The sequence below is a fragment of the Sorex araneus genome, chromosome 5 (assembly GCF_027595985.1).
Source record: "Sorex araneus isolate mSorAra2 chromosome 5, mSorAra2.pri, whole genome shotgun sequence".
NCBI lineage: Eukaryota > Metazoa > Chordata > Mammalia > Eulipotyphla > Soricidae > Sorex > Sorex araneus.
Genome location: NC_073306.1, coordinates 146853137 through 146925225, shown reverse-complemented (window position 1 = coordinate 146925225; position 72089 = coordinate 146853137). Strand labels below are relative to the sequence as shown.

General features: G+C 41.6%; 1 protein-coding gene and 1 pseudogene across 1 annotated transcript; both read right to left on the bottom strand.

The window, feature by feature from the left end:
• Window positions 1-25043: 25043 nt before the first annotated feature.
• On the bottom strand, window positions 25044-25708 carry LOC129404929 (uncharacterized; the record flags this gene model as incomplete). The annotated part of the gene is given in 1 exon segment (XM_055139645.1): window positions 25044-25708. A coding segment is annotated over 1 exon segment (633 nt), but the record flags the coding sequence as incomplete, so codon positions are not given.
• Window positions 25709-26421: 713 nt separating this feature from the next.
• On the bottom strand, window positions 26422-66050 carry LOC129405014 (uncharacterized; annotated as a pseudogene).
• Between the last annotated feature and the right edge of the window lie 6039 nt (window positions 66051-72089).

Genomic DNA, 72089 nt, shown 5'->3' with positions numbered 1-72089 from the left:
ATTGGGATTTTTATCAGAAATCATTTTTAAGCTGGAGAAACATCTAATAATAGAGGATTTTTTGTGTCTCCCATGAGTTCCCCTCCTTTCTCAAAACCCCCAGTCACTATTCAGGATATCTGTATATGTATAAATATACATTTATTTTTGCCTCTTGCCTCATTGGCTTCATAATTTACAGCCACATAAATTCTCCATACATCTGTAGTTATTTTTCATTTTTACTTACTAATTGCTCTTCTGGGCTGGAGCAATAGCACAGCGGATAGGGTGTTTGCCTTGCACGCAGCTGACCTGGGTGTTGGAGAGCCCGGCAAGCTACTGAGAGTATCTCACCCGTATGGCAGAGCCTGGCAAGCTACCCGTGGCACATTTAATATGCCAAAAACAGTAACAAGTCTCACAATGGAGACATTACTGGTGCCTGCTCAAGCAAATAGATGAGCAACAGGATGATATTGATAGAGTGATACAGTGAATTGCTCTTCTATTAATTAAATTGTTCAACAAGTCCACAAGGAATTAGAAGGGAAGTAGGGTATTTCCCTTCTACAGAGAAATTCTGAAAAAGGTCATATTTAACATCACTCAATTCTTTCATTGTCTCCACTGTTTCTCTAGGTCAAGAATTTAAACTCAGTGGGAAATACTGGCTTAAACTCCCAGTTGCTTGTGGAACTGGAGTTGCTTAGGGACCAGTTGGTTTGTCCTCTCATGCAAGATTCTTGTGTTGTCTACCATGGACAATAGCTTCTAGTAGTTATACTGCAACATCTCATTGGTTTGGAGTCTTTTCCAACAATGGAATTTTTTGTGGTCCATGCAAAATGCTCTCTTGTTACTTGGGGGAAAGGTTCTTGCCTTTCACCCCTTCATCATGGACCCTGATCTCAGTTCATAATTTTATGAATCTGAGAGAGAGATAAAGAAAGGCAAGAAGGGAGAGAGAACATCTTAAAACTTATCTTGGCTGAGGACTGGAAAAGTAAATCTAATCATTCACTGTTCCCATGTTTGTTCATTTCCACTGTAAGCACGTATTTTGCACCTGTAACCTGGAGGTGCACAAAGAAAAGAAAAATAATTCAAGAACAAAGACAAATGAGGTGTCATCGAAGCTGGGGGCTTGTCCCCAGCACAGTTCAAGAGAGAAATATATGAACAGAGAAATACAAAGACTTCCTGACACAGATAGATGCTTCCAGAACTAGCACTGGACTAAGTTGGACTAGGCTGGGCATGGGTCATGTTGTATAGAGACAATCCAGTAAATAATATTATAAATCCAGGCAGATACCTGGAGTCTCAGCAAAGGTAAAACCAAGAAATAGAGCAGAGAGAGATAGTACAGCAGGTCAGGTACTTTTCTTGCACACAGTAAAACTGAGTTTGATACTCAGCAATACATTTGGCTCCCTGTTCCTTACAAAGACCCCTAGCATGACCCCCAAATAAATAATCAAGAAAGCAAAAAATACAGGAAATAATAAGCCCTTATATGAAATCAAACAAGTCATCAATGTGGTAATAGAGAGAGCTAAAAACTGGAAGTCTCAACTGAACTATGGTAGGGGTGGACAGGGAGTAGTGGTAGGTAGTGAACTGTGTTCATCTAAAGAGTTAGAGCCAGATAGACAGGCAAAAGGAATGAAGAAGGATGCAACCTCTGCTTTGTCTTGTTTTATGACTAATTTTATGTGCTGGATTTTTATGTCTTTTTTGTAAAACCGCATGTCTGCCTTGTGTGATACAGATTACACATAAGGGCTCTCTCTTTCTCTGTTTCTCTCTCTCTTTGGGAATCACATCTGGCTGTACTCAGGGCTTACTCCTGGATCTGTAGTCTGGGAACGCTTCTGGTAGTGCCTGGGGGACCACATGCAGTGTCAAGGATCAAACCATAGTTGGTCACATGCAAGGCAATCACTATACATGCTATACTATCTATCACTCTGGCCCATGCCTTTTTAAAAACAGGAGTAGAGGGAATCGTGTAGAGAGATAATAGGTAAGGTCCTTGCCATGCACAAAGCTAACCTGGGTTTGATTCCTTCCCAGCATCCCAACTGGTCCCCCAAGCACTGCCAGAAGTGATCCCTGAGTGCAGAGCCAGAAGTACCTACCACGTGTGGCCCCAAAACAAAACAAGACCAAACCAGAAGTTGGAGGACAGAAATCCCAAGCAAGTGATCAGTGTAAAAGAAGCAATCAAGGTGAAAGAATTGTGTGCACAGAGCCTGGTCTAAATGGAAGTAATCCAGCTACTGAATCACATCCACGAGAAAGACCCACAGAGAAATGCTGGTGAGTCAGAAACTGACAGTGAATAATGGAAAATTCTTCCAATCACAAATTCAATAATGAGAGACTAGAAAAACAAATATCTCACTTAACACTTGTTTCCTGCTTGCTTGCTTGCTGACAAGGGTTAGATCATAAAGGTGAGGGCATCAGGGCTTACTAGCTAGACTTTGTAAAACGAGACTAGATCAGGAAACTTGCCACACACAGAGTAGAGATAAGGACAGTTAAAATATAGTCAGTCTAGTTCGGGGACACCAACCTAGACTTACAAACAGGCTGGGGATCAGTTTGGGGACATAGTTTAAGTGGTAGAGTACATGCTTAGCTTGCACAAGATCCTGAGTTTCATCCCCAGAACCCTATGGCAACCCAAACACTTCAAAGCCAGATTGAAGACTAGTCTTTAGGGGTTACATTGCTGAGAATGACCCCAGTATCCCAGGAGCACTGTATGTGTCCCCTTCTTTACAAAGCAGAAAGGAGGGAATGTGAGGTGTCTACAGGGAAGTCCCCAGATTGAAGCTTTCTCTGGATTATAAAGATGAGGATACAGAAGGAAAGAAACTGAAGACATGAGCCACACCATAAGTAATGGCAATGCCATGACAGGCAGCAGAAACTAGAAAAATCATGTAGGCCTCAGGTTTCAGTTCCTGGAACTGAAACAGCTTCAGATTCCCAGAAATGAAACAATTCGAAACTAGTGGACCAAGACCCCATTGGGAAAGTCCTTGGGCCCCACAAGTGGACTCAATCAATCACCATGTTCCATAACAGCAATGACTAATGCCAGATACTGTCTTTTGTTAACCACAAAGAAGGAGTGGCTTATGTAACCATATGCTATATAATGGTTGCCCTCTGAAACTAGGGTCAGGGTCTTTGTCTTGAAACTGTATCAGTGTGGACTTGGACCCTAGCTTGAGCTAGCAATGAAATTCCTTGCTTTTGCGTCACAGAATGGTCTCTTACTTCTACCTCGAGCCCGGTTTAACAAACCAAACGAGGGTGTAAGGAGAAGATGGAAAGTATGAGGAAGCATGAGAGAGTAGTGTCGGGTGTCAGGTACATCAGCGGTGTAGGCGGTTGGGATACGGAGCACAAGCATGAGGTCCAAACTACAACCACACTCAAAAATGTGCCTGTCTCCGAGGCCGGCTGGGAGGTGGGAGGGAACGTGCAGATGCTGGTGGCGGGAATTGACACTGGGGATGGGACTGGGGCTGGGACATCATACACCTGGAACTCCATATAAATAACTATGTAAATTACAGGGTCTGAATATTTTTAAATTTTAATGTAAATTTTTTTAATAATTAAAATTTTAAAAGCAGAAAGGAGAACAAGGAAAATGCTAAATGCTTAGCCTCACAAGGATGCTATTATGAACCGAAGGCATCCATGCAGTGTGAACAAAGCTACACCATTTTGTGGACTTATTTCATTTTGAGTGTGATCGAGTTAGCTCGTAAGTTGCCTACAAGGCCACTGATAGCCAGACCCAGGCCTCGAGCCTCCTGTATCTGGTTATCAATGTGGAGCAGAGACTTCCAGACTTGAAATTTGACCTGCCAATTTGATTGGCAACACTGCAAAGTGATTGGTCAGTGGACCCTTAAATGAGAGGCTTCTGACAGAACCACAGAACTTCTGGATTCCCCTGTCTCCAGAGTACCTGGGACGTGGCATGAACCTCTATCTCCACCTTGTCTCAACATGCCAGAGGCTGGGATAGACACTGTCTGACCTTTCTCCAACCTGTCTGGGGGACAGCGTCACTGATGATCCTGTCCCTCTGTCAGCCTTACACTGGGTGGATGAAACAACCCTGAGCTGAGACTGTGTAGCTCACCGGACGCCTAAGACATGTCACATTAAGAACATCTGGGTTGTAATTTCTCTGGGATAAAGGTGAAGATATGATTTGTAATGTTGTATTAGTTATCTGAATACTCAGTTGGATTTGCTTACATTGATATTTAATTTCAGAAATTTTATTGATTGTGTACATTGTCAAATAAATTGGAAGTATTTAAGCATATCTGACTCCACTCACCTCTATTATGCTTATTATATGTAACAAGTTAATTGGAATACTGAATTTCATTCTCTCTCTATCTCCTCTCTCTCTTCCTCTCTCCCTCTGTGTGTGTGCTCGCACACGTGTGCATATGTGCACATGCAAAGGCAGTGAACTATTCCCAGGAGACTTTCTTCTGATGAAAAAATTTATTTTATGAAATCACATGGCTTCGTTCATAACATTGTCTTGTTCTTATAAGTGGTATATAAAACTTCCAGAGCTCTTGTATTTGGAAAATAGGATGTTGCAGACTTTTATTTATTTATTTTGTTTGGGGGCCACACTTGGCAATGCTTAAGGGTTACTCCTGTCTCTGCACTCAAGAATTACAACTGGTGGTGCTCAGTGGACTACCCAGGTTGACCAAGTGCAAGGCAAGCCCCTTACTTGCTGAATTTCTTTCCAGGCCCTCAGACTTTCAAACTGTTTCATTGCTTGCACTGCTTTGTTTTTTCAACCTAAAGCTATATAAAACTTATTGTTAGCCATTTCTTTTCAAACAGATAAGATGACCCTTGTGGCATCTGAACCGGAAGCTGAAGGGCAAGTCCTTTCATCCTTCTGGGAGCCTCAGGGCTTCTGCATGGCTCCTGAGACCAGGTGTCTGGAGGGTGGCAGCTAGGGAAGAAGCAAATCTCTGGAGGCTCTGAAGAATGCAGTTAGATGCAGAAAGCAGTGGCTACCCGAAGATCAAGGTGCTGAAAACTTGGTAGAGTGTGGTAGAGGCTCAGAGAGTTGGGAGGGAAAGCTGCTGTCCTTCAGTTAGACCCGCAGTCCCCTGAACAATCTGACCTGTGTCACCTGTCCTGCGGTTCACTCCAGCACCACTATAATGCAGACCTAAACTCAACTTGCCCTCGAAGTGGCCTCAGGAAAGCCCTTTTGCCCCCATCAGTCTTTGTTCAAAGGTGCAAAGGTATGGCCAGGTTCTCTTTCATGTATGAATGTGAAGATTAAAGAAGATACAAGGGAGATACTGTCCAGCACATTCTAGCTTCATGAACATTGCTGATGCTCCTGGTTATGAGTTTCTCTGTGCAGCATCATACTTTTGCATCAAAGTGTGGCCAATCGGGAACTCATTGCCAAGAAACTGTCTACCTCTTCCTAGAAACTGGTTACAGCTGCAGGATTATTAAAGTGGGTTGCATTCCAGTCTTTCTGGATAGGGCAACTCCAACCAACACTACCTATGATATTCTCTGGAGCTCAGAGAGTAATATCAAACAGCCTGTGGACTGGGGCAGTCTTTTGATGCTTACATGGAAATGTAATGATTGCTACAAATATCTTTTCCATTACAATATTGCAAGACAGTAGGATTCATTTGCATACCCCTGATGATCTCATTAGCCACTGTTTTATCTCCCCCTGTCTATCTGTCCCTAGTTAATTGGGTCCTATGGTATTAAGTTGTCTGAAAAGGCAGTTTTGTGCTCCTGAATTTCAGATTTGGACTTAGAAGAAAGTTGGTGCTGGGAATGTGATGTTGTAAGCAGATCTTGTAAGAGGTTTCCTGAGTCCTTATCTCCTTGCTTAACATCTCTTAAGTCAACTATTTGAGGTTTATCTGCCTATGCACCGTGCTCAAATCCACAGCACACCTAAAGCCACCTCCTCTCTTCATTAAGTGGATTCCATTTCTACTTCCTCACGGAGATGCTTGGACCCAGCAGCAATTTGGCTTCCTGCATTTTTATTTCCAGCTGTCAGTTTGAAACACGGTGAGTACCTATCTGACTTTTGCATCTTGCAGAATCAGCAGACAAGCTTCGGGCTTCCTACTTGCAGAGGGCGGAGCAATAACCCACCACCAGCAGAGCTGACACAGCACAGCTAGGACTGATGCCAGCGGACAGCAGGTGACCATTGCTCCTGGGACTGTGTGGGCTAGAAAGACACCGTCAGGGTTGTGTGTGTATTCCAGGCATCCCTTGAGCCCTGTCCTATTGGTTTTTTCCCAATTGTTTTTGTGTGTTGTATTTTTGTTTCTTTGTGTTCAATAGGAATATGGTGGTTGAGGCAGGGGTAGAGCTGAGTGGCAGAGCGTATGCTTGGTATATGCCAACCCCTCACACGAAGACAAAATAGTGGGAGACCTTTTTCCCACTCACACTTGGATGGTGTTTGACTTTGACAGTGATATCTGCAGAGAACAGCTGTTTCCTCCACTGTGCTTCCTTCACCAAATAGAGCCATCAACCTGCACTTGGAACTGAGGGATTCTGACTGTGACTTAACTGCACAGTGATCACAAAAACCACTCAACAAGTTTTTAGTAACATGTTTGAGTCACACTTTGGCCATGAAACATGGGCCGTCTCTCTGCACCTTGCAGGCGGAAGGTAGAAGTGGATCTGACCTGAGATGTCTTTTGTTTCAATGTTCAACCATTTCTGCCACTTTCCCCAAGAGCAAAACTAACACAGCTGCCGGCTCACTCACCCAAGGCAGACACAAGTGTGTGCAAGCTCCTCGAAAAAATCCACAACTGCAGACGCTTTGCTCTTTCAGATCCTGCAAATCTCAGGAGAGGGGCTGCGGGGAGGGTGAGCGGAGTCTTGACCTCACCACACACTGTTGGGCCAGTGGAAAACAGATCTCCCCACAAATCCACAAACACGGACTATAATTTTTATTTTTCGTGTGTGGTGAAGCAAAATGACTTCAAAGAGAGAGAGATGACAGAGAGAGAGAGAGAGAGAGAGAGAGAGATGTCCAAGAGATAGTACCAGCTTCTTGACAGGGGAAATAGCCTAAAGTACATATTTCAGGTTGAGACTTGGGCATCCCTCAGAATGGGGAAATGTGTGCCAAAAAGTAAATGTAGGAAACAGGTTTAGATGTGGATGATGCCCAAGATACTGAATATGTCTTCCTTTTTATTTTTATTCTCATGAAATTCTTTGTCTAAGAACTGGAGGAAAATCCCATATGTTGGTCCACTTTCTGGAGTTCTTTTTCCTGCCTGCTATCATGCTCTCAGATGTATGCATGAGTGATCAGATTGGGGGATGTGGTCTACATCTACACCCACACACAGACACCCCAACACTTGGCCTGTTCTAAATGCATGGCATATGGAATTGTAAGTTGTAAAAAAAAACTTGCTGGTTTTTACCTTCTGAAGCTGAACCTCTCATTGATCCACTGCTGCCTCCTTGGTGAATGAGGGAAGAGGCATAAAGCCAGGGTCAAGCCAAGGAAGCAGCATGTCTGCTGATGGGGCAAGGGTAGACCCAAGAAAGGTCATCTAAGGGCAACAGATGATTCTGGGTGCCTTGGCACCAGAACTTGGGACACTGGAACCCCAAGGATTCTTGGTGGGTTTGGCACCATTTTAATGGGCTGCAGATTTGAAATTGCACTTTATTGAATAAATGAACAAAGACTTGAGCAAATAGAATAAGTTAACAGGCAAACAAAAAGCAATGAATGAATTGTCTTTTTACTATGAACCATTGAAAAGGAAGCTAGAGAGTACTTTAAGTAAAGCACAATTGGATAACACTGGCATCGGTCATTAAAAATATTTTTAAATGCAAGCCTCTCAGAGTAACATAATAATAAAAAGTCTATGTGCTTGGGTAGGATAGCTTCTATGTCATGCCAAAGGTGTGCGTAGTGTTAGGCTTCCCACTTCCTAAAGGCACCTGACCTTCCCTTGATGATAACCTGTGAGCTCTCCATTGGTGTGTTATGGGCATTGTCAATCATGCCTGTATTGGCGACTGTTGGATATCATTGGTTTGTCCTGCTCTCCTTGCAACTAGGAGCTTAGGTTTATCAGTCACACCCATCAAAGTGCTCCCAAGTCACTGCCATTTTTTTGTTTATCTGTAACCATTTCTACCAGTTTATCTGCTCTTCCCCTAATCAGACTCTGTTAATTTGTAAGGTCAGACAGTGTAAGTTAATATTGTCTTTAAGTTAATATTGTCTTTCTCCTCTCTTATGTCTTTTGAATAGTTTACTTTAAAACCATATCCTTTTTGTATGGACAAAGAAAGACATTTATTAATATGCTTTGGTAACATGGGATTTAATTGGCTTCAAATATTATTCATTCCTGGGCATCTGCTTTCTCGACTTAAGCCTCAGCTGCCTTTGCTTCCTAGCACCCCCAAAAGCAGGGTCCCGACGAGGGACGCGGGATGGACCCAGGGCAAGCGGTGAGTTATGTGCTACCCTGGCATCGAGATGGGCCTGGCCAAAGCACCTAATGCTTAACTATATGTTGGGAGCTTGGTCATGGGCATGTGTCATGTCATGATCCAAAAGCAACGACGAGACTAGGGCCCTGCTAGGGCTAGGAAAGACTGGTCTGGCCTGAGCACTATAGTCTAAGATTGAGGTGACCCCCAGAGAGCAATTCTGTAAGCTTAATGCGTCTCTTGCTATGTCCTTACAAAATGATTTATAATATGAATACTTATGTTAGTCGGACAAAGAGAGGAGAAACACACCCATGGGATTCTGCTCTTGGGCGGATGTCCCACTGAGATTCTGTCCTAGTGAAAGCATTCCCTAAGGGATAGAACTTTACTCCCTATTGATTGTAACCACACCTTTGCATAAGCCCCAGCCTGCGGCATCCGGGGCAGATGTGGGGGGTTTTAAGGTAGCTGGATGGGGGGGGACAGAGTGCTGAGTGCTGGAGAGTTCCAAGGGAGATGCAGAGAGAGAGAGAGAATGAAGTAAGATGGGGGAGGAAGAAGCAGGAGGGGAATCAGAGGAAATTGGAGAAAGAAGTTTGGAATAAACTGCAGTGAAACCAATGATCTTGGCTCCGTCCCTTCCCTCGCCCGCGCCTTTCTTTTTATTTTTGTTTTTACACAGGCGACAATGTCCCCCAACAACCTGTATGTGCAGGAAGTTGACTGTCTGACTCTGCCACAGAGAAATAATAAGCATAAAAGAAATGGCATTGAATTTTAATCCCCTCCCAAAGGGCTGACTGATACATTTGTGTTATATCTATAGTCTATGCACCTTAATTATTATATCAAAGTCTCATTTTTTTCTCAAAGCAATTAGAAAAATATACTACAATAAATGCATACTTCAATGGAATAAAACTGAAAAAATATATTACAATAAATGCATACTTCAGTGGAATAAAACTCCACTTGAGTTACTTGTTCTTTATCATGAACTTTCACTCATCATTGTTAGAAGAATATTCATCTACCAAATTTGCAAAGTGCTATGGAGATATACATCCCGTTTGAAAGTTGTTTACTGAAATAAGGTAAATAGTATATTGTCCGGCTGAATGGAAACCCCAACCAGAGAGAATAGGAGAGCTCTTATGTTTTCCCTAAACAATTTCTTCTCCAGCTATTTTTTTTTAGTCCACCTCGTAGCACTGTCATAGCACTGTTTCCCCGTTGTTCATCCATTTGCTCGAGCGGGGACCAATAATGTCTCCATTGTGAGACTTGCAGTTACTGCTTTTGGCATATTGAATATGCCTGTGCAGGCAGGATACTCTCGGTAGCTTGCAGGGCTCTCCAAGAGGGACGGAGGAATTGAACCTGGATTGTCTGCATGCAAGGCAAACACCCTACCCGCTGTGCTATTGATCAACCTTAGAATTGGTTAAAAAAAACTAAAAAACTATTGGCTCTTCACTCTTTTTATAACACAGAGTGGCAGACTGCATATTTGCTGTGCATAGTCTTTGTCTTTTTGCTCATTTATTTATTCATTTGGCAAATATTTTTATGTCATCTATTTCCAGCTACTCTACTGAATATTTAAGACACTCTGAGGAGCCAAAATGGTGAGTTTCTGGCTATAGTGAAACTTTTAGTGGGGATAGGAGAATGGTACTATAATATGATATATAATATGCAGTATGATAGCATTTTGGAAATGCAAGCACATGAGTAATTAATAAAATCAGGCCAAGTCACAGAGACCAACATCAAAATATAATCAGTGGCATTATTACATTCTCACCTGGTCCCTAGATTGTACTTGAGGTAAAAAATATTGGAAGCACTTTAGATTTCAAGACCAGTCTGACAATCCTTCCTCACTTTTTTTTATCCCTCCCATCAAGATAGCGATAAAAATTAGCGTAAGAATCTCAGCTCCTTTTTTTTCAATTAGTATTTGGCACAAACTCAGGATGTGCTTGCTTTGCAAGTCTCTATCTGCCATTGCCTACTCTGCAGACTGCACTTGGCCCACTGACCTGGGCTGGGCACAGGGGCAGCTAGAGGAAGATCAAGATGACAATCGAGTGATAAAACTGGCCCAGGCTTCCTGGCTCCGCAGGTTCCTGTTCTGAGCACGTCTGTCTGAACTCATTCACGGTTCCCACTGAGATAGTAGCCCGGATAGGATTCCCATCTCAGAGATAAGAAAACTGAGCCACAGGGAAGTCTAGTCATTTGGTAATGTCACATAGAAGGTCCTTCATGGAGATTCTGGAAATTAAAAACAGAGGGACCCAGCAGCTCACTGCAGAGATTTCTCCAGACCCAAATTATCTAAAATTTTAGAATTCCAGGAGCACACAGCTGTTCTTGTGGTTACATGTCATCTTATACTATTCTTAACAAGTAATACAAAATAAATTATCTAGCATATGCTTTTTTGGCAGGTTTGAGTGGTGGAGGGAAAATTCAAAATAATGGCGGTGGGAAGGTGTAATGGTTGTGGGACTGGTGTTGAAATATTGAATGTAATTCATTAGTGTGAACAACTTTATGAAAATGAAAAAACAGAGGGTGTGGCTGTCGGTCTGCTGGTAGATAGAACAGCAGCCAGCAGCCTCTGTGACAGACAACCTGGGGCTCAGGTCTACGTGAGGCTGAACTAAAACTGAAGGAGCACTTTTAAAGGGACTTCATTAGTGACAAGAGCCTCTAGCAAGCACAGGGAAGAAATGGCTGGACACATCAGGGAAGAAAATGAGTCACAGTAAAGGACAGAATCTCATAAGCATCTCAAAGAGAAGTGTTGGTTTTAGCTTTGGTGACATTATGCATCTGGTTGCCAGGAGCAGGGGCTGCATAGACCTGTGCTAAACCTCTTTGCCACCTACCTTCTTCCTGAATGTCCCTCCTCCCCATTACTACTGTGCCTGGGGTTCTCTGATGTGCATTTACTGTTTTCAATTTTCTTTATTAGCTTTCCCGAGTATACCCTGAAAAAGCAAAAAAGTATAGTCGAAATGACATCTGCACTTATATGTTCATCGCAGCACTGTTTACAATAGCCAGAATCTGGAAAAAACCCGAGTGCCCGAGAACAGATGACTGGTTGAAGAAACTCTGGTACATCTATACAATGGAATACTATGCAGCTGTTAGAAAAAACGAAGTCATGAATTTTGCATATAAGTGGATCAACATGGAAAGTATCATGCTAAGTGAAATGAGTCAGAAAGAAGAGAGACAGATGTAGAAAGACTGCACTCATCTGTGGAATATAAAATAACAGAATAAGAGACTAATATCCAAGAATAGTAGAAATATGTACCAGTAGGTTGGCTCCATGGCTTGGAAGCTGGTCTCACTTGCTGGGGAAAAAGGCAGCTCAGATAAGAGAAGGGAACACCAAGTAAAATGTGGTTGGAGATCCCGCCCGGGAAGGGAGATGCGTGCTGAAAGTAGACTAGAGACTGAACACAATGGCCACTCAATACCCCTATGGCAAACCACAACACCCAATTGAATACCCTGCCACAGAGGCAGGGTGGGGTGGGGGGGAGATGGGGTGGGGGGAAGGATACTGGGTTTATTGGTGATGGAGAACGGGCACTGGTGGACGGATGTGTTTGTGAACATTGTATGAGGGAAAAACAAGTTCTAACATGTGTGAATCTGTATCTGTACCCTCATGGTGATTCACTAATTAAAGAATAAAATTTTAAAAAATAAAATAAAATTAGGATAAAATAGTGTTCAATACAATAAAAAAAAACAGTACAATAAACAGAAGCCATACTGTTACATACCTGCTACATACCCTCCTGATCTAATAACTAACTGCAACCCAAGCTGATCTAAAGTCTGACAGTGCCCTCCTTCAGGCACCAGAATTTTTCTGCTTGTTCACTCTAAGGCACTATGTCTCCTCCAGGAGCACACCATCCCACAAGACCCTGGAGTTAGAGACATGTTCCCTCCCCATCACAGGTGGATGCATGGCAATCTCTTCTGAGGTGGCCAGAGAGGACGGGCAATGAGAGCGCTTCAGGAAGGGTAACTAATTTCCAGAAGTGGGAAAGGAACAAATTAATTATACACAGATTTGAGCCAAGATTTTACCAAATTAGCACTTTTATTTATTTATTTATTTATTTTTTGCTTTTTGGGTCACACCCAGCGATGCTCAGGGGTTACTCCTGGCTTTGCACTCAGGAATTACTCCTGGCGGTGCTTGGGGGACCATATGGGATGCCGGGGATCGAACCCGGGTCGGCCGCGTGCAAGGCAAACGCCCTACCCGCTGTGCTATCGCTCCGGCCCCCAAATTAGCACTTTTATATGCATTTATGCAAATTCACAGGGCTCCTCTGCTTCTTTGGGGAGACTCAGTTAGGATTCGTTTTTCTTGTACTATCACAATCTCCACGTGCCAAGGACATGGTAGTCATGTACTGAGTAGAAAGCAATCGCCTCTGTTATTTCTGCAGTTGGAGATGAGCAGGCGAGTGAGCTGAAATTCAGGACTCCAAAGTCTGTGATCTTGGCGTATGTTCTCTGAACAAAACGCAGCCTGGACACCTTTGCATCGGAGTCAGCAAAGTCTTATCCTAGATCTGTCAGCAAGCTGCAATGTGGGGCTAGGAAAACAGTATAAAAAAATTCTTTAAGAACATTCGTAGCTCTGAGGAAGGAACACCAAAAAATAAAAAATAAAAAATAAAAAAAAAACAATTCTTACCATTAACTTGAAGCCTGGAGATTCAAGTTCTGAATAAAGCACATACAGAACTTAACCCCACAACCCTAGCCAGGCAGCCTAAAGATCTAAGCTCTAAGATGTGCTTCCAGCCTTGACCTCTATCTGGAAAACCTGCTAGTCCAAGGATTAGGCTTGTGAAGCTTTCTTTCCGCGAGGAGAGTGTGTTGCATAGCGCTCCATTTCTGTTACATTACTACCCGGCACCTCATCTCTTCGGGCCATTTGTTCTCACTGGATCCAAGTAACAGACCCAGGAGACAGGAGAATCAGTTTTCCTCTAACAGAGGAGGAGAGGGTGAGCAGAACTGAGCAATCACTGGCACCTGGACCCTTTCTCTTTGGGGTTATTATCTTTTGTTTTTAGTTTTTTGGGTTTTTTTATTAGTGAATCACCGTGAGACAAAGTTACAGACTTACAGGTTTTCATGCTTACATTTCAGTCATACAATGATTGAGTGCCCATCCCTCCACCAGTGCCCATTTTCCACCACCAATGGTCCCACTCCCACCCTGTCCCCTTCACCCCACCCCGACTCTATGGCAGGGCATTCCCACTTTCTCACTCTCTCTTTTTGTGTGTTATGGTTTGCTACAGAGGTATTAAGTAGGCATCTTGTTCGGTCTATAGTCTATTTTCAGCCCGTATCTCCCATCCCTAGTGGGCCCGCCTAGGCCCTTTGCTTGGTGATCCCTTCTCTATCAGAGCTGCTTCTTCACCTAGCATGTGAGGTCAGCTTCCAAGCTGTGGAGAACTCCTCTTGATACTTATCACTATTATTCTTGGGTATTAGTCTCCCATTCTGTTACTTTATATTCCACAAATGAGTGCAATTTTTCTATGTCTGTCCATCTCTTTCTGACTCATTTCACTTAACATGATACTTTCCATGTTGATCCATCTATGTGCAAATTTCATGACCTCATCTTTTCTAACAGCTGCATAGTGTTCCATTGTGTAGATGTACCAGAGTTGTTTTCAAAAATAGAAAAAAAAATCTCCCCTCTGTTGCTGAACTCCCATGATCCCAGAGTCCATCTAATCACTCTCGGCACCAGCAGCTTCTTGCAAAAATGCCTCCAGACTGTGAACTGAGCCACAGCCCCATGCCGCCCCAGGAAGGGAAGGGTTTTCCTCTCTTGGCTTTTCTTTTCCAGCCGGGTGGCATGGCGACTGCCATAAGGCCCGCTAAACAGGTACGAGTCTGCAGCAATGGGACACACGGGAGATGTCGGGATGGCGGGGCGGTACCAGCGACACTCTCCGCCCAGACGTGATCCAGGCAGCCGCACATGTGCAGCCCCTCCATTGCTGAACACCCATGACCCCAGAGGCCATCTAATGACCCTCGGCAACAGCAGCTTCTTGCAGAAATGCCTCCAGACTGTGAACTAAGCTTGCAATGATGCAATTTTTGGCAGAAATTTCCCTGGACTTAGTTACTAAAATACAGAGATCCAAAACTTATCACGGCTGCACAACCTCATATGTCTTCATTCTCAGCAAGGGAAAACAAATTATCAAATGCTTCCTTTTCAGCAGGTTTGATTTTTGGGGGGTAAATTTCAAATAATAATAGTGAGTTTTATGTTGAAATACTGAATGTAATCAAAGTAAATAGAAATTAAAGTGAAAATTATCAGCTGCACAGGTGGGGGTGGGGTGGGGTGGGAGGTATATTGGGGTTCTTGGTGATGGGACATGGGCACTGGTTAAGGGATGGGTGTTTTGAGTATTGTATCAAGGAGACTTAAGCCTGAAATCTTTGTAACATTTTACATGGTGATTCAATAAAAAGTTTTAAAAATAATAATAATTTGAAAGGAACATGAGCAACAAATAAAATATATATATATATTAGAAGGAATTGTCATCACGCATTTTTTGTGGCAGGTAATATACTTCAAAAAATTAATGAAAATACCAATATCTACCTTAGGTCTATTTCAACATGATTAAGTCAACTAGTTAAGTGTTTCCATGGGTCATGGTGACTGGAATGTGAGGGGCTTGATTCACATCAAACACAAGAAAGGGGGCCAGAGAGATAGTACAGTGGGTAGGGCATTTATCTTTCACGGGGCTGACCTGGATTCGATTCCCTGCACTGCATATGTTTCCACTGAGTGTTCCCTGAACATAGAACCAGGAATAAGCTCTGAGCACTGCCAGTGTGACCCCCAAAACAAACACAAGGAAGATAAGCTTTCCCAATGGACAGCCCATAAGCATCTGAACTGCTGAGCAGAGACTGGTGAACCAGGGCAGCTGTGGGCTTCCTCCGCAAACCAACTGGTTGCGCTACATGTGTGCATTCTGACCTATGCCGCATCACCAGACAGGAATTTCCACACACATTAAAATATATGTGAACACTCACACAGCCTGAAGGCTGACCAATATGGAAGGGTGCTTAGAAGGTCGGTCAGGTCAGGTTCTCAACAGAACTTACTATCATGGGCAAATGGTAAGTAGGTGCTTGGGCATGACATTTTCTTGTGTTTTGTTGCTGCTGTTGTTTCACTTAGATATGGGGGCTATAGAAAGCCTGGGAAACTGGCCTGTGGGCACTCAGATAAGACAAAGCAGAGTTGATATGTCCCATGGAGCAGCTGAAGCCAGGAGTGAGCCAACATTGTCTCAGTCCTCCACATGCCCTGAGAGGATGCATTCAATGGTTTGCCAGCAGTGTTCATTTTTTCCTGCTTCCTTCACTCACTGATGACAGACCATTCTCTGAGATTCCACCAGAAATTGAAAGTCACTCACTCTGTAAGTTTTTGGTTATCTTCATTAAATCCAATTATAACAACTTAATGAATTTATAATCCAGAAGGAATATAAATGATAAGTGAATAAAACAAGTAAACTGAGCCACCATCAACTATGGAATTGGTGTAGTCTTAGAATGGTCAAAATTGTGGTTAATTTTGGCCAGCAGGACGAAGATTCTGTTGAGAAAGCTGTTCACAGGTGTGTATAGAAGGCCTGGCATAAGTATAAGAGGTCTGGAAGACTAATATTAGAGTTATTGCTAATACTAATGCCAAAAGGGGAACATCAGGAATGTCATTGAGTAATGAGAGTTCTAGAATTTTCTCTACTGTGCGATGTGAATCATATGCTGAGAATTTCCCAGAAATTACCTGCTTAAAACTAGGGTTCAGACTGTGCTGGGTTCTGGCCAACTTCCAGAAACCTCCATGCAGACTCGAGAAATAGCCATGAGGCATTGCTATGGTTTTGTTTTGCTGGGTGATAAACAATTGAAGAGATATTGAAGAGGGGCTTTCCAAAAGTCTGTGGCTCTAGCACAGAGCATCCTGCCTAACTAACTGGCTCGAGTGTGACCAACTCTCTCAGTAACAGCCCTTGCAATGGAGCAAAGTCCCGTAGGTTCTCTGTTCCTCTTGATTCTTGGTTCTAGGGGAAGACAGACACTGCAGGCTGGACTGAAGCTCTGTACCCTTTCCCACACTTACAGAACATGACACTAAGGCTTAGGAAGTAGAAGACCCTGTCCGAAGTGGTACAGGTGGCTATCGAGATAAAAGTCAAATTCCCGTCTGGTTCCAAATGCCACACTTCAGCTATGGAAAAAGAATGCCATTAATTTATGATGCTCTCCTTTGCTGTCTTCTGAGCAAGCTGCTGCTGTTCATGGTCCAAGGTCCCGGGGAGACTCTCCAGCCTGGCTGCTAAGAACACTGGCTGCACACTTTCTTTACACCCTGAATCTGAAGCCATCGGCTTCCTATTGCGTTGCTCTGGTGGGCGCTCATTTTCAGAGCTACGTCTCCTGTCCTCTCTTTTGCAGTTAAGAATACCAAAGCCCATGATCCTAAAAGTGAAGAGTGAACTCTGCACCACCCTCCACATGGATATACCTGGGATCTTTAGAGGATCTCAGCTGGTAAGGTAGCACTGGACTTTCTTTGGTTGCTCATGCACCAGGCCACATGCTCGCACCCCAAAAAGTGAAAATGAACAAGCCACGGGCTCTGCTCTGACTGGCCTTGCAACATTGTTGGAAAAGTAAACAAATAAATAAGAGAAAAATGAAGTTCTGTGTGTGGGTCTATGGAGAACCCCATCAAATGTGGGAGACAGACTGGGATATTATGGGATTGTGAGGTGGGGTAGAAGGTGCGGGTGCAGACATAGCTTCTGTGTCAAGTCTTTTAACAAAAGAAGAATTTATTTTTAAAGAAATTCCTTTTTGTTGTTTAGTTTGGGGGCTTCCCCAGCAATTCTCAGGACTTACTCCTGTCTCTGCATTCAGGAATCAAGTACTGGGGGCCCTTAGGGGACCATATGGGCTGGTAAGTCAAACTCTGGTTGGTCACCTGCAAGGCAACATCCTCGCCACTGCATTATTACTGTGGCCCTAGAAAAAAGAATTTTTTATATGGTCAAAAGGAGCTGGAAGAAGTTTCAGAGAGACTCAACAAAAAAAATCATGACCCGGTCACATTATGTTTTCATTGTTGAAAGAAGCAGTTGGAATTTTGAAAGACAGGAGGCAAATATGACTAGCAAGGCAAACAGTGGGCAGAAATTCATGTCAGGATCAGAACTTGATTTTCCTTCTAATTCTGAGCAGGAGTTATAAAAACGCTTGTCTGTATGCCTTAAGGGAAAAATACATAGAAATCAAGTTTTGTGTTTAACCTTTGAAAAGTTTGCTTGACAATCTTCCTCAGTTTATTTTATTTTATTTGGTGCCGATGAATTGAGTGCTTGGTTAATTTACTGAGTCCTTCAGGTGATTTCTGTTCTCCGCTGGGCTGGAAAGATGGGAACAGGTGTGTTTTTCTCTGTTTCTTTACAACACTTGGTCAAATGTTTTGGGTAACAGCAAAGTGCTGAAAGAATTGAAATGAAGGATGACTTTCACAGAGCACAGTTTAGGATTTTTAAGAATCTTTTCCCTTAAGTCTCATTATTCCTCATGCTTTCGGTGTGATAATTGTCCTCTTTGTAAACAAGCTAGAATCAGGACCACAAACGCTGTGTACATTTGTAATAATACAGAAATGTCAGGACTCATCCCTTGATCTGTGCAATAGCAACTGTGTTTTTAAACATGTGTATGTGTAAACCCAGGTTTGAAATTCTAGATTCAGTATTATCCTGTATGCACTTGCCAGCAACCTCACTGAAGTCAGAAACCAGACACATGTGAATCACTGTAGCCAAAATAAGTCAAAAAAGGAAAAGAAAGAAAAGGCCAATGGAATCCTCTAAGGAGACTCACTTAGAAAAGGGCTTAATAGTTTTATCACTGATGTATCTGTTACTTGGTTGTATGCTAAACACAATGAACATAATTAGATTTCCACCAACGAATGGTGAAACGTTTTGGTTCTAGGAAAACAATGTCTTCAACATAGTTGGCACCGTGCCTGCTTACAACTTGTCATAACTGTGATCCCTTCATCCAGTGAACATGTGTGCACCTTACGAGAGCCTGGTCCTAGGCAGACGTGACTGCTCAAAGATGAGCAGGATAAGCAGCTGCAGTGCCACCGAAAGCTACTGGTGAAGCATTTGTCAATTTGACTTACCTTAATTTCACTGATGGATTTTTCATGGAGTGTTGCAGGCCTCGCTCAGGAAGCCCAAGGTCCCTCCTTGGGACTCTCCACCACCCCAGCCAAAGGTTCAGTGCAAGAGCCAGAGGATGCAGTCATGTCATGGCACTGCAGTGTGCGGGATCATGCACACGCAGGCCTTCTTTGCTCCACTTCACACTATTTTTCTGCTCTATTGAAGACTAATTGTCCGTGTTCCTGAGGATGTGTCTCTGGGCTCTCAGTTCTATTCCATTGGTATGAGAGTCTAACCTTCCGGTACCATACTGCTTTGATTACTACAGCTTTGTAATAATGCTGAAAGTTGAAGAAAGAGAAGCTTCCCATCTTTTTTCCTAGGATTGCTTTTGCTACTGGGGGGCGAGGGACATTGCGGGACTTTTTTGAGCAATATTGTCATTTTTACCATATTCATTCATTCTTCCAATCCATGAACAGGGAGTGTGTTTCCACTTCCTCATGTTCTCCTTTAGGAGTGATTTAGAATTTTCTTTGCATAAGTCTTAGCCTCTTCAGTTACGTGAATTTCCAGGTACTTGCTTTTCTGAGGCACAATTGTGAAATAAAGCCAGGGATGCAGAAATAGTTTAATAAATTTAAATTAATTAATATAATACACCATATAAATGCAAGGAAGGGTAAAAATCATGTGATTATGTTAGTAATTTAACACAAAGAAAGCATTTAATAAGACCCAACACTCATTCATGATAAGAACGATCAATAAAACAAGGGTTGAAGGACCTTTCCTCTACATAGTTAAAGCCACTTCCCCAAGCCCACAGCTTCTTCGATTTCAACAGGAATAAAACTGAAAGCCTCCCCTCTAAGATAAGGCACAAGAGACTGTCCGGGTTCAGAGGCCAGCCTGATCTGATCACATGACTGAAGGAATCTTCAAACACAATGAGCTTAAAAGCTGAATAAGAAAGAAAATGTTTTGAAAATAATTTTCAGCACTGGCTGAGCTTGGAAGAGAACAGGGTATGAGCAGAGATCAGGGCGGAGGTGAAAGAGAAACTGGGGGACTCGGTGATCACAGGGGCTGCTGTGTCTCATTAAGTACTTGAAAGTGTCTTCTGAAGCCTGGAAAAACAGGTTGTGTGGATGCTGCTTTAAAACCACCCCAACAAGACACATCAAGAAAAGCTCTTTCTTCTTTTCCACATACTCTTTTTTTAAGTGTCAGGGTTAAAAATCATGGCTCATGAATGCTACAAATGACTTAGGACTTTTTCTATCCTTGAGAAATTGTGAGGAGCGGAACTCTAATTCTGCTTTTAGCTCATGTTCTGTGGAAGGGAAGAATTCCGAAGCAATACTTTAATGAGAAGATTCTTGTCCTACATTGAAGTATATTAAACATATAAACTAAACATTAAGTTCATGTCTATCTATACACTTAAACGTGGTTTTCCATTTGCTTTACTTAATTTTGAATAGAGAGATACTCGTGAACCAAGATGGCTAATGAGATTGGTTCATCCCTCAAGATATACGAAATAAATTCTCTACGTTGTATTTAAAGAATTTAAATAGCAGTAAAATCAGCCAGAAGTTCATATGCTTTTACAGACTCACCAAATGTCAATAATTCTACAAGGCTAGTCATAAAATAGCCTTCCTTGAAAAGAATTATTTATGCTCACCACTAAATGAGTGTATGATTTACTGATTTTTTTTGTTTTGGGGGCATAACTAGAAATTCTCAGAGCTAAATTCTGGTTCTGTGTCCAGGAATCACCTCTGGTAGTGCTCAGGGGACTATATGTGATGCTGGGGATTGAACCCAGGTTGATTATGTGCAAGGTAAGTCTCTTACCCACTGGATTATCTCTCCGGCCCCTGTTTATGTTTAACAATTTACAAGTTTGTGACCCAAGCTATCATGAGTAAATTTTTAAAAATCAGTTTGTTAGCAAGGCTAGGTGGGGAGAGGAAGGGCAGCTATGGTCATCAGTGGACAAATGCTAAACCTGGTGGTGGATTTAGAGTTGGCACATTGAATATTTCAAATATGTTTTAAACAACAACAAAAACGCTGGTGAAACATGAAGCCTACATTTTTTAAATTAGATATTTTAATTGTCTTTTATTTAAATAATTTGAAATCAATTTATAAGTAAGTTAATTTGCAAAACTCCCATTTGTTTCTTGGAGAACTCCCAATGCCCTCAGAACACAGACTAAATCACATGCCTTTGTTTAGAATAAGTACTGAATGTTTAGAAGCTTTTCAAACTTATGCTAAGCATAGTTTATTCTTACAGGTCTTGGGATCACAAATACCCCTATGCATAAGATGTATATTTGCTGGATGGACATGAAAAATATCATGCTGAGTGAAATGAGTTGAGGAGAGGAACAGATATAGAATGATTGCATTCATTTGTGGGATATAAAAAAATAGTATGAGACTAACATCCAAGGTCCACGGAAACGGAGGCCAGGAGAACTAGTCAGTGGTTGGAAATTACCACATGTGTTCCAGGGCAGAGGGTAGTTAAAATAGAGGAGGGTCCAGTTTGGCAACAATGGTTAGAAATAATGACTCTGGACAAGAACTGAGTGCTGAAAGTAGGCAAAGGGATATACACGATAACCTTTCAGCATGTGTATTACAAACCATAATGCACAAAATGAGAGAGACAAAGACAGAGAGAGAGAGAGAATAGAGGTGTCTGCCATAGAAGCAGGCTGAGGGGAGGAGTTGGGGGCAGAGACGGAAATTGGGGACATTGATGCTGGGAAATCATACTGGTGGAGGGATGGGTATTGGAACATTGTATGACTGAAATCCAACCATGAACAGCTTTGTAATGCTCTATCTCATGGTGATTTAATAAATAAATAAATAGATAAAAGATGTAGATATGAAATAGTTTATGGCAGCTGCATAGAGTTTTTCTTTTCTGAATTATATTTTCTTTTGGTGTGAAAATAAAGGGTTGATCAGAGTAGAAATAATCGCAAATAAGGGACATTTTCATATTTTGAAAAGTAAAATTTTCAAAAAGATAACTGGCAGGAGAAATTAATGGCAAGAGAAGAACAATATTTGGACATCATTACTTCAAATCCTACACCAAATCAGTGTTCTTCAACCTTTAGATATGTGTAGATCAGCATCTGTTCTGCATACCAGCCCAGAAACTAGCAATTATAACTGAGTCTGAGGACCAGTGCTGATGTCCAGGTATAGAAATTTTGAAAACCACTGGTCCTCAGACTAGTGGTTGAAGATACTATCATGAAGCAAAGCTGTGGATAAAATTATCTCAGCATCTTCTTATTTTGGGGGGATTTTTTTTTGGGTTTGTTTGCTTGGTTGTTTGATTGGTTGGTCTGGGGGCCACAACCAGCAGTCCTCAAGGCCTACTGCTGGCTCTGATCTCAGGGACCACTAATGGAAGACTCTGGGGACCATATGGGGTTCCAGGGATCAAACCCAGGCTGGCCACATGCAAGGCAAACGCCTAACCACTGCACTATCACTCTGGCCCCACCATCTTCTTACACTCAGTCATTTCTCTAATATTTACAGAGCAACGCCTCTGGAAGTCTTCACCCAATATCGAAATTTCTAATAACTTTTCTGATTAAATTATTTCAGTGGAAAAATTTTCACCTGTAAACATTTAGAAGCCATTAGAATAAATCCCAATAGACACAAATGGTATTGCAGTGTCGGGAAAGTGTTATTTGAAAACTTCTGCAGAACGTATTCTTACCTTGAAGACTTGTCTTATTTGTGTCTAACTTTTCTTATATTTCATGAAAATTTTCAAAATTTAAAGTTGATTTTTAAAATGACTATAAGGAGTGATAGATAAATCTGATTGTACTGGGTGTTGAACATAAAGTGATGAGTTTGTATATCTACCAGGTGAATTTGGAATGCAAGTATATCAAGCTTACAGATCAGAATTCTAATATAATCTCATCTCAATTAGTCCTTTGTTCTCTTAATTACTTTTTTGGTAAATATCTTCTGAAGAATGGAATGTTGTCCTGAGTTTTGTATAACTAGAACACACTCTTTTAATGTCTATGTAAGTAGTAAAGCTATTTTTCTATTGAATAGCATGCATGTGTTTGCTGTTGGTGCTCTAGAAACATAAACACAACAGCTTTCATCATCGCCATGTTTGGGGATCAGTCTTTATGTCTCCCAGATGTCCTCTTTGGACAGGAAAACTGATACTCAGTTTTCCTCCTGAGTTTCACCTGCCTGTCCTGTGGCATAGCCCATACATGCCATCCCAAGTTGCCAACTTTAATGCTGTCAATCACTTTTGTCATAATCTTTAGGTCTGCATTCTTTGTGTCTTACTTAAGGAGTTCTTTTAAGCCCTAGGAGCTTAATAATTTGTTCTTACGAGGCCTTCTAAAAGTTGTAGAGTTGTCTCTTTAATCCACCTGGAATTGATTTTTGTGTGTCGGCTGACTTAAAGGTTCAATTCCTCCACCTGCCCCATTGATGCCCAGAGTACTAGTATAACTGTTCAAAATCTCTTTCATTCCCCCACTGATTTGCAGCACCAGTTTTCTAACAGACAGTTTCCATATTAGTCTGAACTCTCTGTGGGCAGTTTTCTGACCAGTGTCCATCTCTCTGTGCCAATATCATTGATAGCCAATGACTCTAGAATAATTGGTGGTATGTGAAAAGGAAAGACTATGCAACCTATTTTTCTTTTTCTTGACAATTATTGACCTTAGACTTCTAATTATATTTCAAGTCTAAGCTTGTCAAGTTTTATGAAATCAACTATTGACATTTCCATTGTGATTGTATTACATCGATAGTTCAATTACGGAGTATTTGACATCTTTATAATATCCAGTCTCTCTAGCCATGATAGTAGATTGTTAATATCTTTAAAAAGACTTTTGTAATTTTTACCATAATAAGCTTGCATAAATTTATTGGACATATTTAGGTGCTTTATGTCATTGTGTATATATATACTTGATTATAATAAATTTAAGTTTCAAAATTGAATCAGTATATATATTAAACTTACATTTACTATATATTCAACTATTATTTTCAACTTAACATACTTTTCTCATGTTGTGAAAACAAAATGATAAATTTTTTATTGAGCCCACTAATAAATATTTTGATTTTTTAAAGTTTCCTCCATCATTTTATCACCCATGTTAATAAGTGATTTGTTTCTTCCCTTCCAATATCTTGATACATTTTCCCTGGTCTTGTCTTTCATGACATTCTGACTGCACTGTATTTAAAAACCAGGCCCAGCATTATTTGGGGCTCATACCCACTGGATTCTAAGGCACTGTAGCACTGTCGCACTGTCTCCCATTGTTCATCAATTTGCTCGAGGGGGCACCAGTAAATGTCTCCATTGTGAGACATGTTACTGTTTTTGGCATATCGAATACACCACGGGTAGCTTGCCAGGCTCTGCCATGTGAGTGGGATACTCTCAGTAGCTTGCTGGGCTCTCCGAGAGGGATGGAGGAATCGAACCCAGGTCAGCCACATGCAAAGCAAATGCCCTACCTGCTGTACTATCTCTCCAGCCTCGAAGATGTCAAATTTTCAAGGGATTCGAAGGTACAAATAATATTTTTATGTTTTAGACTGTTGCATGGTGGTATAGAGAAGAATTTTTCCATTCAAATTAGTCGTGTATATTTTCATATAACTTCTTGTGGACATTTTTTAAGTAGGGGCCCTTTTAGGAGGGCGTGGCCTGAGGTCTACTCCCAACAGGTGGGTCTGGCAGAGCAGCCCTGAAACCATCATGGCTCAGGACTTCCAGAGCTACCCCAGACTTTGCTCAAAGACCACGTGGTCCTGGGAAGGAAACAGGGAGTCTTGTACATGGATTCCATCCTTTGAGCTAACTCTCTGACCCTTTCATCTTGACCAGTCTTTTTAAGTTAGAAATAAAATTTCAAATAGACTGTTGAATGGTATTAACTAATTGGAGGAAAGATGTTCAGCCAACAAAGAGATGAAAGCATGTCGCCACCAGAAGGCCTCTGGCTGTGACAGAAAAGACACAGGGCTAGTGGACAAGAGCAGGATGTTGGACCCAGGAAGAGAGAAAGAGTTAGCATGTCATCTAGTATATATATATAGTATAATATATCATTTACCATGGATGGTCTTGGTCGACATGATGAATTCAGACAGTCTCTCACCCTGATCATTCCATTCTAGGCCATGTGTTCCAATGTAGAGTTCTTTGGGTGACCTTCTCGGACCTATCTTGGCATTAAAATCACCAACAATGATCTTGTGGAAGGTGTGGTCTTCTTTATAGAACGTCTCCAGTTCCATGTAGAACCTCTCAATTTCTTCTTCATCATAGTTGAAAGTTGGTGCGTAGACAACGAAGATAGAAACTGCAGGCAGTGAGCCACATCTATTAAAGCATAATTATCCAGTTCAGATTGTTAGGCATTCGAATGAATCGATGCTCATGGCCAAGTTCGTGTTGACAAGGACACCAACACCACCAATGCCTCTGTTGTCACATGTTCCGAGGAACAATTCTTCTCCAGTGTCAAAAATGGCATGATGTGATTGATGTCTCCTCGTTTTGGTCAGACCAATGATGTTGTACTTGATCTTCCGCGTTTGCACCATCAGGTCCTCGATGGATGCTTCTGATTCCAGCATACATGGGTCGAAAGTACAGACAATCATAATAGTCTTTCTTCGTTTTGGCAGTCTAGATTGTCCCCGTGATTTTTTCAGCCTCTCCTTGCTCATCTTTCTTAATGCTGCCATATTGGGGGCTCTTTTGGTGACAAGTGAATGAGGCCAATTGTTGTTACTGTTGTTGGCATATTGAATACTCCACGGGTAGCTTGCTAGGCTCTGTCGTGTGGGCAGGATACTCTTGGTAGCTTGCCTGGCTCTCTGAGCAAAAAATAAAGAGAATTTTGGTATACTGAGTTTGAACACCCTGTTTGACTAGGGCTTCAATGACCACTTCAGTCTCAACAGAATTGAAGGCCTTCTTTAAGTCGATGAACATTAGACAGAGAGGCATCTTGAACTCTCATGAAACTTCAATGAGTTTGGTCACTGTATGGATATGGTCTATCGTGCTGAATCCCCTTCGGAACCTAGCTTGCTCACATGGTTGTCCTTCGTCTAGTATTCTGCCTATTCTATTCAGAATAATACGAGTGAACAACTTGTAGACGACAGACAGCAGGCAAATTGGGCGATAGTTGCCAATGTCGTGGATGTCTCCCTTCTTGTATGACAGAATGGTCCTACTGGTTTTCCACTGAGACAGAACCTTGCATTCAGACAGTGTGTAAAGAGCCGAGCCAATGTATTGATGAGTACTGGCAGCAGATTCTTCAGGTGTTCGGGTCTGACCTTATCTGGACCAGGTGCTGTACGTGTCTTTACCAATGAAATGGCATGTCAGATTTCAGAAGGGAAGACATTGGGAATGACACATCCATCCTGCGGAATTTGGTATGTGGGCAGGTGGACATGGCTGTCAAAGAATTCCGAGTAGAAGTCGTGAATAATCCTCTCCATTGCCTTTCTGGAAGATGTGATAGATCCATCAGGACGTCGGAGTGCAGTCATCTTGGTCTTGTAGTTGGCAAAGGATAGTCCAGCGTTGTGAATACTTTTCCCAGCTTCTACCCCATTGGCCAACACTGCTGCTCTTTTCTCTCTGAGGTCTTCCTTTCTTGCATCTCTGCACAGCTTTGTGAGCTCGGATGTTAGCTTATGGTTGCCTGAGGCTCGTACCAAACCAGGTTGATGAATGAGATTGAGAGTTTCCAAAGACAAGTGTCTGTTTGTGGCTTTCTCACTATTGGCACTCTTTGCACAGTCATGGAAGTGCTGAACCAGTTGATCATATTCCTCGTCGATGTTTTCTAGGACAGCCTCTTCCCATGTTGCTGCAATAGTACCAAAGTGCTCCCAGTTGCTGGTCATTCTGGGAGTTGCCTTCTTAGACTTAAATTTTGCAGACCTTTCTCCCCGCTCTGTGAAGTAGAATTTTGCACGAAGTAGATGGTGGTCCAATTCCATTTGGAATTTTGGGACAACAGCGACTTTGGTCAGGCAAAACCTTCGATTAAATATGATGTGGTCAATTTCATTGTGGAACTGTCTACCAGGAGACTCCCATGTCCAGTGTTTAGATTTGGCCTTCTAGAACTGTGAGGTACCATGGATGGTCTTGGTCGACATGATGAATTCAGACAGTCTCTCACCCTGATCGTTCCATTCTAGGCCATGGGTCCCAATGTAGAGTTCTTCGGGCGACCTTTTTGGACCATCTTAGCATTACAATCACCAACAATGATCTTGTAGAAGGTGTGGTCTTCTTTATAGAACATCTCCAGTTCCATGTAGAACCTCTCAATTTCTTCTTCATCATAGTTGGAAGTTGGTGCGTAGACGACAAAGATAGAAACTGCAGGCAGTGAGCCACATCTATTCAAGAGTAATCGTCCAATTTGGGTTGTTAGGCATTTGAATGAATCAATGCTCATGGCCAAGTTTGTGTTGACAAGGACACCGACACCACTGACACCTCTGTTGTCGCATGTTCTGAGAAACAACTCTTCTCCACTGTCAAAAATGGCGTGATGTGATTGATGTCTTCTCGTTTCGGTCAGACCAATGGTCTACTATCCAGCCACCACCTTGCTCCAGGCCACTCTCCGGACACACCATAAGACCCTTAATACCCATTATTCCTGTACCATATTTGATGGGGTTCAAATAAGGTGTGAACCATGGTAACACCTCTAGGAGCAATTGGAGGCCACCCTAAAAGCTTCCATCCCTCTCAGAGAGCCCAGAAAGCTACCGAGAGTATCCCACCCACAAGGCAGAGCCTAGCAAGCTCCCCGTGGCATATTCGATATGCCAAAAACAGTAACAACAATCTGCCTCATTCACCTGACACCGAAAGAGCCCCCAGTATGGCAGCGTTAAGAAAGATGACCAAGGAGAGGCTGAAAAAATCTCAGGGACGAACTAGACTGCCAAAACGAAGAAAGACTAAAATGATTGTCTGTCGACATGATACTATATCTAGAGAAGCCTAAAACCTCTACTAAGAAACTCTTAGAAACAATAGACTTATACAGTAAAGTTGCGGGCTACAAAATCAATACCCAAAAATCCATAGCCTTCATATACGCAAACAATGAGGCAGAGGAAAGGGACATGAAAAAAGCAATCCCATTCACAATCGTGCCCCAGAAAATCAAGTACCTCGGAATCAGCTTAACCAAGGAAGTAAAAGACCTTTACAAAGAAAACTACAAAACGCTACTCCATGAAATCAAAGAGGACATGAGGAAATGGAAACATATACCCTGCTTGTGGATAGGGAGAATCAATGTTGTCAAAATGGCAATACTCCCTAAAGCATTATACAGATTCAATGCGATCCCTATAAGTATACCCATGACATTCTTCAAAGAAATGGATCAAGCAATCCTAAAATTCATATGGAATAACAAACGTCCAAGGATAGCTAAAACAATTCTTGGGAAAAAGATGATGGGAGGCATCACCCTCCCCAACTTCAAACTTTACTACAAAGCAGTAACAATTAAAACAGCATGGTACTGGAACAAAGGCAGAGCCGTAGACCAATGGAACAGGGTGGAATATCCCTACACACAACCCCAAATGTATGATCATCTAATCTTTGATAAGGGAGCAAGAGATGTGAAGTGGAGCAAGGAAAGCCTCTTTAACAAATGGTGCTGGAACAACTGGACAACCGCATGCAAAAAAATGGGTTTAGACCTTGACCTGACACCATGCACAAAAGTCAGATCAAAATGGATTAAAGACCTCAACATTAGACCACAAACCATAAGGTACATTGAAGACAAGGTCAGCAAAACCCTCCACGATATTGAAGATAAAGGTATCTTCAAAGGTGACACGGAACTAAGCAATCTAGTAAAAACAGAGATCAACAAATGGGACTACATTAAACTAAAAAGCTTCTGCACCGCAAGAGATACAGTGACCAGAATACAAAGACTATCCACAGAATGGGAAAGGATATTTACACAATACCCATCAGATAAGGGGTTGATATCAATGGTATATAAAGCACTGGTTGAACTCTACAAAAAGAAAACATCCAACCCCATCAAAAAATGGGGCGAAGAAATGAACAGAAACTTTACCAAGGAAGAAATACGAATGGCCAAAAGGCACATGAAAAAGTGCTCTGCATCACTAATCATCAGAGAGATGCAGATCAAAACAACCATGAGATACCACCTCACACCACAGAGACTAGCACACATCCAAAAGAACAAAAGCAACCGCTGTTGGAGAGGATGTGGGGAGAAAGGGACCCTTCTTCACTGCTGGTGGGAATGCCGACTGGTTCAGCCCTTCTGGAAAACAATTTGGACGATTCTCAAAAAATTAGATATTGAATTCCCATTTGACCCAGCAATACCACTGCTGGGAATATATCCCAGAGAGGCAAAAAAGTAGAATCTAAACAACACCTGCACATGTATGTTCATCGCAGCACTGTTTACAATAGCCAGAATCTGGAAAAAACCCGAATGCCCCAAAACGGATGACTGGTTGAGGAAGCTTTGGTACATCTATACAATGGAATACTATGCAGCTGTTAGAAAAAAGGAAGTCAAGAATTTTGTAGTTAAGTGGATGGGCATGAAAAGTTTCATGCTGAGTGAAATGAGTCAGAAAGAGAGAGACAGACATAGAAAGACTGCACTCATCTATGGTATATAGAATATCAGAGTGGGAGACTAATACCCAAGAACTGTCGTGTGGGCAGGATACTCTTGGTAGCTTGCCTGGCTCTCTGAGCAAAAAATAAAGAGAATTTTGGTATACTGAGTTTGAACACCCTGTTTGACTAGGGCTTCAATGACCACTTCAGTCTCAACAGAATTGAAGGCCTTCTTTAAGTCGATGAACATTAGACAGAGAGGCATCTTGAACTCTCATGAAACTTCAATGAGTTTGGTCACTGTATGGATATGGTCTATCGTGCTGAATCCCCTTCGGAACCTAGCTTGCTCACATGGTTGTCCTTCGTCTAGTATTCTGCCTATTCTATTCAGAATAATACGAGTGAACAACTTGTAGACGACAGACAGCAGGCAAATTGGGCGATAGTTGCCAATGTCGTGGATGTCTCCCTTCTTGTATGACAGAATGGTCCTACTGGTTTTCCACTGAGACAGAACCTTGCATTCAGACAGTGTGTAAAGAGCCGAGCCAATGTATTGATGAGTACTGGCAGCAGATTCTTCAGGTGTTCGGGTCTGACCTTATCTGGACCAGGTGCTGTACGTGTCTTTACCAATGAAATGGCATGTCAGATTTCAGAAGGGAAGACATTGGGAATGACACATCCATCCTGCGGAATTTGGTATGTGGGCAGGTGGACATGGCTGTCAAAGAATTCCGAGTAGAAGTCGTGAATAATCCTCTCCATTGCCTTTCTGGAAGATGTGATAGATCCATCAGGACGTCGGAGTGCAGTCATCTTGGTCTTGTAGTTGGCAAAGGATAGTCCAGCGTTGTGAATACTTTTCCCAGCTTCTACCCCATTGGCCAACACTGCTGCTCTTTTCTCTCTGAGGTCTTCCTTTCTTGCATCTCTGCACAGCTTTGTGAGCTCGGATGTTAGCTTATGGTTGCCTGAGGCTCGTACCAAACCAGGTTGATGAATGAGATTGAGAGTTTCCAAAGACAAGTGTCTGTTTGTGGCTTTCTCACTATTGGCACTCTTTGCACAGTCATGGAAGTGCTGAACCAGTTGATCATATTCCTCGTCGATGTTTTCTAGGACAGCCTCTTCCCATGTTGCTGCAATAGTACCAAAGTGCTCCCAGTTGCTGGTCATTCTGGGAGTTGCCTTCTTAGACTTAAATTTTGCAGACCTTTCTCCCCGCTCTGTGAAGTAGAATTTTGCACGAAGTAGATGGTGGTCCAATTCCATTTGGAATTTTGGGACAACAGCGACTTTGGTCAGGCAAAACCTTCGATTAAATATGATGTGGTCAATTTCATTGTGGAACTGTCTACCAGGAGACTCCCATGTCCAGTGTTTAGATTTGGCCTTCTAGAACTGTGAGGTACCATGGATGGTCTTGGTCGACATGATGAATTCAGACAGTCTCTCACCCTGATCGTTCCATTCTAGGCCATGGGTCCCAATGTAGAGTTCTTCGGGCGACCTTTTTGGACCATCTTAGCATTACAATCACCAACAATGATCTTGTAGAAGGTGTGGTCTTCTTTATAGAACATCTCCAGTTCCATGTAGAACCTCTCAATTTCTTCTTCATCATAGTTGGAAGTTGGTGCGTAGACGACAAAGATAGAAACTGCAGGCAGTGAGCCACATCTATTCAAGAGTAATCGTCCAATTTGGGTTGTTAGGCATTTGAATGAATCAATGCTCATGGCCAAGTTTGTGTTGACAAGGACACCGACACCACTGACACCTCTGTTGTCGCATGTTCTGAGAAACAACTCTTCTCCACTGTCAAAAATGGCGTGATGTGATTGATGTCTTCTCGTTTCGGTCAGACCAATGGTCTACTATCCAGCCACCACCTTGCTCCAGGCCACTCTCCGGACACACCATAAGACCCTTAATACCCATTATTCCTGTACCATATTTGATGGGGTTCAAATACGGTGTGAACCATGGTAACACCTCTAGGAGCAATTGGAGGCCACCCTAAAAGCTTCCATCCCTCTCAGAGAGCCCAGAAAGCTACCGAGAGTATCCCACCCACAAGGCAGAGCCTAGCAAGCTCCCCGTGGCATATTCGATATGCCAAAAACAGTAACAACAATCTGCCTCATTCACCTGACACCGAAAGAGCCCCCAGTATGGCAGCGTTAAGAAAGATGACCAAGGAGAGGCTGAAAAAATCTCAGGGACGAACTAGACTGCCAAAACGAAGAAAGACTAAAATGATTGTCTGTCGACATGATACTATATCTAGAGAAGCCTAAAACCTCTACTAAGAAACTCTTAGAAACAATAGACTTATACAGTAAAGTTGCGGGCTACAAAATCAATACCCAAAAATCCATAGCCTTCATATACGCAAACAATGAGGCAGAGGAAAGGGACATGAAAAAAGCAATCCCATTCACAATCGTGCCCCAGAAAATCAAGTACCTCGGAATCAGCTTAACCAAGGAAGTAAAAGACCTTTACAAAGAAAACTACAAAACGCTACTCCATGAAATCAAAGAGGACATGAGGAAATGGAAACATATACCCTGCTTGTGGATAGGGAGAATCAATGTTGTCAAAATGGCAATACTCCCTAAAGCATTATACAGATTCAATGCGATCCCTATAAGTATACCCATGACATTCTTCAAAGAAATGGATCAAGCAATCCTAAAATTCATATGGAATAACAAACGTCCAAGGATAGCTAAAACAATTCTTGGGAAAAAGATGATGGGAGGCATCACCCTCCCCAACTTCAAACTTTACTACAAAGCAGTAACAATTAAAACAGCATGGTACTGGAACAAAGGCAGAGCCGTAGACCAATGGAACAGGGTGGAATATCCCTACACACAACCCCAAATGTATGATCATCTAATCTTTGATAAGGGAGCAAGAGATGTGAAGTGGAGCAAGGAAAGCCTCTTTAACAAATGGTGCTGGAACAACTGGACAACCGCATGCAAAAAAATGGGTTTAGACCTTGACCTGACACCATGCACAAAAGTCAGATCAAAATGGATTAAAGACCTCAACATTAGACCACAAACCATAAGGTACATTGAAGACAAGGTCAGCAAAACCCTCCACGATATTGAAGATAAAGGTATCTTCAAAGGTGACACGGAACTAAGCAATCTAGTAAAAACAGAGATCAACAAATGGGACTACATTAAACTAAAAAGCTTCTGCACCGCAAGAGATACAGTGACCAGAATACAAAGACTATCCACAGAATGGGAAAGGATATTTACACAATACCCATCAGATAAGGGGTTGATATCAATGGTATATAAAGCACTGGTTGAACTCTACAAAAAGAAAACATCCAACCCCATCAAAAAATGGGGCGAAGAAATGAACAGAAACTTTACCAAGGAAGAAATACGAATGGCCAAAAGGCACATGAAAAAGTGCTCTGCATCACTAATCATCAGAGAGATGCAGATCAAAACAACCATGAGATACCACCTCACACCACAGAGACTAGCACACATCCAAAAGAACAAAAGCAACCGCTGTTGGAGAGGATGTGGGGAGAAAGGGACCCTTCTTCACTGCTGGTGGGAATGCCGACTGGTTCAGCCCTTCTGGAAAACAATTTGGACGATTCTCAAAAAATTAGATATTGAATTCCCATTTGACCCAGCAATACCACTGCTGGGAATATATCCCAGAGAGGCAAAAAAGTAGAATCTAAACAACACCTGCACATGTATGTTCATCGCAGCACTGTTTACAATAGCCAGAATCTGGAAAAAACCCGAATGCCCCAAAACGGATGACTGGTTGAGGAAGCTTTGGTACATCTATACAATGGAATACTATGCAGCTGTTAGAAAAAAGGAAGTCAAGAATTTTGTAGTTAAGTGGATGGGCATGAAAAGTTTCATGCTGAGTGAAATGAGTCAGAAAGAGAGAGACAGACATAGAAAGACTGCACTCATCTATGGTATATAGAATATCAGAGTGGGAGACTAATACCCAAGAACTGTAGAAATAAGTACCAGGAGGTTGACCCCATGGCTTCGAGGCTGGCCTCACGTTCCGGGGAAAGGGCAACTCAGAGAAGCGATCACCAACTACATTGTAGTCGAAGGCCATGTGGGGGAAGGGAGTTGCGGGCTGAATGAGGGCTAGAGACTGAGCACAGCGGCCACTCAACACCTTTATTGCAAACCACAACAGCTAATTAGAGAGAGAGAACAGAAGGGAATGCCCTGCCACAGTGGCAGGGTGGGGTGGGGGGGAGATGGGATTGGGGAGGGTGGGAGGGACGCTGGGTTTACGGGTGGTGGAGAATGGGCACTGGTGAAGGGATGGGTTCCCGAACTTTGTATGAGGGAAGTATAAGCACAAAAGTGTATAAATCTGTAACTGTACCCTCACAGTGATTCTCTAATTAAAAATAAATTATAAAAAAAAAAATGATTGTCTGTACTTTTAACGCACGTATGCTGGAATCAGAAGCATCCATTGAGGACCTGATGGTGCAAGCCCATAAGATCAAGTACGATATATATATATATATATATATATATGTATGTATTACATATATATGTAATATTACATATATTACATATATTACATATATTACATATATATGTAATACATACATATATACATATATATATATGGGCTGTAGCAATAGCACAGTGGGTAAAGCATTTGCCTTGCATGTGGCCGACCCAGGTTCGATTCCTCCACCCCTCTCGGAGAGCCTGGCAAGCTACCAAGAGTATCTTGCCCGCACAGCAGAGCCTGGCAAGCTACTAAGAGTATCTTACCCGCACAGCAGAGCCTGGCAAGCTACACATGGCATATTTGATATGCCAAAAAGAGTAACAATAAGTCTTACAATGGGGAAATTACTGGTGCCCGCTCAAACAAATCGATGAGCAATGGGATGACAGTGATACAGTGACAGTGATTACAGTGACAGTGATATATATATATATATATATATATATGTATGTATGTAATTCACTATTTCCTAGTCGTCTCCCTCAAGCAAAATGCTGTAATGATTCCCCGGCCTCAGTCTTTCAAAGCCCTCAGCATTGGTCAGGTCCCTCTTACTTCTGGAGTGCTCAACTATTCACTGAATTCTTGCTTTTTTTGGTAGCACAGTTTAGAAATGCTCCCTGTTGAGAGATTTTCTCCTCTTCATTTTCTCTAAGGGAACAGCCAGTCCTGTTCCATATCTGCTTCCTGTATGCCTTAGAAGTCTTTCTTCTGTTTATACAGGTGCTAGTCTACATGCTTAGTGATTCTCTTTCCTTGAAGATTATGAGCTTTACAGTAATTCTTTTTTTAATGGAATCACCATGAGATACACAGTTACAAAGTTGTTCATGATTGGATTTCAGTCATACAGTGTCCTGATACCTATCCCTCCACCAGTATACATTTCCCACCACCAATGTCTCAAGTCCCCACTCACCCTATTACCTGCCTCAATGGCAAGCACTTTTCTTCTCTCTCTCTCTTTCTCTCTCTCTCTCTCTCTCACACACACACACACATACACACTTTGGGCCTCACTATTTGCAATGTAGACACTAAAAAGCTATCAATTATATATATGTATATATATAATATATCCCTTTAGCTAATTTCAGTAACTCCCATTTTATTTACTTTGCACTTACAAAGTTTCAAGGTTTTCCATACCAAGCACTGAGCAAGAGTCTGGGGATCGAAGGTGCTTGGCCGGAAGGGCTCCCCTTATAACATCCTCTGCAGTCTGAGCTCTGATTAACCCTGGGAAATGGTAAGGGACTCTCTCAGGATCAGAAACAACAGCCATGCGATTCAGGGCTGGGAAGCTGATGTTTCCAGACGCTGTTTTTACCTAGAGTGTGCCCAGAAGGAAACTGAGTCAGTGTTGGGTTCCCTCCTTGTTCACAACAATGCTGTAATGATTCCCCGGCCTCAGTCTTTCAAAGCCCTCAGCATTGGCTTTGATAGGGCAGGAGGAGGAAAGCATAGGAAGGTCCCCGATGTTCCCTCACTCACAGTCTCTCATGCTCCTAGTGCTGACGGAAGGTCTTTGCTGGAGACAGTCTGACCCTGCTTTAACTCCCCTGTTCTCCTGACAGCCTGTCCCTCCCTGCATCCACTTCCCACCTGACTTCTGAGAACTGGTACTGGGCCAAGGCAGGGCCTCTCTGACTAGAAGTCACCCACAGATGAAGAGCCTGCCCCAGCAGAGATGGCCACCCAGCGACTCCTCAGACTGCCAGTATTGGTGTGGCCCCTGGTCCTTTCACGGGCCACCTCTCTGTTGTGTGCCAGGAGCAGCTCCACATGTTCCATTTGCTGCTTCCCAAAATGTTTCACAGCCACACTCCGAGACAGCAATGCCTCAGCCTTTATAAATTAGATAAATTGAACCCTGTGCTTTGCCCTCAGCTGATTTTTTAAAATTAAATATATATCCATCACTTATATCACTTGTCATTCCGTTGCTTATCAATTTGCTTGACCTTGTCATGTGCTAGTGTAGCCCAATGGCATCTGCTTGCTCCAGGAACATGAAGAGCATCAAATCGTTCATTCAGGGTCTTGACGAAGAAGTCTGACCATCTCATAGGTGGGCAGCCAGGCGTTCTTTTGATATCCCGTGGAATCCAGTCAGAAATGGCTCTAGTCCAATGGTCATCTCCAAATCACATTTCATGTCCAGCCCATCTTATTTTTGACACCCTGAAGAACAAGGCAGGGTCCCTGATCCTCGATCATCAACAGAAGTTTGAACCCCAGATTCCTTCTCTCACTTGGGTGAGACGTGATACTCAAAGCAAAACTCTTTCAATTCCTCTTTTGGAGACCCGAATATATATCCATAGAATATATATTAAATGCTCAAAAGTAGAGAGAAACATATAATGGATCATTAGCTATCCACCCATCACTCAACTTTTTCAAGGACTCTAATTATTTGTCCATCTGGTGTCATCTCTTTGCCCTCATCTTTTTCCTACAGCTCTTTCAAACGAACTTCAAATTAAATATCTTTTTATCTATAAGTCTGTCCGCATTATCATCATCTATAGTTCTCTCTAAATAGAAATGAACATTAATTCCCTGAAATAATACCATCTGATAGCTGTCCTATATTTTAAAAGGCTCCTTTATACAGAAAGTACAAAAGATAAGGCTCTTGCCTTCCATACAACCCGTGCTGGTTTTATCCCCAGCACTATAGTTCCCTGAGTGCTATCAGGGGTCACTTCTGAATATGGGGCCAGAAATAGGTCCTGAGCAGAGCCAGTTTAGCCTAAAAGTACTAAATAAAAATATCTTTATACTAACTATTTTTTAATTAAGCTCCAAACAAGACCCTTATGGAGCACACTTATCACTAGGGAATGATGTGTGTGTGTCTGTGTGTCTCTGTGTCTCTGTGTGTGTGTATATCCCAAGTCACTTTTAAACACTGAGTTTCTAATTTTTGAGATGATCCTGGCTTTACAAAGTTTGAATACTATGATAGAAAGGAAAAATATATATATATGTCTTTTTGTTGTTGTTGTTGTTTTTATTTTTATTTATTTTTTAATTTTATTAAATCACCATATGGAGGGTTACAAAGCTTTCAGGCTTAAGTCTCAGTTATACAATACTCGAACACCCTAGAGATAAGTTAAATAGAGCCCATTTTCCATGCTCGTTGGCCGTCTGCATGTAGAAGACACGTATGTGACTCATTGTAATAATAGAATCTTTATACATAGATATTAAAGAAAAGTATGCTGTGACTAGCTCTCCTTCAGGCCACTCTCTTGGGGTGGGGGTGGGCCATAAACTCACCAGACCAGGAAGACAGATGTCACCACCCCATGGACTTGCCAGTTTCCAGGAGAACTTACTGAGGAATCTTTACTCAGAGTTCTTACTCAAATTAATTTTTGAGGCAGGCAAATAGGAGTCAGTGGGCTATTTTATTTACCCCCCAAATTGGCTGTGTCTTTTGAAAGAGATAACATATCGTCAGGGTTCCTAAGGCCCAGCTGAGTGTTGAGGGAAGTGGGGTGTCAGTTAAAAATGGGAATATGGGGGGGTACTAAGGAGATATTTCAGCACAGATGATGTTCCTCGATCTGCAGGTGGGCCTGAATTTCACCTCTAGAGATGCTTAGATTGATGGAGGAGGTTTATCTCTTCGGTTTACCATGACAAGACAGAAAACATTCTCAGAAGGCGGCATCTGGTGGCTGGGAGTCAGGATTTGCACCTGAGCTGGCAGAGGGCACGGCCTTCTCTCTCCAGTGCTCTCTGATTGTGCCAGTCTTGGTCTCCTGGGGAGGGTCAGAGGGTCTTGGGCACATTCTAAAGGGGTCCTCCAATGAACCAGGGAGCAGGGCCTTCATACCAGAGAATGGCTATGCAGAATAAAATAGATGGGAAAGAGGAATTTGAAGAGATATCTTCAGCAGTCACGAGGTGAAGGAGCCTGCCCTTTTCTGCTATGGCCACCCTGCCATAGCAGCCCCAACTCCATCCTGCCCCTGGCTGCAGCCCCATGAGGACACCAGGCCAACTGACCACAGGAAGCGAAATGGCCAGGCAAATGCCCACAACATCAAAAGTCTAGTAATGACTTTGCCTCTATGTCTCTTATTATGCTTAGCAGGTTCCTATTGTCCCTCTGGTTATCGCGTAGAGGTTCAAAAAGGTTCAAAACAGACAATTCCCGGGCCCGGAGCGATAGCACAGCGGGTAGGGCATTTGCCTTGCATGCGGCCGACCCGGGTTCGATCCCCGGCATCCCATATGGTCCCCCAAGCACCGCCAGGAGTAATTCCTGAGTGCAAAGCCAGGAGTAACCCCTGAGCATTGCTGGGTGTGACCCAAAAAGCAAAAAAAAAAAAAAAAAAAACCAGACAATTCCTTGTGCAATCAGGATGGCAGGAACTGCCGTAGGAACATCAAATCGAAATGATTTGTTTCTTCAGTGATTGCTTTTATGTAAATATCTTCTCTCCACAGAATTATCTGCCAATGACCCCCTGCATCTTTGCAGCCGTCTCTCTAGAGGTTTGGGTGAATCAGACCAACAGAAGCTTCTCTGCAGACTTTTTTTTCCCAAGCAGGCTTCCTTGAAATTCCTCAGCACTAAACTCCAAGTGTCTATGGCTGGTGGGAAGAAAAATAAAAGCTGCTTCCTTTCCTTTACAGAATGTTTTACTGTTTAATTTTTAGTTTGAGACATTGTGATTTCCAATACTGCCAATGGTAGGGTTTCACGCATGGCTCCAGTATCTCAGTCTCCCTCCCAGAGAATCCACTTCCGCCCACTGTTGTCCTCAAGCTCCCTCAATCCTCGCTATTTCCTCCTCCCTCTGTGGAAAACTCAGTTCTGTAGATAAGTGCTTAAATTCTTGCCTTTGGCCGTTTGTCCTTCCCTGACAATGCTTCTCTCTGCCTCCCACACGGGGGACACCATTGTCTGTCATGTGACTAAGCTCTGATAACACTAAGATCCATTATAAAGACTGTTTAACTCCTCAGAAGCTCTCTCAGTGCTCACCTTTGGTGGGGGAAAACAAAGGTTTTTTTCTTATACAATTTTTAACTAATTGGTTCATTAGTTTTTGCTTGTTTGACTTTTTTTCCTCTCCCCCACTTGCATTAAGTAAAGAGCAAAGAGCGTGTGTGTTTCATTCTCCATAGGAGGGCCTGGAACTCTGAATAGACACTGATTGCATGGGTACAAGGCTACTTGGTGAGAATGAGAAAGAAAATGTGGGCTTGGAGAGAGAGTGCAAAGGGGAGGAGCACATGCTTTGCATGTGGGAACCTCAGTTTAATCCTCGGCACCACATGGTCCCTTGAGCACTGGAGCGTGTAGCCATACCTAAGTAAATAAACGGAACAAACAAATGTGTATAAATAGACACAGATAGAGAACTATCTGTGCCTGGATTTTTAGTTAAGACTTCCTTTAGAAAAAGATTCCTCCTTTCAAATCTGTAACTGTATAAAGCATGTAACTGCATTGTAACTGCATAAAACATGTCCCCAAGAGACCTTTCGTCCTCATCTCTGCTGCTGCCTCACTTTATTTTATGTTCTCCAGCTTCCTGGCTCCCTTCCGTGTTCCTGACAGCCTTCTGTGAAATCTATCTCTGGGTTTGGGTCCCGCTGGCTCCCGCCCACCAGCACCTCCTTGCTACCTCTGGTGCTCAGTGATTCTCTCTCCTGACCCCAGATTGGACGCCTGTGACCTCAGCAGCCCAGAGAAGGCTCCAGTGTGCAGACACAGTGAGAACTGCTGATGAGTCCATATGTCTGCAACTCCGGGAGCCTATGGCTGAGGGCAGGACCCAGGGCAGGCTTGAGGGGGCGATTTTCCAAGTGACCCTTTCTAGATCTCAGTTACCTCCAACTCCTTCCTCAACTCGACCTCCCTGGGGCAGACAGCTCTCCTCTTGGAAATCCGGGTCCCCTGAATGTCTCTGAACTTGAGTGGGAACACACTATCTTTCATGAGTTATTTTCATGTCAGCTTTTTGTTTGCCTACTCGGGCCCCTTGAAGGCAAGGCATTTGCAGAAGCACGAAGCAGATCCAAGAGCCTTCATTCTTTCACTGCAGTGGGACCGACAGCAGAATCCGTTTAATTTCAAATGTACAACGGATGGTGTGACTTATGCTCACTTTGGGGGGTCAATCATCTTAGCAAGTCTAGTACCCTCTTCTGATATTTTCATTATGATTTACTCTGAGTCCAGTGCTCAGTCTTGCTGATGGATGAGGAAAATATGTGATCAGAGCAGGCCCCTAAAATTCTTCCTCTTTAAGAACTGCACAGCCTTTTTAAAGTAGCATCTGTCCTGTCCTGGTCTCATCCTCATGAATTATTCCAATTTTATCAATTCCTCAAGCCCATTTCCCCCAGTAACATACCTCACCCTGTGGGTTTCAACCTATTAATTTTGAGAGGACACATGCATTGCTCCTATGAACTGAGTACATTATATATATATATATATATATATATATGTGTGTGTGTATGTATATACATTTTACGTATATATGTATGCATATTTATATACATATAAATAGATATGCAATCATGGTGCTACCTAATCCCATTCATGGAAAAAAAACTTTTCTTATTTTAAAAGCAGCCTATGATCATTCTCAAAGGCATAGAGAAAATTAAAATTAATATATACATATATAAAATCTAAAAAATCTAAAATCTCAGGGCTGGGACAAATGGAAACACTACTGGAACCTGCTTGAGTAAATCAATGATTAACAGGATGACAGTGCTACAGTGCTATATACATATATATTATTACATTGTTAGGTTTTCCACTTAAAAGAATGAATTTTATCTTGACATATATAACTTTAATATAAAAATTATGTGCCTCATATTCCTGTGTTGGTATTAAAGAAGAATTTTTTTACATTTAAATTCTTTGTAAATCCCTATGCAGAGTATAGTTAACATAATAAGACTTACTTAGCAGATAAGATTTTGATTATATCCTACTTTTCCCCAAAATCATCTAGGTTTACACATCTTTAAGATGTTCTTAAATTAGAATTGTTCTTAAATTAGAGTTTTTCTTAAATTAGAATTATTTCTTCATAAATATTTATGAGCACAGGGAATCAGAACCAAAGCCCTCCCATCAGCCATTCTGGAGAAAAATTCTCAGTCAATGGATTGAGTGGGGCTCTTCTCTCTCATCAGAGCACGGGGCCAAAATAAACATCTTCTCTGAGACTCATTTACCTCACCTGTAAATGGGCAGAAGCTGTCAGATTAATCCACTATGAAATGATACATCAGATGGATATAAAGGGGGTGATGGAGAAAGAGTCAGTGGGCATGACCCTTACCTTGCATGCAGTCAACCTGACTCTATTTCCAACACCTCATGCCATTCCCTCAAGCTTCTCCAGGAGTGGACCCTGACTGAAAAACCAGGAGCAAGCTCTGAGCAGTCAGTTATGCTGTGCCCACTCACCCCCCACAACCCCTCCACAACAGAAAAAAAAGCCTAAGAATGAACCTAAGACAAGCAAAGGCAATAATGTCCATATTCACTGAAACCGTCATGGTGACATGGAGACCCTCTCTCCACAAGATTTTATGAGATTTTTCTCCTTTGCAACGAAAAGTTCTTCTTGAAAAGACACTGCTTATGTTCAGAGCCCTTGGCAGGAATAACTGTGTGAGTCTTCTAACAACCCAGCATCAGAGCTGAAATAGAAGTCACCTCCTTATCCCCTCAGAAGGAGAGAGGTCCAAAGAGAAGGTCTATATTGTCTCGGGGGGAAGATGTCAGTCTCTGCCTCTTCCCATCCCACAGATGAACACCAATAAGGTCCTCCTGGGCCTTTCCACATGCCAAAATTCTCACTGACCTAGGGAAGAGAACCAGAAGTTCTGGAAGACTCGGGGTGCTGGGTGCCAGAATGGGTTGAAGAATGATGCCAACACCTCTGCACAAACTACCAAGGAAATGGAAACACCTCAGGTGTGCAAAAGCCCAGTGTTTTGCATAGAATTTTAGAGTCAGAATTTTCAGATGACAATTTTTTCCTAAATATCATGCTGATTTCTTGAGACAAACTTCCCCAAACTACCAGATCCAGCATAAAAACTAGTTATAATGACTTCAAGAAAAGAGTCTGTGACATTTATTTCGCACATGCATGCATACATTCACACCATTTGAGTTTTGCAGACCTGTGCTGAGTTTTTGAGAGTGAGTAACATGCCAGAGAAGAGGAACCCTCGCTGGCTAAAGGCTAGAAAGTCAAATGCCAAAGAGTGAAAACAGAAGAGCCCAAAACCAAGAGCACGGAGTTTGCACAATGACTTGGTGTGTGTGTGTGTGTGTGTGTGTGTGTGTGTGTGTGTACACTGCTTTGTTGAAAATTCAACCATACCCACAGCTTCCCAGCAATCTTTCACAGCCTCCTGGACCATCCTGTGACTATTTTTGCTGCTTTCAGAGATCACTGCAAACTCCTACCCACTCAGGCCCGGGCTGAGCAGTGAGGCTGTCTGTCTGCGGTCTGAGTATTCTTCAAGCTGAGTCCACATTGCTCAGAGTTTCTGCCTCCCCTTTAACACAGACAAAATCAGAGTCAGCAGCCAGCTGAGAATGGAGGATCCTCATCCACACTTCTAGCCTCACCAACAACAATCTTAGAACAAAGTTATGGGAACTCAATGGCCGTGGTTAACCACAGAAAGCAAATGCCTTGGAGTTTTTGAGTTCTTGGCTGTGGTTTTTCTCGTCTGAATCACAGAGTTCTCATTCTCTTTCAATAACACCCCATATCCAAGATCTGGGAAATAGCTAGTGCTCAAGGAGTGACCAATGCACTAGTTGGCCCCTTGTTCCCTGATGCAACTCTATGTGCATATTGGTATTGTGCCTCTGAAGTTCTGAATTCTCTTTACTAAGATAAAACATGGAACAAGATGCCTGTAATTGGAGTCTACACTGAGTTTGTATTTCTATGACCCAAAACGCGAGCAGTCATTCTAAACACTAAACCAGAACATATTGCTCATGGTAAGAAAATATAGTGCAGTGGTGCCTCAAGGGCTCAGGGAGAGGGCAGTTGGGATAGAGAAGGAACCGTTATGACAATGTTGGTTGGAAGGGATCGCTCTGGATGGGAGATGCATGCTGAGAGTGGGTAAAGAATTAAACTGATGGCCTCTCAGTATCTGTATTACAAACCATAATGATGGCCTCTAAGTATCTTTATTACAAACCATAATGCCAAAAAGGAGAGAGAGAGAGAGAGAGAGAGAGAGAGAGAGAGAAAAGCAAAGTGCCTGCCCACAGAGGCTAGCTGGGGTGGTGGAGGGTGGGAGGAGGGACACAAGGGATATTGATGATGGCAAATATACACTGGTGAAAGGATTGGTGTTGGAACACTGTATGACTAAAACCCAATAGTGAAAACTTTGTATCTCACAATGATTCAATAATAATCACTGTATCACTGTCATTGTCATCTTCTTGTTCATCGATTTATTTGAGTGGGCACCAGTAATGTCTCCACTCATCCCAACCCTGAGATTTTAGCAGCCTCTCCTTACTCATTTTACCCAACGGTTGGAGTTTCTTTTAAGGGTCAGGGGGTGAGACCTGTATTGTTACTGTATCTGACATATCAAATATGCCACGGGGAGCTTGCCAGGCTCTTCCGTGCAGAGACATATATATATATATATGTATATATATATATATATATATATATATACATATACACACACACACATCCCTTTATGATGATTTGTCACATGGGTGCTCATGCGTGCGGCTCGGCCTGAGCATGTGGAAGCAAAAACTAAATTCTTCAAAATTTGAACCAGTGGTCAAGAAGAATTGTATAGTGGGTGCAGGAGAAAGTCTCTTTTTCAGACATGTTGAGGTATTGTTCAGCTATGATTTCTTGTTTGTTATAGTAAAATATGACATTTAGTTTAGAAGTTTACTTTTTACTTAGTGGAGTTATATGATAACTGTATACATAATTTCTTGTAACCCCTTCACAAGGACGCCTGCCAGTCACGGAGTAAAACAGGAACAATGGCTTAGGGTCCACAAGAGTGACTTGGTTAATGAACAGTACTTGATTTCTTTGTGTAATCACTTTTTCTCTCTTCTACATCAGTGCTTGCTTCACTATGCTTCATAAATTTACTGGGTGCCAGGACATGGGCCCAGTGAATTAAACTAATTTTGTGGGTGCTGAGTGGGATGTGGCAGAACAACCTGCCAGCTGGTGTGGATATACTCCTCCAAATTTTATTTGATGTCTCCATGTCTCCTTTGATCATGACCCCAAATGCTTTTATCATGACCCCAAAAACATTAATAATAATAATAATAATAATAATAATAATAATAATAAATAAAATACAGTAAATTTTCATGAACTCTTGAATTTTTGGAATCTTCCTTCATAAGAGGGAACTTCTCCTCAACTTTTGGCTTAAATACAGGTAGCTTTTATGCAATTATTAATGTAGATTATTTTCTGATACAGCAAAAGAATAAAGTTGTTTGCACTTTTCTCAATATGACCTTATATTTTATCTCTACTTATTTATTCTCACCTTTCTAGAATATGTATATATAGATAGAGAGCTTTAGGCAACGAGAGGAATATGGAAAAAAATATAAAAACCATATTCAGATTTACTTGGGAGCTTCAAATGTTGTGAGAGAAGAGGGAGAAGCCACCATGCATGATTAACAGCACATCTAATGACACTGACTTCTAGGTGCGGGATGGCCGTGTCAGATGTGGGATGAGAAAAGGAGAAGCAATTATCAGAGGGTCCCAGAGCCCTGGTGACAGGAAAGGCCTATTCCGTATGTCCAGCCTAAACTGCTGTCCCCTGAAAAACAGTCACTTGAGCCATCAGATACAGAAACGGGAGCTAAAGCCTTGGAGGAGGCACGGCTGCGGGGCTCTCAGGGACACAGAAGCCAGGAGTGTTTTAGGAGCGCAAGTGCTATGTATTGGCAGAGGGGTGAGGCCTGTCAAAGCAAAGAGGGGAGCCAGAGGGCTAGGAGAGGGATCAAGACATTTGTCTCGAAGGTAGGTTCAAACCCTGCATGACACAGTCCCCCGGGGGATGGCCAGAGCCAGACCTGGATTCCCCTGAGCAACACAAGGTGACTTATCCCTGGCACTGCAGGCCTGAGCAGCATGGCACCCTCAGTCCCACTCGTGTAGTTCTTTTTTTCATTGAGGGATGGGGAGACAGGGATGGGAGGGTGGTTGGGCCACACCATGCTGTGCTCAGGGATCACTCCTGACAGGCTTGGGCGACATTATAGGCTACTGGGGATCGAACCCAGGTTGGCTGCGTGCAAGGCAAACACCCTACCTGCTGCACTATCTCTCTTGCCCCGTCCTGCTGCTCTTGGCCTGGAGAAAGGTCCCTGGACAGACGCTGGGTTGTCCCAGATACTGGAATCAGAAATGGAAGTCACACCTGGAAAGGCATACCAATGCTGGTTATATGTGCCATGACTGTCAGGGCAGACATTTGCCCTTTCAGGATAAAAGGACATAGTAGTGACTCATCCTTGAGAAGTCAGTGAGACTGTGGCAGGTGGGGACTCAGCATATCCTTTAGCATATGCTTTGCGTGTTCTTAGGTAGTCAGGGTGACGGCAGCCTTGGCGTTAGACAGAAGCTAAAGCAGAATAAAATTTTTATTTTATTTGCTCCCAGGCTATCTGTGCCTTCTACTATGCTATCACTGTATCACTGTCATCCCATCGTTTTACTCAAGCGGGCTCCAGTAACGTCTCTGTTACACTCAGCCCTGAGATTTTAGCAGCCTCTCCTTATTCGTCTTTCCCAGCGATTGGAGGCTCTTTCAGGGTCAGGGGAATGAGACCTATTGCTACTGTTTTTGTTATATCGAATATGCCATGGGTAGCTTGCCAGGCTCTGCCACGCGGGCAGGATACTCTCGGTAGCTTGCCGGGCTCTCCGAGAGATATGTATATATCTGTTACTGTATTTTGGATATAAATACACCACAGGGAGCTTGTCGGGCTCTCCTGAGCGGGCAATAGACTCTCGTTAACTTGTCAGAGGGAGAACTAGGCTATTAGATGTCATGTCGCGTGGCTGCATCATACCACATCTGTGAGCTTGGTTTTATAGTCTCTGGATGTTGGTCATTGATGGGATTACATGGCGTCAGGGACAGTCTCTGGGTGTGACTGCCTAGCTACTGGAAAATGGGGGATCTGGGTGGAAGAGGCCCAGTCCCTATCTGAGCAGCCTGGGAGATCTTGGCCCCGGGTCCCACACACCTGCCTGGGTTCCTCTGCTGGCTACTATGCTGTAATTACTCTAAATATTTTTTTAAATCAATGTGGAGTTTTTGCCTTGATTTATAGTTTGAACGTTTTAGACAGAGGAGCAATGTAGCATTTTGTTTTAGCATGGCCGTTCCTAGTCCCGTGAAGCATAGGGCAAGAGAGAAATATTGCATATAAGACTGTGCAATGCTCCCATGTACCCGCCCCTGATGTCGGTGGACCCCATGGGTGGCTTATGTGAGTAGGGAGGGAGTCGAGAAAGATGGTCACCTCCTCCCACTCAGCCTCTGCCACCTGGGATCCTGGGTACTGGGTTCTTGTCTCACCTCGCAGAAAAGAATTTCAGAAGTAGACAAGCAATGAAGTAAATAGATTTTATTTGGAGGGCTTTTTGGTGTGGAGAGGAAGAGAGTGAGTGGAGGCGGGGAGAGAGAGACAGTGAGAGAGTAACATGTTCAAGAGCGAACATGAGCTTCTACAAGGGTGGAGAGAGCCCCTACACACATCCCAGCATTAGGCATGAAAGAAACGAAAGAACACATCTTAAGAGGGGAGATGCGGGCGACACATGTGTTCAGCCATGTGGGCACAAGCAGCACATGGGCTCAGGCAGCATATGTGTGCCCTTCCTTTGCTCAAGGTGGCCAACCTACCCCCATGTGGGGCTCCTACCTAAGTCAAAGTCCGTTGCTAAGGAGGTTACCAGGGGGGCTGGGAGGGTGATGGTCTTCTTTGAAATTCCTTTCCTGAACTTTTGTTTTTGCAGGAACTTCTCTGGGTCTGTTGCTGGTGCCAGGTGAGGATCTTATCAGGCCTTAGTTCATGGTTTTTTCCTGTTTTTCCTGTTTTCTGCAAAGTTGGCTTTTGCCATTGCCTCAGGAGGAGGCCTTCCCTATCTACCTGCCTGCATTACCCCCACTTCAGCCAGAGAAGGAACTGTTTCTCAAAGGGACAGGCCCTTGAACCCGGCAGTTCCCCCAACACTAACTGGCTGAACCATTATGCAATTAGTCTGAGCACCATCCATGGCACTTTTTGGTCAATTGTAGTAACTTATTGTAGTCAGCAGATAGCCTACCAGAATTTCCCCTTGTAGTAATCAGACAGTCTACCACTGAGACGTCCTTTTGGGAGAGATCTGGCTGCCAAGGACAAAACCGACTGTCACCTCAATGCTGTGCTTTGGACCTCCTGTATCTGGAATCTTCTAGACTTGGAACCTTCTGCGTTTAAGACCCCCGATATCTGGGATAATTCTGCATCTGGCTTTTTCTGTATCTAGTACCACCGTGTGCATTTGAGATCTGCTGTACCTGTGACCTTGTGTAATTGGAATCTGCTGTACCTGGGGTCTGCTGCCCCTGGGGTCTTCACAGCCTTCAGGGCGCTGTGAGTGATCCTGGAGTGAAGGAGTGTCTGAGGCATGGCTGGGAGGGGACACTCTGCAGGGTTTTTCTCGGTTGCAGCTGCCTTTCCCTCTGAGGCTCTTCCCACCCTACACCCCTCCCTCCTGCTTCCCCTCTCAGAAACCAACCTTCTTCCAGGGCTGGCAGAGGTTTCCCACATACTCAGATGACCCCCCTTACCCTTTACAGTAGCACCCTCCAAAGGGTTCTCTGCACATCCTGACTTCTGCTCCAAGACACTGAAGGGATCAGCCTAATGTTGGCCAAGAAACATTGAGGTTCTAATAATGGCTGTTTCAAACATGAGCAGGTACAGCAGTGAATCTCCTGGTTCTGCTCAGGCAAAGGCCTGTCTGCTGTTGCCTCTCACAAGTGCTGCCCACGTACAACTTCCTGCTCTCAGCTCCTCAAAGAACCGCCTCGCACCAGGCCACGCATATCCCAGAGTGACCCGCATTCAAGACTCATCATTGTGCAGGCACAAAGTCGGGTCTTGACCGGAATATAATCCAATATAACCTAACTGCAGTGCTCCCACATGATTGCAGGAGCATATGATAGTCACTCTCCCTGCAGTGTGTCCTCCTTGACCCATCTCCGTATGGACAGTCACCTCAAGGTCATGCCTTAATAAATATCCTGCTCTCTAAAGTCTGTTCCAGAGTTCCTGGGAAACCCATCTGTATCCAAGGGTTTCTATTAATGGCCAATTAATCTTTGGCAGATAGGTTAACTTGGATAGGCTAAGAGTTCCTCTTCACTCCCAGACACATCTTTTTTTTTCATTGAATCACCGTGAGATACACAGTTACAAAGTTGTTCATGATTGTGTTTTAGTCATAGAAGTTCCAGCACTCACGTCAGAAGCTTGCCATGAGCTGGGTGGGGGAGAGCATTTAGGCCGGAGCACATCTTAACCATATGTTCCTTTCACAGAAGGAAGTCTGTGGAAAGAAGGATGAGTATAGCAAGGATAAAGAAAAAATAAAGAGGACTTCAGAACCCAGAAAACAGAAAGAGGAGTCACATTTGACTTAACCAAGAGGTCAAAGCCTATTTTCTCCCCAGCCTTCTGGAGGAAGTGAACCCAAATAACCCCACTGATGAATAGACACATAAAGGAGCTGTGAGCAGGTCCAGATGCAAAAGTTAAGAATGTCAGGAACTAGATTTAAAATTCAGACCAGTGTGGGCCCTGAATGAGAGCTGCAACAGGGTTTTCTATGCTAGCAATTATTTATATCAAAGTCTTGACTGGCGCCCATACAGCTTTTATGACCCCTGTGTGCTCGAGCTTTAACCTATTCCAGCACACATGGCAGTTGTTCAATTGCCCATTGACTCTGTTTAATGTTTTGGAGACTATGGTGGAAAATCCCTTCATAAACAAACTGAAATCTTGTAGACCCAGGTGCATCATCAGAGGAACCAGAGCCATAACATCAAGCCATGGGAGTTGAGCTCGGCATAACTCCATCCTTACTCTGCAGGCTTTCTCCCCACCCATGTTCTATGAGCAAGTGTTCTTATAACTAAAACTCCTTTCATCAGGCTCCATCTCAGCCGAGCTGCCTGGAAGCCCTAGACCCACAGCCTTCTAGTATAGTAGCTTTTTAAGTGACACGTGGAACATTGTGGCTCACCCCAACAGGACACATTGAATCAGTGTTATTTCAGAGAGATAACACAGTGGGTAGGGGGTTTGCCTCATACACAGCCAACCCAGATTCTATCCCCAGCACCACATACAGTCCTCCCAGCCCACCAAGAGTCACTTTTGAGTGCAGGGGTGAGCCCTGAGCACAGCAGGGCATAGACAACGCCCCCTGGACCCTCCAAAAGCAAATGCCAAAAGTCAGAATCAGAGTTGCCACTCTTACAGCTCCCATTTCAGCTCCAAACTACTTGGAAAACTGCTTTTGGTGCTTGAGAAGGAAGTCAACTATGTGCTACAGCCACAGAACCAAATCAAGGGGGAGAATATATGGGCCTGATGTGAGCAAGAATGTGTCCCAAGAGACTTTGGGGAAAGGGAGGCATGTGAGAGGACAGGAGGTGGATTACTGCAGAGGGAGCAATTCAATAACCCACGTACTAGTGCTGCTTACCAGAGGACGCATGATATGGAAGAAAAGATGGGAGGTATAAGGCAATGACCTCTATATTAGTGGTCACACAGAAAGGGATGCCCAAAGTGTGGAATTTGAGGAGGGGCAGAGGGATAGGCTGGTTACATACAGGGTGTACACCTGGTCTTTCATTCTGTAGCTACATCTCAGCCCCTTTTTTCACACACAGTAAGATGATAGGGTGGTGAGAAATTAGAATTCTGGAGGAAAGCTGCCTAAGCTTCTCACTGCCATACTAACTATATAACCTTATTTAATATCCCAAGTCTTCAATTGTGAAATGAAATGGAATAACCACATGGTATTGTTGTAAAGACTAAATAGTAAAGCACTTGGGATCATGATGATGCCAATTATCCATCTATCACCTATCTAATTATCTATTGTTTATCCATCTATCACCTCTCTATCTATGTGATTGATCCATCATCTATCATCATCTATTGCTTATAATCTATCATTCTATTCTCTCTTTATCTGTCTCCAATCATCTGACTACCCATCCTTATCTATATCTACTTTATCTATCATGATTTAATATCCATCCATCATCTATCTATCTATTTTATCTGTCTACCCAGCCAATGGACTGGAGCGATAGCATTTGCCTTGAATGTGGCCAACCCAGGTTTGATTCCTCCACCTCTCTCAGAGAGCCCAGCGAGCCACAGAGAGTACCTCACTCACACTGGCAAGCTACCCATGGCATATTCAACATGCCAAAAATTGTAACAACGATTCTCAAAATGGAGGCAGTACTGGTGCCTGATCGAGCAAATAGATGAACAAGGGGATGACAGTACTACAGTGCTACCCAGCCATCATCTGTTTGTCTATCAACATATGCATCCTATATATCTGACCAAATATATTTTAAAAATAAAGATGTCTATATTTTATCCACTCCCTTAATCACACAAAAGCTGTGATATTACCAGGATCACCTCATCATCTAAATATCACTAAGTTATTCTAACCAATGTGCTTAAGTTACCTTAGGATGAACCAAGTAGCTTTATAGCTGATGACAGTCTAGAGGAAGCTACTAAATGCTTCTTCCTTAACATATCTGTCAATAAAATTAGATGTCTGGAATAAATTGTCTTGAAAACCATTTCAAGACATGTAATTCCAATGCCCATTCCTTCTCTGTTCACTGTATCAATCATCAATGAAATAGCCATCAGTGAAATGTCAATCAAGGAGAGTTGAACAAACAAAAATTACTTATTACACGATTAGTATAATCGTGTAGGATGATCGTGTAGCAGGTTTCTATCTCTCACACTCCATTTCTGTGAGATGATCTCAGTTCGGGTGTTGCCCAGATACCAGTTGTTCATATTTTTGCACTACTCTCTGCAGCCTTAATAGTGATTACGGGTTCAGTCATCCTGGGGCATTGCAAAAGACTGGGCTCTGTAAAAACCACTCTGGTTGGAGTAGCTGGGATTTTTCTCTCAAATCCAGAATGATCTGATGGATTGTAGAAATATTTGGAACCAAAAAATGAGAGACAGACAAAAACTTACCAGCATAGACATTCCTGAGGCAGGGTGACTCTCTCATTGGTTCATCATTTGTCCCCTCCCCCAAAATTTATTTTGTGATTGTAGGGTATCTGGGAAAAGAGGAGTGAATGGGGTGTGTAGAAATGTGAGATTGGATCATCGCCCATGCCTGGTTCAAGTCCATAAATTGTAGTCTCTTGCTTTATCTTCTTTGTTTAGTCTCTTGGCTTTGTTGTGATTAAAAGTCTTTAAGCAAAGTATTTGTGGGATAAAGTAATGAAAACCCTGGCAATAAAGAAAATTTTCACTGGTATAACCCTTGTGTAATTTCAAACAGCAACTATTTATATATTACCTATAGTCACCAAGGTTGAAAATCTCCAAGATGAGAAACATTTCCCATTCATAAGTATCAGAGCAAAGACTCAAAGGCATGCATTTCATCATAAATCTATTTATTCTTCTCATCTTCTGCATATCAATGACTTCTTTGATATTTTATACTCATAGTAAAGTGTGGACTTCTTGTGAGTGTATATTTTCCAACTTTGTTCCAGATGAATTCAGAATATTTTAAATCAATTCCTTCTCTAATAATAATTACTATTTTATATAATTACTGTGATCTGCTTTTAGCATAAATTAACTTATTTTGTTTTAATATCCTACCAAAATGCATGTTATGTGTTCTTTTAACCCTTTCTTTAGATAGAGATGCAGACTCCTGGAGAGAAAGACTCTCTCCTTTTTTCTTTTTTTCAAAATTTTTTAATGATAGATATAGTTACAGATTTACAAACTTTCATGATAACGTTTCAGTCAAACAATGATCTAGTACCCATCCCTCCATCAGTGCTCATTCTCTACCACCAATGTTCCCAGTAACCCTCCCGCCACTCTCCCCACCCCAAACCTCTGTGGCAGGCACATTCCCTTTTACTCTCTCTCTCCTTTTGGGTGTTATGGTTCACAATATGGGTACTAAGTGGCCATTATGTTCAGTCCATAGTTCTACTTTCAGCACATCTCCCATCCTAAGCAAGCCCTCCAACCATCATTTACTTGGTGGTCCCTTCTCTATCTCAGCTGCTTTTTACGCGAACATGTATGGCAGCTTCAAGCCATAGAGCGATCCTTCTGGCCCTTATCTCTACTCTCCTTGGGTGTTAGTCTGCCATTATGTTACTTTATATTCCAAAAATGAGTGCTGTCATTCTATGTCTGTCCCTCTCTCTCTCTGACTCATTTCTCTTAGGATGATATCAACATTTCACCACGTTGATCCATTTCTATGCAAATTTCATGACTTCATCTTTTCTAACAGCTGCATAGTATTCCATTGTGTAGATGTACCAAAGTTTCTTTAACCAGTTATCTGTTCTCGGCACTAGGGTTTTATCCAGATTCTGGCTATTGTAAACAGTGCTGCAATAAACATATAAGTGCAGATAACATTTCTATTGTATTTTTTGCATCCCCAGGATATATTTCCAGAAATGGTATTGCTGGATCAAATGTGAGCTCAATTTCTAGTTTTTTGAGAAATGTCCATATTGTTTTCCAAAAGGACTGAACCAGTCGGCATTCCCACCAGCAGTGAAGGAGAGTCCCCTTCCCCCCACATCCACGGTAACACCAGTTGCTTTTGTTCTTTTGGATGTGTGCCAATCTCTATGGTGTGAGATGTTACCTCATTATTGTTTTGATCTGCATCCCCCTGATGATTAGTGATGAGGAGCATTTTTTCCTGTGCCTTTTGGCTATTCAAATTTCTTCTTTGAGAAAGTTTCTGTTCATTTCATTGCCCCATTTTTTGATGGGATTAGATGTTTTCTTCTTGTAGAGTTTAGCCAACCTTGTATATCCTTAATATTAATCCCTTATCAGATGGGTATTGGGTGAATATGCTTTCCCATTCTGTAGACTGTCTTTGTATTCTGGTCACTGTTTCTTTTGAGATATAGAAGATTCTTAGTTTAATATAGTCCTGTTTGTTTATCTCTGTTTCTACTTGTTGGTCAGTTGCATTTCATCTTTGAAGATACTTTTAGCTTCAATATCATGGAGGGTTTTGCCAACCTTTTCTTCAATGTACCTTATGGATTCTGGTCTGATGTTGAGGTATTTAATTCATTTTCATCTGAGTTTTGTGCATGATATTAGGTAGAGGTCTGAGCCCATTTTTTTTTTCTCATTCAAGCTTAAATAGCTGGTTAGAGACTGGCCCTAAGCTGGTCCTGAGTGTGTCCTTCGCCAGATGAGGTTCCACTGAGTCTAGGAGGAGAGTAGGATTTGGAGATGAATCATCATCATCAACCCTGCACTCATGTAAACATGTTGCTGCTAAAGAAAGATTCAGTGAAAAGTGACTAAGCTTTTATAATAAATGATGGCATGCAAATCATTAGGAAATAAAATGTATTTGAGATTGGTTTTAAGTAGGGCTAGAGATCTGAAGAAACCAAGTAAGATTGCAGCATTTCTTAATATTTTAAAAAGACACAGAGCTAGGAAGTTTGCTGGAAAATATTTCAGAGAATATGCCCCTCCAGAGATGCAATAAACACGATGGTCATAAAGGCAAAAGAATATTGTCCTGAAAAATTAATTAAGCCTCTCCCTGGATGGGGACCTACGTGCCAAAGCCTCCCTGAAAACTTAAACCCTGAAGAAATCTGAATATTAAAGCAAGGAATAGATTGCTTAGCCCATCCATGGTTTATGTGTCCTTACACTTTGCCTATCACTCACTCCTTCACTACAATAGTGCACAGAAACAAGATTGTCTATGAAAACATTGAAAGAAGAGATGTTTGCTGCCTGAAAATTTCCATGCTTATTTGAAATAGTTCACTGGTAAGACAGCTGCATGTGCATTTTGCTTTAAAACATCCTCCATGCAAAATCAAGACCACGATTTGAAAAAGAAACGACAAATTGACCAGATGTTACAGATGGGGTTTGCTGGAGGTGAGCTGTGGGCCGGCAGTTAGTGGAAGAGCATTATTTACCATCAGAGCTGTCAAAACAGACTTCCAGTGCACATGAGGTGATATGAAACCCCCCAGAGAGAAATATTCATCATCATAAAATCTAATCTCCTTAATTTCAGCTCAAAACCAGTGCTCTCCAATTGTATACACCGCCAAGGTAGCAGAGAGCTGTAGGCTACATAGTTACTCTGGTCTCGCTGGGACCTCTCTTTTGCTTAATAAGTTTCTGAAAATTGTTGAGAATGGGAACTCAGAACAAATTCTTGGAATTTCGAGGGAACAGAAGGCCTGATGCTGAGTCTATAAACTTTGTGCCTCCACCATCATAAACCTTTGTGTTTGTGGGAATCTATAAATCATAAGTATAAAAATAATCATACTCCAGAGTTATTTATCATAAAGAAAATGAAAGCAGGAAACATTTCTAACAATGTTGATTTACAAACTATGAAGTCCAATCAATTATTGATAATATTGCAATTTCTTTTTTATTAGAAGAGAAAACCCATAATATTAAAAAAATGGGAAGGATATAACAGTACCCCCTATGGAAAAAGACAGATGTGAGGGAAAAGATGGGAATTGACTTGGAAAGCTTCAATTATAGTCTGCTCAGTATTCAGCATAAACTGAGCTTACATATACAACATATATGAAAAAGTGAAACTGGCCTTTATCATATCAGCAAGGTTAATTATTATCAGCAATCCTATTCTAAACTTTTCTAAACTTCTGTTCTTTACAAAGTATGGATCTGTATCCCTACCATACAAGCTAATAAAGAGTGTTACTTATAATTATTTTTTAAATAAATCACATTTGGTTAAATCAAGTAACCAAATGAATTGAATTTCTGAAATAGCTGTGACTAAATAGTCACAATGAACATGCAGAACATTTGATGGTACAACAAGAAGTTTCTTTCAAGAAAAATAAAGTTAATACTGATTTTTTTTAATGACGTGATTAACTTTGATAAATGTGAAAACTGCTTTAGAAAAAATGGACCTAGACTCTGATGGCCCTAGTTGCTGTATTTAAAAGAAGTCAAGTTGTGATTCGGAAGGTCTATCACTAAAATCCCTAAATCCCTCTCAAATAGCACTCTACGCTTAAGCCACACTTTCCGTGACTCTAAACAGTCAAGTCAACTGCCGGGCACTGCAAGCCTTTAACGTAGGTTCAGTGTGGATTAGATAATGTGACTAGATAAGTTGCATATGGCTCACCTGGATTTGATACCTGTCACCCCAAATGGCCCCTGAACTCTACCAGGAGTAAGTCTTAGGTGCAGAGCCAAGAGTAAGCCCTGAGCACTGCTAGATATACCCAAAAGACAAAAACAAAACCAAAGAACAAGAAATTGAGAGTTTGAAACAAAACATTGACCATCAAATAACATAATTTTATCTTTGAAATACATATAACTAGATAAAAATAATACGTGCAGCTAAAACAGACTAGCAGACTTAGTCTCCAGGATCCTCATCCACAGGTGTTCCCAAACCCACCTGCGACCTATTATATTATTATTTTAATGGACATACGGATCTGTGTCTACAAAGGACTTAGATTCTACTATGACATCAGCAAAAATAGACTATCCTCCTCCCTAGAGCATCAATAAAATCTGAATTTGAATTCAAATTACTCTTCCCTACTTTCTGTGAGCTGCATGATAAACTTCCTAAGTGATTCTAGGGCTCTGTTTATGTATCTATGTTTTATGAGTAATTATGCTTGGTCCTCAGTTATTTCATAAACATTGACTGCTATAGTGTGCCAATGGAGCTCAATCTGTTATTTAAATATGTAATTAATCACTCAGACAGCGATTGCCATTATTTATTGTTAAGAGAGATAAAAGAAAAGTGTTATGTGGTTAACCTTTTAAGCTATGAGCAGCATATTTTTTCTATAAATGATGAAATAGTAAAATTTTCCAGATTTGTGGGCTGTAGAGTCTGTATCTTAGGTAGCTACTCAATTCTACTCAATTCTCAATACGGTGAGAGATACTATCACCCAATATAAATGGGTGGTCACAGTGTGGCCATAACAACTCCTGTGAGCGCACGAGCGCAGTCTGTGGAGTTGACTGTTCTGAGTCTACAATTATGGCACATTTAACTACTAAAAATAATAAGTGGCCTAATGAAATTATAGTGTTTAGCAAACAACATTAACAATACAAAGGAGATCATAAAAGCAAGAGGAGGGTTGGAGCATGTCTGACATTGAGATGAGTTTGGCTCATTCAGAATCTCCCACTCAAGCACCCAGTCTTAGCTGGGAATATCGGCATATGCAATAAAAGGAGGGACAGAGTCCTGGAGTGAGATATTCTGGAATGCTCCAATGTCTAGTCCATAGGCACTTACTCAATAATAACTTTTGAGAAAGGAATCGGTATCATTGAGAGGCAACAAACTTGGCCGTGGTGGCAGCTCTCCTAGGGCAGAATGTGCAGGTCCCCAGTGAACGACTCAGTTGGAAAGAGAGAAAGTAGATAGGGTGCATCCAAACCCTTATCAGGTGATCTTATCAGATATGGAATATTTAGCACAAAAAATAGAAAGCAAAGCTGGGAAATTGAAAAAGATAATGAAAAGTGAACTGTGGGATTTGGGACAAATCAATGAACCTTTGTGAGAAATGAATTGGGTAATTTCTGATCCCTTTCAGATCAGATTCTGAGATCAATGACTGACTTCAGGTTGAATTTAGTGTTAGGAACACACAGTCATTTGTGGACTAACTAAATTAGCAGCCAGACTGAACTCAATATTTTATTTTATTATTATTATTTTTTTATTTTATGGATCATTCATGGTAGTACCAGAGGACTACTCTCGATTCTGCACTCAGTGATTGCTCAAATGGCAGTCAAATCCAATATTCTAGTTGGGAAGAATGAATAGTAAATTCCCCCTGTATGTTGTGAATGTTTTTCAGTCTTTCTGCATTTCCTTGACTCTTTTCTCATTTTTGTGTTTGGTTAATTTTTCAGTCTTTCTGACTTTCCTTGACTGTTTTTTCTTTCCTTTTTGTTTAATTTGCTTTTTTTGTTTGAACACAGATGTTTGAATCTATATGTTGGTTCAAAAAATTTGGTTCTATTGCATTTTGTTTGAGGCACCTCTCAACACATTTTTCCTGCACTAACATACACCTCAGAGACCTGGGCCCTACAAAAACATGACGAGAATGCTATCATTCGGGTATCCCAAAGAGGAATCGAAAGAGCTCTGCTTGGAATATCACATATCACTCAAGTGAGAGAAGGAATCCAGAGTTCCGACCTACATCGATGATCAAGAATCAGTGACACTGTCTCGTTTGCCAAAGTGTCAAAAATCAGATGGGCCAGACACGTAATGTGATTTAGAGATGACCACTGGACTAGAGCTGTTACCGACTGGATTCCATGGGACATCAAAAGACCACGTGGCCGCCCATCTACGAGACGGTCAGACTTCTTTGTCAAAACCCTGAATGAACGGTTTGAGGCTCTTGTGTTCCTGGAGCAAGTAGATACCACTGGGCTATACTAGCATGTGACAGGGATGAGTGGAGACATTACTAGTGCCTGCTTGAGCAAATCGAAGATCAATGGGATAACAAGTGATGATGATGACCTCTCAACAATGGCACATAAATGGGTTTTCCATAGTACTTATATTTTCACATCTTCCTCTACATTCAGCAACAATCTACATGAAACAGCATAAATCAATTTGTCGGTCTGACAGAATTTATTGGTGGCATCCTCTCTGAGAATATTTTTTTAATCCCCTAAATAAACACTTGTTAACCACCAATACTTCCTCCAAGAATCATCAATTAAGAATCTTCCAGGTAAAGCCCCCAATTAACTTTCATTTAAAATTTAAAAAAAAAACCTTTAAAACACACTGATAAAATTCTGCCACTCCATGGTATACACAAACATTTATCTCCCAAAGACTCAGTCCCTATGAGGTCATGTGAGAAATGCTCTTTTGTTATTTTGTTTGGGACTGTGATTAAAATCTTATAATAGAGTTTCAGGCTTACATTAAGTGTCCCAACTCGAAGCTCATCACCTGTCGGCATCCCTCCATCACTGTTCCAAGATCCCCTAGTATCTCCCATCTCACTCCTTAGCAAACTCATCTTTTAAATCTGACTCTTACAGTGCCCAAAATACTCAATCAATGCCCTTATGTTACCTCCAATTTGCCGCATCATTACCCATCCCTCAGGACTCTTCTCTCTGGAAAGACATTATTTTTATGTTCTCCACACTCCTTTTCTACTTCTGTTGCAAGAGGACCTTAGAATTTTTCTTTAGAAGTATCCTTCCCCAATTTACATGGATTTTGACAAGATTGTCAATCAAGATGACAGCCTAGGAATGATGAGTCTGGTCATGAATGATATGATGGGCAGATGGCCATGATCAGAATTGACTCATCCCAGTGTAATGGTATAAATAATATGTCCACTTGCTCACCTATTATTGAGATATGCTGGGCCTCTGGTTGCCGTCTGAGTAGACCATTTCAAAAACGCCACGATATACTTCTTTGTGTTGTGATTGTGACCAGGCAATGTGTAGCATAGATTTCTGTCCTATTCTTCTATTTCCATCTTGAGTCTGGACTGACCTTTGTGCTTGACCAAGAGATATGCTTTAGGTGATGTGATGCCAGATCGGAGCTTATAAGGGGCTCCTTAGCATTCTGCTATTTTCCTGGAGAGCCACCTCTGTTCAAATAGCCCCAGTCATCTCCTTGTAGGTGAGAGACCAAAAAAATAGAGGGTCTTAACTATGACTTTCACAGAACTCTCTATGTTTGACTTAGAGCTCATCTGCCTTATGCATGAGCTGATTGCAACTGAGTTTTCCCATTGCCACTGAACAGTGGGATTAAATCTCTATATCAACCATTGTTTTGAAGTGGCTGTGGGATGTGTTTAGGCAGAAAGAGCAGAATCCTGTGCTCTTACATACCTGAATCTTCCCTTGCACTGAATGTATCTGGGGTCTCTCAATCTATTCCCGCATCTACTAATTGAGAAGGGAGTAATTGTTACCTTTCAGGTTGATGATGATAAGGAAAAGAGCATACTTGGTGGTAAAAAGAGAGAGGATACCAGTTAAACTCTGGCATGTTATATAAAGTTAATTTGTGTTAACATCTTAAAGCCATCCCTGTTCTTAAAATAGCAAATCAAAAACATATGATTACCCCAATAATTCATGGGACTGTAGAGATAGCACATAGGTTAAGTACTTACTGTTCATGTGTCCAGCTCTTAGTCAATCTCACCACCACATATCGTCTCTCGGGTACCTCTGAGGAGTGACCCCTGAGCCAAGAACAAAGATCTGCCATGAGGCTCCAAACTCCTAATTAAAAGGAAAGAGGCATGGAGGAAGGACTCATCATAACACCAACTCAAGCACTGCATATGTTAGCTCACCTCGCAGTGAGAGAAACATCCACACATCACTCAAGCAAAAAACACTACTACAAGAATCAACTCTTTACTGTTCCCTTGACTTCCAAAATTCCTGATTTCTAAGTATCTACTTATAAATAAAATAGAACCTACTACTTTTTTACAAATTAATTCCACCAACAGTTATGAAATTGAATAGTATTAGTGTAGTAGGAAGAATAAAAGTCATCCCAGTGAGAGGGAACTCGAGTTTGCATCCTGATTCTCCAGCATATCAGTTGATGGGGAAAGTTATTAAATATTCATGGTTTTAGTTGTTTTATTCATAAAGTTGGATAATACATACTCATGGGATGGTTGTGAGAGGAGAAAAATCCATGTGATAGTACATTCCAGATCATTTGTTCTGCCCTTTACAAAAGAGACAATAGGCTTATGACAAATGAAAGGTAGAATCCCTTTAGTTCTGCCTGGTTGGAGGAATTGGGAGACAGGATGCAATAATCATCAAGGTCAATGTCAAGCCCTTTGTGCTTTATATGGGTGACGGACACAGAGCTAATGATTAGGTTAGAAATGACCCTTGTTTTGACAGATAAAAATTCACACACATCTCTCTCTCTCCACTGAAAAAGAACCCTACAGGCTATAGACTGCAGCTCCCTGGAAGACATTCTCCAGGAGTTGCCACAGGAAGCCTGTTTCCACGAGCTGCTCAGGGAGGAGAGGAGATACGATACATTTGGGGGGCAATCATCCCCTCTTAGAAGCTTCTGAGCATGAAGACAGGGAAGTGGAGACAGGAGCACATCCCACACCTGCTCCTCCCACCCAGCAGGGCCTCAGTCTCAGAGCAGTCAGAGGTCTCTCTTATTTGGCAGAAGGACTGGCTCACACCTCACTGCTCGGAGCATCCTCCTGGCTCTTTGCTCAGGGATCACTCCTGGTGATACACAGAGGACCATATATGGTGCCAGAGTCGTTCACGTGCAAGGCAAGCACCTTGCTCACTGCACTATCTCTCTGACCCAAGAGTGTCTATCTCCTCCCCTCCATAGCTAACTGTCTTACGTGGAATTCCCATGGGTCCTGTCACCACTGATCTCCAAGTCAAAGAGCTGTAGAGTTGGGAAGAAGATCTGGGTCTTATGCCAGACAATCCATTAGGAGGCAGGAATAAATTAGTAGGTCTTTGAATTGTGCTTAGTTTGAGCTCATCTAATGTTTAGTTTAAGCTTTGTTGTATGAAAAATTCATTGGCATAGTATTATGTTTATATAATTTATAAGTAAATAAACCTATATGTTGTAGTAGGTTTTAATTGCCATTGTATGCAGAAACAAATAATGTATAAAATGTTAGAAGCGTACAATAAAAATTCCTGTTTTTAGGGGCTAGAGAAATAGTACAGGGGTTGAGGCATTTGCCTTGCATGTGGGCACTTCTGTTGAATTTTGACAGCACATTTGATCCTCAATTTACCTTCACGAGTGATCCCTGAGCACAGACCCAGGTGTGGTTCCAAAACAGAGCAAAACAAAAATCCAAATCTTTAGACCAATAGAATTTATGCTCTTTAAAAGTCAATGTAAACATTTGCATTTGAATCCCAAGCTTTTGGGACAATCCCTGATAGACTAGAAAAGATGGAGAAATAAGTAAAATGTGTACATTTTTAATTGGGGATATACAGTGAGAAAGCTCTATTCCAGAAGCTAGAAATCAAGATGTTTTTTATATTGTAAAGAGAATAACTAACCAGGCAGTCTGTCAGAAAACAATACTATGAACTTATGCAAATAATAATTATGATGATGTGGACAAAGGTGATATTTTTTCATTCAGAAATATTGATCTAACTTTACATAGGTATCAGAACTTAAATTGAGACATAAAAGATAAATAGAAAATTTTTACATGAGAAAAGAATGGATGGGGAGAATTTATCATTCCCTATAAATTCTAATTAACAGCTCAGAGTTTTGGGACATTGGGAAATCTGAATAAATAGTGGCCATGTGAATAACTGGGTTGACATCTAAATTAATTAAGAAAAAGGACAATATTTAACGTATACTATGCAGAATCCTAAATACAAGGAAGGTCTCAGGCACAATTTGATTGAGAGGCTTACAAGTATAAAGATTCTAATACTGGATGATCTCACTTATATGTGGCATGTAGACCAACTGGATGAGGGGATGCAATGTGTGAAAGGGGAGATTCCTCTATCCCCTTGACCCCAGAGGATAGGGAAGAGCAGGGCAGAGAGGGAAAGAAATCAATGGGGGAGGAAGAGACAGATGGGGAGTAACAGGGAGCAGAGGTCAAGGAGATACGAGTTCACTGGTGATATAAAGAAGGGGTCTAATGAATATTCACCCCACCGTGAAAACAATGGTGAAAACAGGAGATCCAAATTTTAACCAAATTTTAAAAGGTATCTGATTGCTGCTGGAACATAGCATGTCTAAAACCCAACTAGGAATAACTATGTGAACGTGGGGCTTTAATTTCAAAATTAAAGATTCCATCTTCCTTCCCCTGAGACACCCTGCCTCCTACTGTGGGCCCCTCTTCAGTGTCACCAACAGACTTCTCACACCATTGCAGGCCTTCTTGCTAAACCTACAAGCTTCAGAGGCAGGGTGTTCCCTGGGTCCCAGAAGCCCAAACAAATTCCAACACTGACCTACACTACTAGCTTAAGTCCATCTCCACTCCTGAATCAAACGCCAAAGCCCAGGATGTGAGTTTAACTCCTGGAGATAGGAGAGAGTCCGTTTCACCGGAGTCCTGTGAGATTCCAAGTGGAAATCGTGTGTTCTACAGACAAACCTGGAAACTGAGACTTCTGGGGCTACCAGTAGCTATCACAGCACTATGGGGTGTTGGGTGGAAGAAACCTATCCTGACTTGGCACAACGCTTGAGCAGATTAACCTGGATTTTTTAATGCTCTGCTAGACTTCCTCTGCTGTTCTCTAGTCCGTTCTATTTCCCTCCACTCCTGAGATAACACCTCTTTGTGGGAACAAGCCAGCCATCACTTTCCTGTTTGCTAAGCAAGAACTGGGCCTCCTTTGTTTTTGCTTCTCTTTTCTTTCACTTTTCAGAAACTCAAGACTTAACTAAATCACCATCGAAGCCATTGTTTCATTCTCCACCTTAGGAGCCTGATTATGATACTGTTACCTTTCCCTCTGAGAAATAGATATTTACTTTATCTTGTACAAAACTAGTTCGAGTTCCTGGACAAAGTGCTAGTATGTAATAACCATTTTGTCAGGCAGAGATAGACTTAAAAGACACTGGGACTTTATGCAGAAATGAAAAACATCACCCCAAAGGAATCCAGGTAGGGCAATCACACCCAGAGTAGAAGCTAAACCCATTTGTATGATCTACTCCTGTGCTGAATCCAATCCCTACCCCTAAGCACACATATACACATCACAAAGAAACTCAGTGTCTGTTCTGGAGGCTTAGTTTGCATGTGAAACCCTTAACTTTCACCTTTATCCTACTCTATTTCTAACCCAAGGTTACTTAATATTCAATAAATATTAAATGCGGCGGTAATAGTGATAATGATGACCTTGTAAATAAATAAAAAGAAATAATCCTTTTAAGCCTTTGCATATTGTCGGCACTTAGAATTTCACAATAAGAGAGAATTCATCTCCGGGGTCAAGGGGAATGTCTTTTGGCCTCTCTCTCTGTGTGTATGTGTTATTAACTCATGCTCACACTTCCAAACTCAAATTCAAAGCACACTGCTATCGCAAAGTAAGATGATTCCACAATAGAGCCTTCCAGAGACTGTCTGAGCAGTATCCTCAGGGGTACAAACAGCACCGTTGGGATCTGTATGGGTCGTCTCTACTGGACAAACCTATACTAAAGAACGCATGAGTCTTACTGGCTTGGGCACCCCTCAAAGGGCTGTGGGGGGCTTCACATTCACAGCCACAAGTGCATTTCTACATGTTTAACCCAGGCACAGAGCTTGACACGTGGTAGTTCCCCTGATACAAAAGAAAAGTTTATGCAGACATAAATGAGCTCTTTGTTTTAAATTTGGTCCTCAAATGTGGATCCCCTAGACATAATAACAATTCAGAGAAGGAGAACAATGAATATTATGGTGTTTTGAATAAAGTTTAGGCAGAGAATTACAAATTATCTTCACCATGCTTATCAAGCCCTGAGTTTAAAAGGAGTGTGGGCGGGGAGTGCTAGGAGTTAATGACATTGATCCTGGACCTAGGACAGAAGCAAGGGAGCACCAGGCCTCAGAACTGTCATCTAGATTTAGAACCATCCCTCACGCACACCCTCAGAAGAGGGACGAGCTTTGCAGAGAAGCCATTAGACTGGACAATGTCCCACTGGGTATATCCAAGTCCACCATAAAAGCTTAGCAGTCACTCCATTCAGGAATAACTATGCAAATGCATCTGCTGAGAATTTGCTTATAATAACTTTTAAATAAATGGGTTGTCTGTCTGCAAATGGTCAGGACACACATAAAAACACATGGTTCCAGGCTATTTGAGTTATTAGAATCTGCCCACAAATACAACTTCAACTAGTCAGTCCTTGAAGTAACAATCATTATGGATATGGTTTTTTTTTTATAAACTTGAGGACAGTTAAAATAAAGTAGATCAGGTTACCATCCACCCCTTCCAGTTTACATTTGGCCAAGCACACACTGAACCAAAGCTGGCACAGAAGGCAAACTACAATTCCTGATACAAATATCAACCCAGTCAGTTGGGCCCACTTCAGTACTTGAATTCAGTACTTGTTTACCTTCCCTTTTAGGTGCGCATCCTCTGGCCTGGCACTCAGCAAATATTTCTGTGTGTCCACCTGGACCCCCTCTCTCTTGGCTTAGGAGACAGAGCCCGTGGGTCACAACTGTTTCTTGTGCCTTTTGGCCTCTTACTGAGCACGGCTAATCAGAAACCCCAGCAGGAGAGTAGGAGAGAGCAGTAAGGGAATTTCTTGCATAGTTCCTTCCTAGTGAGATTACCATAACCTACCTGGCCTTGCAGATTCTAGTAATTTCTCCACCTTCTCGTCCTTTGTAACCTGGAAAGTTAACAATTTTCTGCTTTAGCTTGGCTATGTATACTACTTTTGGGGATTCTTTCTTTCACATGCCACCTTGAATCAGACCCCTTGTCAGTAAAGCCTGCTCATATTGTCACAGTGGTGATAGCCCACATTTTCCACTTAGAATCCATCAGCTCTGTGACTTCTCCAAGCAGGCTACTGTTCCAGGCCATTGGACAGTGTTGTCCCATGGTGATGCCAACCTTCTCTCTGTCAGGCCTTTGGCATCCTCTGGCCTCCATGCAATCTTCTCTGTCCATCACGGAACCCTCTGGCTGCTGGTTTTATCATGGTGATATGACTGTGTCCAAGAAGAGACTTAGCTGATGAGAAATACATTAAGAAACCTTAAAATTATCACTGTGAAGCATTGCCTTTCATTGGTATCAAACTGGCATTTTATATTTAAGATGAAAGACTTTTTCAAAATATTAAGCACCAATTAGAAAACAAATCACTCTAAGACTTAATGGGAGGGCAAAGAGACCTATTTCTTTTTCAATGTTTATCATGAATCCTTGTATAGAACAGAGTGGGTGAGGAACATAATGATGACTTAAGGCATTATTCCTATACTTACCAACTTTGTTCTGCAACTTAAAGTAGTGAACACACACAGACCCTCAAATTTACACCTGAGAGGTATCAGGTGCCTGCATACCCCCCATATCTTCTGCTTTTAAGTTTTTCTACAAACATGAAGATAATATGTGACTAGACCAATTTTGCATGTGAAGAAAATGACAAGGGTCCAGAAACTTGGTATGTATTACATCGTTTGTAAGACAGGTACTGGTAGATAGACACATCCTAGTGTCCAGGAGCACAAGATCTGAATGGATGCTGAGACAGTTTCCAGAGCAGACCCAGGTTCCATTCTCATACCTGCCCCTGAACCTTCTCTCCGCCATCATGGCCCCAGCCGGTGTCTGAATCCAGTACCATGTCCCTCTTAGCTCCCTTGAGAATGGTTTTTCCAAGTCCAGTGCTGAGTTTGACCAGAGGACATTTGGCAATATCCAGTGGTATTTCTGGTTGTTATTGCTGGGACAAAGATTGTAGTTGGCCAAATGCTGATGCAGTTAACCATCCATGCAGAAAGCATCTCCCCTAACACCCTACAACCACATACATGCACACAGGAAATCACCTGCCAGTGGTCTAGGTGGAGAGACTCTGGAGTCTGGGTCTAAGGCCTAGAGCTGAGACTCTGTCCTCCTTTACCTCCCTCAGACACTCCTCCTGATTATGTTGTGATTCTAAGGCTTCCAGCCCGGCCCTTTCCTTGGCCAAGCTGCCCACATTCTTTTAGGCAGTTACTTAGAAACCAACATGGCTTTTGGAGTTCTACTTTCTTTAAAGGTTTCCTGAGAAAACTCAATGGAGACAGCTCTATCAGTTTTACCTACAACTCCTTCCTGCAAAACAAACCATTTGCCACAGACCTGTCAAGCACGAGAGAGAAGACATCTCTTCCCACTCATGGTTAATGAGACTAAACATGTTCAAACAGCCAGATCTTATTACACAAATCAAAACGCTTTCTCCACTTCTTCTATAAATGTTCTGCAAAGGGTCTGACTCTCGGCCTCCAGTGTTTCTGTTTTACATGTTAAAATAAGGTCCCAGCCTACAGAATCTGTTTTTGATTTCTCCCTACATTTTTAATAGCTGCGTTTCCAGCTGGTTTTATTTAAGGCGATGCTTTTGATCTCTTTTCAGTTCTGGGCCTCCGTCCAACTTGGCTGTCAATATTTCAGAAGCTCCCTTGGAGACTGCCTTGTTTCCTAGATGGGCCCGTGCCAACAGGAGAAGCATTTCTGAGAGTCTGGTGGTGGAGACGCGAGGGTTCCAGGCCTGCCCTTCGCGTGCTGTTAGATAAGCAGTCTATAGGGATGCTCCCCGGGCTAGGTAGATTTGTAGACTCTGAGAACTGGACCTTATCAGGTAATTCCCAAAGTCCAGCCAAGAACCTTGGTAAGTGAGAATACAGAGATGTGGCAAGTGGGAATCTTGATTCACAGGGCTAAGCTGCCTCACTGTAGTGGGATGGAGGGGGCGGGGTGGGGGAAGCAATAAAATGAAAGAAAACTCTTTCCTCTTGCCAATTTTTTGTTGCAATTAAGCCCTTACTAATAGCTCTAATGTTACTGTCAGCACTCTTCCTAACTCTCCTCCTTTATGTTAACCACCCCTAAAACTATCAGTTCACCATCCAGCTGGGGATTTTTCCTGCTTCTCTCCATTCTTCCTTCTGGGTATCTCTAGTCACCTACTTCCTCCCTGTAATTATCTCTCTGTTTCAGCCCGAGCCATACAACAGCATCAGCCCTGAGAGCGCCGCGTGCTCCATCATCCTATTCCATATCTTCCACTTCCCTCCATCACATCTTTCAACCTTGGGATCCCCTTCTCAATAATCATTTCCTGCATGATTTTTCATCATCTGTCCACTCACTACTGCTTTTCTACTATCAATCCCTGGCTTTGTCCCTTGTCCACTATTCTTCTTGCCTTACTTGACTTGAAAATTTGAATCCATAAAAATAAATATTTCAATCTGTCTGGGAAAAAAAGACACAAAAATCAATAAGAAATTAGTGAACTGGGAAAATATGTGTGGAGTATATCACAGACCTAAATTGCTAATGTGATAAACATGAGATTTTCTGAAGACTCAGTAAGAAATAAAAAAAATCAAGAATATAATAGAAAATTTAAAAAGGATGTCCATAAGAAATTTTGAAAAAGGAAAATAAGGAAGTTCTTAACAATGAATATTCCCACGATAAACACTCTTCAATTGAAACTTCAAAGAATATAATTTTTAACTTAATTTATATGCAAAGATCTAAAAGTCTGATAAAAACCCAAGTGGAAAAACACTTTTAATTCATTGCTGATAGAAGCTGTATTGCTACAACTCGAGGGTAAAATAGATAGCAATTCCTATTCAATTAAACTTCAAGTAAATTCCAACTCAGCAATTTAAGAGTTAGAAAATAATCCTCTATGTAGATATCTACATGTGTGAAACAATAATAGTCAATAATCAATGCTACATTTTTTATTTGATGCAGACTTATTGGATATGGCCTGTAATTCCATTAATTACAAAAAGTATATTGACCAAGTAAATCTATACCTCTCTTGTTTGAAGTCGCCATTAAAAGGAATGAGACAGTTTTACTCTCTGGTCTTAAATAATCCAAAATGCACATTATTAGGTGAGAAAATCTAGACGAGGAGCCATTTAAAGTGCATTCTATGTGCTAGCTTTAATGGGAGATATTTTAAAACATGCACATGTATGGTTGTATGTGCATGAGCTGTGTATGGAGCTTCTCAAAATTGCTGACCTTACTTATCTCTGGAGAGGAGAACTGGGAGCTGCAATCTTGCATGAAGAAAAGCATGGTCCAAGAATTACTTTATCCTGCTTTTTTTTCTTTTATAAGATATGCTATCTACCAAATTTTTTGAAATGATAATATATAGAAATTTGTAAACAATAAAAAGGTGGTTGTTTATTGATTTCTTGCTGCTCTACCATTTTATTTTGTTTTATTATCATTCCTACAACTCTGAGCATGATTGAACCCAAGAACCCGGGGACGTGAAGCATGGTTTACACTGTTGAGCAATATTCCTGATCTCATCACACTATTTTCATTCTCTGCATATTACTCTCTGTATGCATGTTATAAATTTCTGCTATTAGAATGGGCACTGAATAAGTATCAAAACCAAGTCTGGAAGATCCTATCATAAGTCCTCTGTGTGAATAGAAGTAGGGGTTTCTCTGAGGGGGTAAGCACTACAATGGCACATTTTATAGTGTAGGTACCAGTGAAATCTCTGCCTAATTTTCAACCTTTGTCTGCTCAATCTTATAAAATGAACAAAGTGCCAAAACATGCACAACCATCTCACCTTTGTGACTTGTACAGGCTTTTTACCCAACTGCCTAAACAATGTTTTCTTCGGGAATAAAGGCTCCTTATCTATTTTTCAAATGGAGAAACATACAATAAATGATGTTGAAGTCATAGGAACGCAAATTGTTAAGCAGAAATCAACTTCCTCTGCAAAAGGTTGAAACCTACTCATTTTCTGTCTTTCTGGATTATTTTACCTGATGTTCAGTGTCTTGAAAAACATTCTCATTTTTTAAAAGTATTACTTGTTCTAGGAGAGAGTATGTCTGCCCTTATTACCCTGCCTTACTCAGATGTCTTCCCAATGTGATTTAAGATGCAGTTAAATTATATTATCTTTAGTCATAAACTTAAAACTGATTGCTATTCAGATCAAACCAAGAGCTAGTGATGGAAGCATTTCTCCTACATAAGAATAATATGATGGGATTGCTTTTGAAAAATTGTATTATAGATTCTCCTACCCCATTAACCAGAATATTATGTCAGCTATTATATGGTATTCTAATGTAAAATTGCCCTTATCTGTTAAAGAAATATGTAAGATTAACCTTCCTCTCTTGAATATTCCTTCTATTATGATTTTCTTAATGCTGATCTTTTCTTTCACCCCTCTTATTACTTTTATTTTGTTGTTGTTGTTGTTTTGTTTTGACATATTTGACATCTGGCAGCTCTAGTCTTCCCTTCTTTATCACAATGATTGCTTCCAATTTTATTTCTTCCCATAACAATAGAGATTACTGAGGAAAATCATAAAGCCAAGATGATAAGTAATATGAGATTTTGATCTAGTACAATAAGATATGCAACTTTTGTTCCCATTAATTTAAAAAAATTGACCAAATAAATCTATATCTCTCTGTTGTTTGAAGTCACCATTAAAAGAAAGAAATGAAACAGTTTTATTCTCTGGTCTGAAATAATCCAAAATACATATTATTAGGTGAGAAAATGTAGATGAGGAACCATTTAAAGTGCGTTATATGTGCTAGTTTTAGTGGAAAATATTTTTAGACATCCACATGTATGGTTGTATGTGAAAGAAGTTCAATATTTCTCCTACAGAAGAATGCACATTGATGTGAGCAAACATGTGGTATGTGTCTGCACCCATATCAAGTTTGGAAACACTGACCCATGTGGCTGAGGAAGAGTTCTCCCATGAAGAAAGCACTAGAATCAGAGTCAAAGTCCTTGATTTTCATCTGAGTCTCATTTACCAGCACGCAACCTTCTACACGATGCTTAATGCTATTGAAACTCATTTTCTTCATTACATTAGGAATGATTATTTTTATCTTATAAGACTGCAGTGATGATTTATTTATTCTTTGCAAAACATTTATTGGAATTTCATAGGTATTTTGCAACTAGTTGGAATAAATTATTGAATGGCAGTACTTAAATGAATCTAGGGCACAGAACTCATTTGATAAAATATAAAAGCAAAGCTTATTGAAAGGCCAGAGGAAGGAGTAGTTCATTCTAGTGGAAAAGACTTTGAAAGTCCTTGAGGAAAAAAGGGGTGATATAAACGAATTGTGAAGGATGAAATAGAACGTTGATTTCTTAACAAGAATAGCAAGACATGTATTTATTCAAGCTATATTGATGAAGCAATTGCTATATCCCAGTGAATCAGATGTCAGGGACATAGTCATTAACATAAGAATATGACTTTTAGGGGCTGGAGCAATAGCACAGCGGGGAGGGTGTTTGCCTTGCTGGAGGCCAACCAAGGTTTGATTCCCAGCATCCCATATGGACCCTGAGCATCGCCAGGAGTAATTCTGAGTGCATGAGCCAGGAGTAACCTCTGTGCATTGCTGGGTGTGACCCAAAAAGCAAAAAAAAAAAAAAAGAATATGACTTTTAATGACCTTATCCTTACTTCTCTCCAACTTTCTGGCCTACAAAGACAATTCACATGGAAAATAGCCAAAAGGGGCATCACACCAATTACACACAGTTTTGCAATTTCTCACAGCTTTCCATTCAGTGATTTCTGGTGCATTTTACAAAGGAATTGAAGTGAAAATCTTTCCCAGCCCCACCCCTTGGACTTTTGAGGCTGGAAACAGACATTCATATCATGCCCTTAGCTCTTGGGGTGAACAGCCGGCTCAGAAACTTAGACCTACTTCAGTTTGGGAGACTCTGGCTCTCTGGAGGTGTACCAACTCCTTTAAAAGAATTGAGGAAGAGAATAAAAGAGAGATATCACAAATGCCTCTCACATGCAAACACATAAACATACTATCCCTTTGTAATGGAACATGCAAACTCCTTTTTCTTTAGAAGTATAAAAAGAAGAAGAAAAGAGTTTTGGTCTAATAATAATGGGCCATAAGTATCAGGGTAAGAGATTATACTTCAACGCAGTTGCAAAGATTACTCCTAGCTAAGAAAATTTGCATTTCCATAATACTGTACAGTTCTTAATAGTACCCCAGTGGGCAAAGATAGCTATGGTGCTTCTTAAGTCTAATTACCAGGAAGCCTAAGCCAAAAGCTATATATGAAAAAGCGTTTGAATTCTAGCCAAAGCAATATTTAATATAGCAAGATTCCAATTGAAAGAGAATGCAGACATTCCCATGATCTTTTTAAAAATCAAGTTTTATTCTTCTAGAGAAATCACAAGTTTCAGCTGCAGAATATCTGCATTTAAATTCTGGCTCTGCCAGTTATTAATCAAATAATTTTGAGCAAGGCATATTAGTTTCGTAACTCTAAATTGCATCGTGTGACAAGAAAGATTGATGCTTTTCCTAAACAGATTTCAGTCTATTTAGGGTTATCCTAAGTCCAATGGGTCCAAAAAGAATCCATTTTGTATGTGTATCTCACTCATCATTCTGTCTTCTAAGTCTGGGAAATTTCCTAATTAGATCCATTAAAATTATTTTATCTCCCAATTTCTTTGTGACCATATGAAACAATTTGAAAGTTTTAAAATTATATTCTAATGAAAGTAATCAGAGAATGATGGTTCCCTAAGCAGCAGCCATAATGACAAATGTCTTTTGTTTTTAGCTTCTAT